Source organism: Pinus tabuliformis, chromosome 6, assembly GCF_031772625.1.
Source record: "Pinus tabuliformis cultivar Carrire ecotype Pingquan chromosome 6, CPIR1, whole genome shotgun sequence".
NCBI lineage: Eukaryota > Viridiplantae > Streptophyta > Pinopsida > Pinales > Pinaceae > Pinus > Pinus tabuliformis.
Window position 1 is genome coordinate 1,384,501,505 of NC_142292.1, and position 72,089 is coordinate 1,384,573,593.

The 72,089-nt window shown below is 31.7% G+C and overlaps 2 pseudogenes; both read left to right on the forward strand.

The window, feature by feature from the left end:
* Nucleotides 1-11,398: 11,398 nt before the first annotated feature.
* Nucleotides 11,399-13,086, forward strand: LOC149263784 (aspartic proteinase nepenthesin-2 pseudogene; annotated as a pseudogene).
* Nucleotides 13,087-46,498: 33,412 nt separating this feature from the next.
* Nucleotides 46,499-48,114, forward strand: LOC149263785 (aspartic proteinase nepenthesin-2 pseudogene; annotated as a pseudogene).
* Nucleotides 48,115-72,089: the final 23,975 nt, after the last annotated feature.

Below are 72,089 nucleotides of genomic sequence, written 5' to 3' on the forward strand. Positions count from 1 at the left end.
TTTTAATTAAAGTAGAGATTTTTTTAAAATTGAGTTTAAGTTGTTTAATATGTAGAATTTAAGTATCTTAGGGTTTTCTAGCATTTTGAATCTATTTATGCATTCTAGAATTTATTTTAAATAACAAAAAATCATAACCTTGTTTTAAGTTAAACTAATCCATAATAATAATTATAATAAAAAATGAATAATTAAATGAATTTATAAGTTGGAATTCATTACTATAAGATTATTTGTTTTTTCTTCAAATTATAAATGGTTATTGCATTTAATTTCTTGTTATTTTAATGGAAATGGTTGAATTGATATTTTAATGATCATTCAACAATAACTTAATGCATAAATTTAATATTACTATATAAAAAATTATATTTTGAGTTTTTTTTGGACATTTAGTTCATTAAAAATAACACTTATTAAAATTAAATGCACATTGATACAACTACAAATAGAACCTAGTATTTTGGAACATCATTATCACTTTGAATATTTTATAATCCTTGTGAAGATATGATGCCAAGCTTTTAGATTCTAATTTCCTTTAAACTATTAGACTAACAGTCATCATATGCATCCTCCATAGACACAATGAGGTATAGTTCTTCAATCCACAACTATCCCAGACTATTTACAAGATATTTGTCTTCCACTACATCCGTTCTAATATCCAAAATGTAGGAATTCTTAAAATATGAATTGTTCAACAAATTAGAATTATTCCTAATATATGTTGGGCCTTAAATAAGAGTTGGTATGACACAAAAAATCATCACTTAGTTAGAATTATCACTCGGATTATCAAAATACACCATGTTAGTATAGTTTTAACATATTAAAACTCACTTTTGCATCTCAAACCAATGAAAGTATCATAAGGAACCACTTTTCTCATAATTTTACCCATTTAAGGAAAATAACTCGAAATTCATCAATTTTATGTTATGTTCATTACTTCACCCTTTTCTATAAGGTGATTGAGTTATTTTTACTCACTTGACCCACTCATGTGGAATTAATTCAATAAATTATTTACTTATAAATTATTTTCACGAGTTATCTTAGGAACTCATTTTTTTAAAGTTAGTTACCTTTAATAAACTTTAATAGAGACGTTCCCACATTTTCCTCTCATATTTAATTAATTGAAAGAAAAATAATCTGAAAATACCAAAAGAGATTAGACCTTGATTTGGCACAATAACCATTTATTATTATTTGGACCATATCAAATCTAAGCACTATTTTTCTATAAATATGGGAGCCCTTTTTATAAACTCACATGACCATGACCATATGACCATTTCATTATCTACGTTATCACCTATATTTATTTGACATCTGCCATTTTTTAGTTCTCACACCTTTCTATCCACCATAAGAGACATAGAAAATCTATGCTTCAGAGGTGCAAGATAGAACAAGAACCATGTTGAAGGAGACCCACATCTTCCAACAATCTCTCCATTAGCGTATTCAAAATTTTCATGGGTAATTGAGATCATATTTCTCTTTCATGTTTGTTTTTATTAAATATTTTTGTTTTTTTAATTAAATATTATTTGCTAAGTGTAACAATATTTCTAATTAGGGTTAATAGTCCATATTTTCTAACTATTGCATTACTACAACCACTAGGAATTATTTTTTTGCTAACCTTTGCTTTAGAAAAGAGACAACATATCCAAGTCCTAGGTTATGGCATAGTTGGTAAAATCTTGTTTACTCCTTGGTTTTATTTTTATTTGCTAAGTATCTTTTTTCTATTCACTTATGTTATTCCTTTTCTACTATGTGTACAGGTTTTGAGTTTCTAAAGGTTGATAAACGACACTAAACAACCACTTTTCGACATAACATGTGCCTACTAATGTAGATGTCCTTGGGAAAACATGGATTGGACAAATGCAGTTATTGGGTGGGGGGTTTACCTATGTTATCCCAATGAAAATCCATGTTAGTTATCTACAAGCATAAAATAATTTAGAAAAAAATTCAACTTTTTTTGTTAAATGTTTAGTCAGTATTCTTTTATTGTATATTTTTTCTTATGTTTCAGTAGACCCTTATTTAGCATACATTTCTTTATTTTCTTTATCCAAGCATTACGAGCAAGACCCCTAAGGCCTTTTAGTACTTCTTTATTAAAATGATCCCTTAGCGACCTTGCTATTTTTTGACTAATATAGGTTATAAAAGACAATGAGTTAAGCCTATTTCTAGCTAGGCCTTAGATCAACAAAAACTCTTTTTGGGAGTTGAGCATCAGTCCATCAAGAAGACGTCCTTGAAAGCCTCCTTCTCTTTCTTGTTTTTTATCTATATTTTACATTTTGTTTGCAACCCAAGATTATATATATTAGCTATAGACATTTCAAAAGTTATAATTATAGTAGAACGAAATGTTGGACATAACCCTTAAATATTTTTGTCCTTCCGAATAAAATTGTATATAATTCAGAGAAGTAGGAAAATAAGAAGATGAGTGCACTTTTGGATAATGAAATCAAGAGTTACTTAATTGTATAACTTTAATTCCACAACACTAGAAATTCTCTTGTGGAGTTTCTCTCTAAAATTAATAATGGTCTCAAAGACTTGGTAGTTCATATAACAACATTATTACCCCTCTTTCTTGCAAAAAAATCTCTTATAACTCTTCTCTGAGACCCTATTCACTCTATGGCTATAATTTATCTACCATTACGTGAGATTACTCTATTTTTTCAAACATCTACACTCCCTCATTGATTATATTTGTGACTCTTCTTGAATCCTAATGCTCGACACCTATGCTCAATTCCATACTCATGATTTTCCCAAAATCTAATAACCACTACACAGTTAAAATTATGTTTAGCCCTATTAGTTTTCATAACCATTTGGAATTCATTTCTTTATGTTCCAAGCACTCCTTAATTGATGATATGAGACTTTCAAATATTATATGAATCAAAATCTAGGAGGATGCAATCATGCACTCTTCAAAAGGATTCCATGACTTCTTCCTGCTTTAAGCTATCTCACCATAACATCACACACTAATAAGAAATTTGTGTCTTTTGAGCCTTGGCTAACTAAATCAGAGGTGTAATTCTATCTTTTTTACCAAAATTAGTTAGTTTCACCCATCACTATTACATTTTTGTGTGCCTTATAATATTATGTAAACATAGGTGCAATACGATTCTCTATAGAAACAACTAGTAATTAAAGATCCCATTCACATGGGAGGTTGAATCTCATTCAACTAGTGGAGTGAGAGAGGAAATCAATCAAAAATATCTAGGAAAATGAGTCAAAATAAGTTTGAGAGAGGCTATGGGACCATGTCAAGTATAGGTAGTCCATGTTTCCCTTTCAAACATTCCAGCTCAATGTAACACGGTGAAGTCATATAAGGATAGAATCGTTGGTGGCACAATGAGAAAACACATCCATTCAAGTTCCGTATGACTAGTTTGGAAGCAAGTTCGATGATATTGGCCAAGTATAGTAGTATTAATCTCTCATCTAATTTGATGTTAGGTTTATATTATTTGATTTCTTAGAGAGATTGTTTTGAGGCTTGATATCCATACTCAAAGATTTATGTGTACTCATAAATGATTTCTTCATTCAAAATCCATTCCCTTGTCTTTTTTCTTGGAATAATGTTGATTGGTAAGGAGGAATACCAAGAGTGGTCTAGGAAGAACAAGAACAATGACAGGTCTTTCAATCACCTGTGTAATGTTTTATAAAGACAATTAAAGGATTATTATTTTTAACTATAAATTAGGGATTTCTTTAACACTTATGAAGTAATATGTATTCTATATGCCTAGAAAACTATCTAAACACAAAGTCAGTTATTTTGTTGGAGTGATAGGAACAAGAATAATGATCACAAGGCATGAGTCTTGGAATACTTTTTAAGAACGTCAGCATAGATAAATTTATCTAAATAATGATGAAATGACAAGATTGCCATAAATAAATTTGATTCTAAAAATAATTGATTTATTTCAAATGTAAAGGAAACAATATCACTCACATCCTATTCAACTAAAAATACATGGAAATGAATGAACTTTCTTATAATTAATGAAATAATGTTTCTTCTAATAAAATCAAATGAATAGATTTCTTTAATTATATGTCTAAGAAATAAAATTACTAGATTCTTCTCAAAAGGAAATGACTTTAGAAAGAAACCACTTTGGCAAGGGAAGGAAAAGAAATATGAGGTGACCTCACCAGCCTTTGCTTATCAGAATCTAAAATTTAATGAGATGAGAACTAGACTCAAGACAAACCATAAAAATATAAAATAATTTATAGACTTCAGAATATCTTGAATATCTCAGTTACGATTATTAGGATATTTCTTTATTCAAAAAGAAATTTGTAGGTTCCAAACTATGCATATCTAATTACATATGCATGTTTCTACTGAATATTAGAATAATGGCTTGGTAAGGTCACTTCCCTTCAATGATGTATATTTGCAACATTTTACCCATAAGGGTAAATTAAAATTTTCAACTAGTGGCAAAATCACATCAAAAAAATGAACCGCATAATTACATGTAGATGCACCAATTAACAGAAAATATTAAACTGACACTTTTAAACAATACATAGTCTCATATCACATAAATAGACTTGTCCTTCATGAGCTTAATGATATTTCATGGGACTTTCATGAATAGATCCAATTAAGGAAAACCTTTAGCGTCTATTCTAGGATGGTACACAATTAATTTAACCATCAATTTTGGATAATTTCGATAGAATATCGTGAAATTTTTCTTATGACTTATATAGATTCCATCTATAATCTATATACTTTTATTTTTTATTTTTCCTCATGTTGTCCATCATCTATGGAAAGAGAACTTGTCATTTTATCTATTTTTGTTTGCCAATTACCTCATAAGGGTTTAACATTTCTTCCCTTCTTTTTTCATCCTTTATTAAGATATCTAGGAGTATAACCTTCATCCCACTAAGTTATGTCCTTGGATAGATTATTTTTATCATCATTAGTTGTATTTTATTAAGCTATGTCCTTGGATGCACTATTCATAACAATCGTACAACTCATAATCTATGAGAAAGTAACATGATGACAATATGGAAGAAGAGACCTATTAACCCACAACTAAACATAGAATTGAACTTTCTTTAGCCACCATTACCCCTTTCAACACTTGTATTCATATTCATATGACAAGATGACCACACCACTAAAATCCATCATCCAAACATTAAATAAAATAAACATAGTTTGCAAATATTACATTCATTAAGCTAAACTATAACCATCTAAAATTAAAACAATTTTAAATTTGAGCCATCAATGCATGGAAGCACACTAATTTACATGCATACAAATGCAGCTCATCATAAGAACATAATGAGCCATATATGCATGTAAGCACACAAACGAGTTATTCATGTAGGTAAGCACATGAGTGGTGAAAATTTAAGCCATCCCTATACGTAATCACATCATGAGTTTGGGACATTATCCTTGTTCATCCACAACACTTATTATATGAGAAGGATAAACATACAAAGTTCAAATCTTGATGTAAATCAAGCAACTCAGATGAGAGAACAATAGAAGGTATTAGTATTCTTATTCCTATGGCATGCATAAAAAAAAACCATACACACACATACATATACATATGAATAAATCCCATATGCAAATAGAAAGAAATATTTTTAATTGAAAAATTCCACCTAATTTTCAAACTCAGATCTTGGAAGATTGAGAGTGATTTTCAATAATATTAAACATGGGTTTTCCTCCCAACGCCCCCAGTTAAGTTGATTACTGATATTTTGGCAAATTTTTGGTGAATTGGGAAAAATTCAATTCTAACTTGATAGTGATGCCTATTTGAGGTCGTCACCCCATTTTTATCAATTTCTGACCCATTCGATCCACCATTTTCTAGAGGATGAGATTGATAGAGGTTTATAGAGGGTTATTCTTCTTACCGCGAGCCTTTGGTCTTGTCTAATCAATCATGAATTACCAAAAACACCATTAAATCTATAGAGCATGGATGTCTCTCTTGTACCCCATTAGTCTTTAATGATATAGTCTCACTCCCATTTGGAAGTCTTCCTACCCTCATTTGACCGTCCTTCCAGCATTGCAATTGCATTTCGCTGATTATTTGAAAAGCAACATATAGCCTTGTAAAAATCATAAAGTCCCAACTCAAGCATGGGTTTCTCCATCATTTTCTCGTATAAGGTTTTTTTTCTAGCTACAAATGCCTGCATTTGAATTTCTATGAAGGTCCCTATTTTCGAAAATATAAAATGATCAGATGAAAAATTGAACCTATAAAACTACCCATCTATGTAAAAAGTTTCACCAAACACTGTTCCATTAAGCCCCAGTAAAGTAGGATTTTCAGGCGACCAGGGCACAAAGGCGCCATGTATTTCTTACCAAATCATACCGATGAACTACAATTTGAAGAATGAGTAAACCATTCGCAAATTGCTAATAAAATAAGTGAATTCCTTTTTGTGAGCTTGAATGTCTACGAAAATAGGAATCTGAATCTTGGGCTTCCATAAATTGGATTTCTTCATTGCTACAATTTTTGTGTTTGCATGGTTATACACAAATTTCTTACCATTACCATTTTCCAAATGATAAAACAAGTAACCTCATCATCACAACCTTGAAAGTTTGCTATAATAGGAATCAGAATCATGCTATTTTTACCGTATGGTAATCCGTTTAGGTGAAACCTTCAAAGAAAATACTTCACATGTTTCCTTCCAATGTCATTAAACTCAAACTGAATGGAAATAAGAATTCTTTAAAATGATCCTGCTAGTCCCCATCATGCATATCCTTTATGTTCCAAAATACAACGCAGCGTAATGCCATAATTAACAATGCATTGCCCTATCGAAATTGGATAACCATTATCCAAACTAAATGTGTTTATGGCATGATAAGAAGGATCATCTTTATCCACTGAATTCTTTCATAAAGGATTCTACAAACAATGAGGTGTTTCTAGAATGGCTATGGTCATTATTTGGTCCAGGTGTGGAAATTGATCAGAAATCTCACAAGAACACTTCCAAATCAATGGATAAGGCAAGTGGAAAAAAGACATTGTAGATCGAAAGTGAAACAATAGTCGAGAAAGATATCTTCTCCGAATATCAAATTTGGAAAGTCATATTGTGTGTTAAAACTACCAAAAACACACACTTTCTAAAACTACCAAAATCGAGCATGCCTTAGGAGTTCAAAGGTGTGGGGCTTTGTAAAGCACAACATTAGCTCATTTTGAGTTCATTTAATCATATATTTTCATGCATAAGGAGTTTAAATATTCAGTTGCACACTATAAAACTATTTTTATGAACACTGAATAACATTATATAGGGTTTAGCCTCTATCCACAAGTCATAGAGCTGTCAATCAATGTTGCAAATATTTATCGTAGACACACCTCTACATGTTCTGCATTCCCAGTATAAATAAAAGGGCCCCGTCCTATAATGTACATCTATAGTTTCAGGTCATTCAAATTGCAAGGCCATTTAAATATATTTTTGTCCCTAATCACAAAATATTAAGCAAACATTTATGGATTTAGACAAATCATCTCAAACATCCTGATTTATCTCCAACATGCACTAGTCAATTCCGATCAACCCGTATAGATCGAGGTAGTTTGAGATCAAGTAACCTATAGAACTTTTTAGATGAAACAATATTTTTGTTAAACCCATTTTTTAACCCACAAAACCTCAGTTGGAAGTAAGACATAGTGAAGTGCCAAATTTTTCCAAGGAAAAAAATGTATTATTAAAGTGCTCTTCGAGATAACAATGAGTGGAGGATATCGAAGCATAGTAGATGAGCAAAAGGCCAGCTTGACAATCCTCCAGATGTCATTGTCAAGGCTTTGGGGTTGATCACAAGGATATTCGACTTTCCAATGTCCAAATGTAGTAACCATTACATTGCATTTAACTCATATTTGGAATTCCCTAATATCATGGGAGCTCAGGTGACATCAAGGAGCACGAAGTATTGTTTTTTTTCGGAGGTTGTTATTATTTTATCCACCCTTTCAATATTCAAGGTTCCCTTAATGTATGCCCCCACCTCACGAATCGTGGATCATGATAAAATGCTTGTGAGAATGGAAATCCCCCCATCCTAAATTAAATGTGTTAGTGTTGTTTTTCTTTTTGTTTTGACCTTTTAAAGTGTGAATTATCTATACTTATCAAGATATAGTTAAATTATAGTAGGAGAAGTTGTAGTAATTCTCCATTTATCGCATATACATTTGTGCTATGCATACACAGTTATACTTCCTCGTCAGTCATTGTCTCTCTTCTTCGCTAACATTTGTTAACACTTTAGAGAGATAAGAAAACCATCAAATACTGCAAACTTAAAGTGCAATCACTTTTTTGATTATATGTAAATGTGGCCATTCTAATTTGAGATAAATGATAGATAACCCATACCTCTTATCCTTATGTGCTAATTTCTTCATACATACTTCACAATTATGACATATTCCATTATTGATATTATCTAAATAGATATAGATCGTCTTAAAAGAACGGTAATACTTACTTATAGAGAAGAAATCTACAATCTATTTTATCACTATTCTTTCTTTACAAATTGTGAAATCATTGGCAAATATAAGAGAAAAATTATTTCTTCAATATCTAGTGTTCTAAATCAGGGTTTCAAATCTCTTCTATTTTTAAGTGATCATTTTATGCAATTGGAAACACAAATAGTTACATGATTGCCACACAATATAGGAGATTCCACTCTTCCCATTAAAATATCAAACTTTCACTATTTCAAAATTCATAAATCAAATAACCTTAGTTCAGAATTACCTTTTGTTTCAATGTCCTCCTGCAATAGATCATTTGAAGATTTAGTTTAAACCTTAGGGCACCACTCTAGAACTCAGTCCAATAGGACCTACAACTCATTCATATATTATAGATGTGGGTTGGCCTATAGGCCACAATATTTGAACTTAGAGCTCTGATACCATTTGTCACATACCTCCTTGACACAATATCAGCAACCACTTACAAATGTTCGAATCACTACATCTAACCTTGATTTGTTTTATATATACAGTAGTTGTCACATGCATAAGTATTAAATCATTTTAAACACAAAGATATCACATGAAATTATACTCATATGCTTAAAAAATTGACAACATGACATAAAGAGTAAAGAGCCAACATATAGAACATCTGATGCATTTAAATCAACTCATATTAGCAGGAAGAATGTCAATTGGAAAACCCAACACCACCAACCAACCTAGAACTAACTTCCTCCAGTTTAGCCTCGAGTTGAGAGTTCTTTTCATGGATCTACTTCCTCTTGTTGATGTCTTCAATGAGTATTTAGTACCCTCTTTCATGATATGGTTTTCTTTTCCAACTTCCCACTTTCATCGATCTTTTTATCCATTTTCCTAGGCCTTTCCTAGAAAAGCTCATCTTTCTCTCTTGCGAAGCTTTTCCTCATAAAATCTCTCCTTTCTCTCCCACAAGGATTTTATGTCTTTCTTAAACTTAACATCTTTCTCTAGCTAAGTAACTTAATGGATGTTTATCTCTCAATAAATTAAGTTTATCTAGAATTGGATCTAGAAGTATTATCATGAAAGAATTATCGAGTGTCATTCACCAATGGGATTTCATTTGGAAGCAATCTCATCTCTTGTTGTCTCGTTTTCCAAGTGATTAAATTATCTTTATTTATTTAATAATGAAATATTTACTTTCATTGTTACACCTTAGATCTATCTTTTCTATTACAACTTAGCCTTAACTTAGGTGTGGCATGATAGTAACAAATCGTTACATACAACGAACGAATGTTACGAAGTTGATAGCCAAAGGCCGTGACATCCCAATGTGGCTCTCATACCAATGTAACGATCAAGGTTTATATACAGATTGGAGTAATCATCAAAAGACTTGGACGACATAAACATCCATAATATGATATTAATTGTATATTAAATATTGTATAGAACTTGATGTGTGATATGAAATGATTACAATAAGGGTGAGGGTTTGCTTATATATCCTAGGGAGGTACCTTTTCACCAACGATTTTTCCCTTAGAGACAAATTTTCATTAACCAATTACAAATTAATCATTATTTATTATTATTATAGTTTTACATCATTTATATTATTTTATATATATTTTTATTCATAACAAAGAGATTTCCTCTTAAAGATATTAAAGAGGTTCTTTAATTGTATATGACATGGTATTTTTGGTTTCTTGCATCTTCCAAAGTGATGAAAAGTAACTGGGAAGTTGAAATTATAAAATGGGAAACATTTTTTTGTTTCCCTGATCAGATGAATATGATCTTCCTTACTTCGATTTAAAAATATTTTATTTAAATTATAATATAAGTAAAGTATACCAAAACCTTTTAAAAACATAAAATTTATTTATTATATTGGCAAAATATAAAACATTTCACATATTTAAATATTTTATTTTCCATAATAATATTTAAAAATTTAGTATTTTGAACTACAAATTATCACAAATCAAATTCATATAATACCTTAAATAAATAAAAACCTATACAGAAATGGATGTGATTTATATCAATTCTAATCAAAATTCGCTGATGTGATTTACTTCAAGGGACTTTACCAAATGTAAATGTCCATTATATACTTCAAGGGACTTTACGAAATACAAATGTCCATTATATATTTCATTAAATATTATATGCCACACATAATTCTCTTCATTCTGGATGTTTGAAAAATCTCAACGCGTTCCGATACGATCAACATCCTCGGGACCACAGAAATCAAATGATTTGAATATATAATTGGAGCAGACGTCATGGAAAATGTCATGCACACCTTGGTTTTTCGGTTTGACCACAATTCCAGTCAACACGGATGAATGCGTTGAAGGCGCGTGAACATTCCAATACCTATATACATCAATCGCCGGTGAAGCTTTGTGACAAATTTGGAAAAGGAGAGACCACAAACGCGATTAAGACTTTGACCAATCACTTCAAATTTAATCTGTCCAACATAGTTATAGTTATAGCATTTTTTTTATCAACATTGCCAACTTGAAATGCATTCCGGAACACAGCAAAGACTTTGAAAAGATCCCTTGCCACATAAAGAGAGACCCAATTGAATGGCTGCTATTGATTAACCAATCTATAAAAATTAAAATTTCCAATCCAATCATTGCGATTTCAGTTTTACATATATTCACGGTCAATAATATATTTGAAAGTTCTTACCTCTAATAGATGGATTTATGACCTCCAATCAATATAAATACAATGCAATCCATTCATTCATGTTCATCCTCCTCCACCTATCCTACCCTTTGTGAAATAATATCTCTGCGTTGATATGGCTGGAGCTGCACAATCATCTGTTACATACAGTGCTGTTGCCTGCAAGCGCCTGCTTCTGCTACCTATTCCTTTGTTATTGCTGTCTGTATTTGTATTCCTTCCTTTGGTGGAATGTGAACAATTGAATGGATTGAGAATAGATCTTATGCGTAAAGATTCACTGTTCTACCCAAAAATGACATCCACTGAGATGTTGAAACGAGCAGTCAGTCGCAGTTATGTGAGACTTCAAAAGCTGGAGACCATATCTGCAGTTAGAAATAAATTGCAGGTTGGTGATCGAATTAAATGTGTCGAGTCTCAAGTAAGTGCAGGAGATGGAGAATTTCTTATGAATATTTCCATTGGTACGCCATCTTTACCTTATTATGCAATTCTGGACACTGGAAGCGACCTGATATGGACGCAGTGCAAGCCCTGTGAATATTGCTATAAACAGCCAACTCCAATCTATGATCCTTCCTTGTCTTCCACGTACGGTAAGGTCCATTGCAAAAACTCTCTGTGTGATAGCTTTTCCTGCTCTAATGCAACCTGCAACTACGGCTATAGTTATGGTGACTCCTCCTTCACGAAGGGAATCCTTTCGTATGAGACCTTTACTCTTTCTTCTCGAAAGGTTTCGCGTCTTGCGTTTGGCTGTGGCCACAATAATTCAGGAGTTGCATTCGGGCAAGCAGGTGGATTGGTAGGGTTTGGACGAGGCCCTCTCTCCTTGGTCTCTCAGTTGGGCAAATCCAGGGGAAATAAGTTTTCTTACTGTCTCGTCTCTGTTAATGATTCTCCTTCCAAAACCAGCACTTTGCTTATAGGGAAGCACACTAAGTTGAATGCCCCAACGGTCAGTTCGACTCCTTTTCTTCAAAGCACCTTAAATCCAACGTACTATTATCTTTCATTGGAAGGAATCAGCGTTAATGACAATTTATTAGCAATTCCTGCTGCTACTTTTGATCTTCAATCTGATGGCTCTGGCGGAATTATCATAGACTCTGGAACGACTGTCACTTATCTGAAACAGAATGTTTATGATGTTGTGAAGGAAGCCTTGAACTCATCGATTAATCTCCCAAACGCCGATGGCTCTAGCGTCGGCCTGGACCTCTGCTTCCAAGTCCAACAGGGCTTTTCAAATCCAAGCTTTCCCACTGTGATCTTCCACTTCAAGGGAGCAGATTTCGTTTTGTCCAAGGACAACTACTTATACGATATTGGAAATGGGGTGCTCTGCCTTACAATGTTATCGAATGGAGGTATTACTGACCTCTCCATATTTGGAAATCTCCAGCAGCAGAATTACCAAATACTCTATGACAACCGCAAGAACATGCTGTCTTTTGCACCCACAGTTTGTGGCACCCTGTAACTGACTTTTTCAGTATATGCTGCACGTTACATATTTTTTTTCCCTCTGCTCCATCCTCTGTAACAATGAAAGGAAGCAGTTAGATTTTATTTGTAGAACATGTTGCAGGCTAGCTGTTTTTGTCCTGCTGGTCATGAGGACGAGAATGACCTCGTGAGCCGTGTATTTATGCATTCTGTAATAAAGATGAACATGGAATATCTTCGCCATGCCGACCATGGAAGCTTTACTGGGGATATATGACTAGCTGATTTAATATTTGTATTCATTTTTTATGTCAGTTTATTGAGGTTGAGGACTCTATATTTAATTAACTAATTTTTAATCGCATATTTTGTGCTATTATTTTATTAAGGTTAAATAGCTATTATCTTCCAACAGGTAAATAGCATACCGAGTGGAGGCTTAAAATATGAATGGTTAATCGAGGTCAATTCTCAGTCTCCGCACATTCTCAATCTGTGAATAAAGTGCACATGGATATGTAAAGTTGTGGCCACCTTTTAATCCGTTTGGACATCATATTTCAGAAAAAGAGAACAATCAAATCACGAGTTCCAGTAGATATAGAGAATATGATGATATAAGAGGAACTACGGTTTAATGAATTTTCACTTTATTCTATTTTCCGTAGACTTTCATAATGATTAATCAATACATTGTTCAGTAATTTCTTAACGAGGGGTGTCGATTTCTCTCGTAAATGACGGTTGATATGATATGAGAGAAAAACTACGGTTTACTGATTTTTCAATTTATTGTATTTTCAGTAAACTTTAACAATGATTAATAAATACAGTCACTGATTTCCTAACGAGGGGTGCCAATTTTTCTGGTAAATGACGGTCGCTGTGTGGGAGTGTAGGTCTTGAAGGGTTGAGTATATTTTTTTATGGCACTTTAAAATAGGAGTATATTTATTTTTTATCTCATCCTTTCCTTTTTCTTACATAACTGTAGTTTCACTATCAAAAGTGGGTTATTCAATGAGTCGTTGAAACGCCGTTGTCTCATATTTAGAATTTGTTGAAATAGCAATACTCACTACTTTCATGGTCGACCAAAATAGTGTTGAAAATTCAAATCGATGGGAATTCATTACTAGATTTGAGAAATATTTTGAATACACTTGCATTCATTTCCTCTATGTCCATAAATTCTCAACCATTGATTAAAGTTCACATGGATAGGTAAAGTTGTGGCCACATTTTAAATGGATTGGAAACGATAATTAAATCAAGTATGGAGTACAACCATCTATCGGATATGATGATATTAGAAAAGGAAAAACCTCCACCTTGTTTTAAAGATGAAATGGAACTTAATTTTGGAGAAGAGGGTGGCAAAAACATTTTAATTTTAGATTTTCAAAGACAAAATTGGCTACGAAATCCTCACAAATTGATTGCATAAAAAATTGTTCTTAATTTTAAATTAAGAGAAAAATATGATATTTATGGTGTAAATATATTCTATATTTATATTTATGAATTTGGAAATATACTATATTTATATTTATCAATTTGGAATATTTTTATATAGTTTTTTTTAATTATAAATGGTTATTGCATTTAATTACGTGTTATTTTAAAGGAAATTGTTGAATGGTTAGTTTAATGATCATTCAAAATAACTTAATGCATAAATTTAATATTTTATATATATATATAGATATAGATTTTTTTGGAATTTTAGTTCATTAAGAATAAAACTTACTAAAAGTAAATGCACATTGATACAATTAGAACTTTGGAAAGACTTTGAATTCAAAAAATGCAACTTTAACCAATAAGAATATTTATTATCCTCCCTATACAATCTTTTTATATTTTAATTTCTTTTATAATATTGGACAACAATTACCATATCCATATTTCATAAACCCAATGAAGTGAAATTCTTCCATTGACAACTATCCTAGACTATTGACCACTTATTTATTTTCCCCTACATCCCTTCTAATCTTCAAAGTGTTGGAATATATAAAATACGAATTATCGAACAAATTAATTTTGGTTGTTTATATATGTTGAGTCTTCAATAAGAGTTTTTATCACACAAAAAGTCATCCCTTAGTCAAAATTACTAGGATTATGAGAATACACCATGTTAGTATAGTATTACTATATTAAAATCCACTCTTGCTTCTCAAACCAATGAAAATATTGTAAAGAACCACTTTTCCTAAGTTATTTTCATTAATTTTACCAATTTAATGAAAGTAACTTATAAATCAATTAATTTTATGTTATGTTCATTACTTTACCTTTTCACCTTTTCCTATGAAGGTGATTGAGTTATTTTTAGCCACTTGACCCATTAATGCAGAATTAATTCAATACATCATTTACTTATAAATTATTTTCACTAGTTATCTTAGGAACTTGTTATTTTGAAGTTAGTTGCATGTAGTAAACTTTAATAGAGATCTTTTCATAGTCTCCTCTGGTATTTAATTAATTGAAAGAAAAATAACCTTAAAATACCAAAAGGGTTTAGACCTAGCTTTAGCACAATACACATTTTTTATTATTTGGACCATATCAAATCTAATAACTATTTTTCTATAAATATGGGAGGTTTTCTAATAAATTCACATCACCATTTCGTCATCTACATTATCACATGTCTTCGTTAGAGATATGTCAGTTTTTAGTTCTCACACCTTTCTATCCAACATAAGAGATATATAAAAAGGATTCTTCAGAGATGCAAGATACAACAAGAACCCTCCCAAGGAAGAGATTAAATGAGAACCACATCTTCCAACAATCTCTCCGTTATTGTATTCAAAATTTTCTTCGATAATTGAAATCACATTTTTCTTCCGTGTTTGTTGTTCTTAAATGGTTTTTTTAAAGAATATCCTTTGCAAAGTGTAATCATATTTCTAATTAGAGTTTGCAGTCCATATTTTTTAACTATTGTATTTGCACAACCACTAATAATTTTTTTTGCTAACCTTTGTCGTAAAAAGGAGACAACATCTTGGTGACTCCATTAGAATGTGAGCTATATTAAAGTCGTAAGTTATGCAGTAGTTGTTAAAATCTTGATTACTCATTTTTTTTTTTATTTTCTAATTATTTTTTGACTAATAAATTATGTTATTCCTTTCCTACCATGTGTATAGATTATGAGTTTCTAAACATTGATAGATGACACTAGAAAACCACTTTTTGATATCAAATGTTGATACTGATGTAGATATCCTTGTGAAAACATGCATCAGCTCAATGCAATTGTTAGGATGGGGGATACTTATGTAATCCCAATGAAATCCATGTTAGTTATATGAAAGCATCAAAATTTTCAGACAAAATAAAAATCCATTTTTTTGTTATTTTCTTGTAGTTGCTATTCATTTGTTGTATGTGTTTTTCTTATGTTTTAGTAGACCCTTATTTAGCTTACATTTCTTTATTTTCTTGATCCAAAGATTAGTAACAAGATCCGTAAGCGATTTTAGTACTTCTTTAGGAAAAGGATCTCTTAGCAACCATCATATTTGTGTACTAATATAGGCTATAAAAGACATTGAGTTAGAGATAAGCCTATTTCCACCTAGGCATCATATCAACAGAGGCTATTTTTGGGGTTGAGCATCAATCCATCAATAAGACATCCTTGTAATTATCCTTCTCTTTCTTGTTTTTTGTCTATATTTTCCTTGTTGTTTGCAACCCAAGATCATATATGTTAGCAGTAGACATTCCAAAAGTTATACTTACAATAGAAGGAAATGTTGGACATAATCCTTGAATATTTTTTTCCTTGTAAAGAAAACTGTAAATAGTTTAGAGAAGTAGAAGATGAATGCACCTTTGGATAATGTAATGAGGAGTCACTTAACTGTACAACTTTTAGTGGACAAAAATAGAATTTGTCTTGTGAATTTTCTCCCTAAAATTGAGAATAATATCAAAGCATTGCTGGTTCATATAGCAACACGATTACCTCTATTTCTTGCAAAAATTCTCTTCTGACTCCTCTATGAGACCCTATCCACTATATAGCTAGAATTATTGTACCCTTCTACGAGATTAATTTAGTTTTTCAAACATATACACTCCCTCATTGAATCTATTGGTGACTCTTCTTGAATCCTAATGCTCGACACCTCTACTCAATTTCATACCCATGATTCTCCCAAAAGATACTAACCACTACAATATCAAAATTATTTTTAGCACTGTTAGTTTTCATAACCATTTCCAACTGATTTCTCTATGTGCCAAGCACTCTCCTTAATTGATGATATGAGAGTTTCAAATATGACATGAATTAAACTGCACGAGGATACAATCATGCACTTTTCAGAATGATTCCATGGCTTCTTCCTTATTTAAGCTAGCTCACCATAGAATCACACACTACTAAGAAATTTATTTATTTTTGCCTTGACTATGTAAACAAGAAGTGTATTTCTATTTTTTTTACTAAAATTATTTAGTTTCACCCCACACTATTACATCTTAGTGTGCCTTATAATGTTATGTAAACATATGTGAAATATGATATTCATACAAAAACACTAGTAAATCAAGATCCCATTCACACAGGAGGTTGAATCTCACTCAACTAGTGGAGTGAGAGAGAAAAGCAATCAAAATTCTCTAGGAAACTAAATCAAGAGAGAGGCAATGGGACCATGTCAAGTATAGTTAGTCTATATGTTTCCTTTTCAAATGTATAATCTCAATGTAACATGGTGATGTCATATAAGGATAGAATCATTTGTTGGCACAATGAGAAAACACATCCATTTGAGTTTCATATCACTGGTTTGGAAGCAAGGTTGATGATATTGGCCAAGTCTAGTTGTATTAATCTCTCCTTTAATTTGATGTTGGGTTTATATTATTTGATTTCTAAGAGAGACTATTTTGAGGCTTTATATCCCTACTCAAAATGTTACATGCAGTCATCAATGGTTTCTTCATTCAAAATGCATTCCCTCATCTTTGTTTTGGGAATAGCATTGATTGTTAAGGAGGACTACCAAGAGTCGTCTAGAAAGAATAAGCACACTAACGGGTCCTTCAATTGCCTTTCTAATTTTTTATAACCAGCATAGATCCATCTTATGTATGGATCTAATATGAGCCAAGTGGGATCAAATTTATTCATGTATAAACTTATTCAGAGTGTAAAATACAATGTCTTATCTTTCATTATTTAAATTCTATTTTTGAATGCTATATAGAGTGTAGATAGGACCACCTATACGTTTTAACCATAAAATATTAATTTGTTCATGGTATATACATAATTTTTTTTTAAACAATGTATAATATATACATAATTAACATTAAAATATTTTAGATAACATGTACATCGTGACTTTTTATACTGCAAATTAAAATATATTTTTATTATTAATATATTTTTAAGTATATGTCAATATTAATTCATATTAAAATATTCTATTGATAACCCACATTGAGTAATTTTTATATACAACATTAAAATAGTTTACTTTAACAATTTTTTCCTATATAGATATATATGAAGTTGAATTGACATAAATTAGTTAACATAGGTCTTCAAATAGTTTATTTAAATGCTGAAATATTTTTGAAAAGTACAAAAATTTAAACATTTTACTCACACATTTTTTTACTTCTACTTAATTTACAACACATTCATTTTTTTTATTACACCTCACATTATTTTTACACATAATTTTTATTTTTATTTTAAAGGAGCACTAACAGACAAACAAACTTACACATCCCCTCATACTAGGTTGTAGAATGAGCCTCTAGGCTCAAAGACAATTAAAAGACTATTTTTTTAAATTATAAATTAAAGATTATTTAAACACTTCTGAATTACCATGTACTATATATACCTAGACAACTATATAAACATAGATTTAGTTATTTTTTTGGACTGATAAGAACAATAATAATGATTACAAGGCACGAGTCTACAAATACTTTTTAAAAAGGTTACCATAAATAATTTTATCTAAATAATGATGAAATGATAAGATTGCCCTAAATAAATTTGATTCTAAAAATAAATGATTTATTTCAACTAGAATGGAAACAATATCACTTATAGCCTATTTAACTAAAAATACATGGCAATGAAATGAACTTTATTGTAATTAACAAAATAATATTCCTCTAATGAAATCAAATGACTAGACTTCTTTAATTATCTGTGTAGGAAATAAAATTACTAGTTGCTTCGCAAAAGGAAATGACTTTAGAAAGAAACCACTCATGCAAGGGAAGGAAAATAAACATCACATGAACTCACAAATATATGCTTATGAGAATCTCAAATTTTAATGAGATGAGCACTAGACTCAAGAAAAACCATAACAATATAAACTAGTTTAGAGCCTTATCCTAAAGTTACACAACCTTGATGCAATCAACATACCTTGTAACTAAGAATTTCTCTATATTGGATCATACTAATAAGTACTCGGTTGAATAAAAAATATAAAGTAACTATTCCATGTGAAAGCAGAAAAATATATTATTGTAGTCAAATTTTCCATTCCTAAAATTCCAATTGTGAGTTAATGCTTTTAATTGCACAAAAAACAAAAGGATGCAACTTAATAACTTAATTACTAAACACTAGATCATAATAAGATACAACAAACCTAGCTAAGGATGGGGGCCTAGATCTATAAACTACTACGAACAAAAATTTGTGGATGCCTCGATTTAAGTATTCATTCTCTGGAAAAGAAGTTGTAGAACACAAACAACTTTATATTGAATAGTAATGGGCTTACAATATATCAACATTACAACCAAAGTATTGTCTCCTATTCAAGGTGAGTAGGATATTTATACAAAATTGAAACTATCCATCCTTGGGAAAGGATTTCATCGACTTCCATGAGAATCTAATATTCTCATGATGTTCCAATTTATTGACTTTAATAGGAAACTGGTTCCAGTAGTTGACCTAAAATATGACTTAAATTCTCAAGATGTTTCAAGTTATTGATTCTAATAGGAAACAGGTTCCAACAATTGACCTAAAATATGACTTATATCCTCACAATCTTTCAAGTTATCAACTCTAATAGGCAATAAGTTCCAATATTTGTCCTAAAATATGACTCATTAAAAGGCATCCACACCAGCTTATTACAACCAATGGTAGCTATGAAGAAACTACCGCACACAACACACCATGGTCATTATAGCTAGAAAATAGATGCATTGCAAGATACAATTATATCATTTGATTGTTCCAAACAAGAAGGTATCATAGCTATATGTTTTTCCTTTACCAAAAAATGGCGCCATTTCATCCAAATATCAACAACATACCTAGTTATGGTAGTGTTGGTGAACAACATTACTGTGACAACAATGGTGATTAGTGGTGTAATAGACATGGTGTATTAGTGGAATTAAAACCACACTGACAAATGGTGTGGTAACAATACTCACCAACGATGTAATAAAAGTGGTGACAATTAGTGATACAACAATATTGACTAGTAGTGTAACAACAATGTTGATTATTAGTGTAACAAAAGTGATGTATTTTAGGTGTAATAGAAATGCTGACAAGTAGTGTCAGAACAATCATGATAAGTGGTGTAATAAAATCCCTCATACGCCATCCTAGGGTAGTGGCCCATAAACCTTTCTCAGGAGTAAGTTATGAAGGCTTATCTCCCTTAATCACACTAGCATAATTCATCAAAATGAAATGAACAATAGGGGAACATACCTTAGAGAAAATATATCATTATATTGAAAAGTGATATAAGCAATGCTTTGAATTGTAAATAACAATTATTATAAAAGAATAATATAGGCATGTAAAAGATGTCAACGCAAGAACCCATAATCTACTCCCAATCAAAGATTTTGCATGTCCTCATGCAACCAAATGATTAATCACAATTCGAATCGAGGTAGGAGTCATAATGGAATTATGAAATATTAAAATATAATTTCCCTTGACCATTAGATGGGTAATATCCTTCATTACACTAAATGTATTTCCAATAGACAGCCTCCAATATCCTTCGATATTGTAGTGACACTGATATTCAAGTGTCATAAACCAAATCCAAAATCATAGCTTAATGGAATATTAATCCAAACCATTGATTCCTGCACACTCTCATGTATTGAACATTCCTATTTACTCATTATATTTACACCCTAAGGTAACCAAAGGTGTCCCTCCCTCTCATTTCTTATATGGATTTCCCCCATTTTTATTTGCAACATTCCATGGTATCATCATTGCAAATATCTACTCCCACCATGTAGTGGATGATGGTCCCTTGTTGGGTGATGGAGACAATTATTTTTAGTAACATATAAAAAAAAAATTCAACATTACTCATGAACAATGTGAAATATATTAGTTGTATGTAACCAACAAATTGGTTTGAGTTTCACTCTGGGTCATGATACAAACAAATGTTATGGTCATAAAGTGGACATAACAAATTATTCTCTTCAATGATGCTTTCATATTACACTTTTTGTATAGGTTACCTTATATGGTATTCATGTATTTAATACTTTGAACTGAAGTAATAAATATATTTCATATATAAGAAGATATCATGAATAAGAAAATGTGCTATAAAACTAATAATTGTATATATAAGCGATCTCACCTTATTGTTTTTTTTTTCTAGGAGTTTTATTTTGGCTTGTAATGTGGAGGTTTCCTTTGATCCTTTTCATCAATCCATCCCTCCAATGGTCCCACTTGGGCTATTATACCTATAAGTGTTCATCCCATATCTATATGAGGCTATGAAAGATTTTCTAATTCTCCTTTATAGACACAACCCCAATTCCATAGGTCTCATCTACATATTTCCACTTGGAAATTTGAGCTTTCAATTAGGAAACACTATTAGAATAGATTTTTGTTACAAGATTTTGGATTGTAGGCATGACGTCTTGTTGATTTTTTCTTCTATTAAGGTTTTTTCTTTCTCTTTGACACCATCAATGGATGCGAGCTCAAACACTATATACAGTGCTATAGTTTACATAGGTAATCTAGTTTCATCCTTGTAACTCCCTTCGTCCACAGTAAGGGTTTTCTCTCTCTAGTTTTTGGCATTGCTTTTTTAGGTAATTAGAGACATGGTTTACTAATCTAATGCAATGTTCTCTGGATCAAGGGGAAACTCATTTGATTCAACTAGTAACCCCTTGTTTGAAGATTCAAGAGGAGAAGCATCAAGATCCTCCTCTACTTCTATCTTTGATCGCTTGCCCAAGGGAAGTTGAATATATTTAGTATCTTGGGAAACATAATATAGGACTTCCCATATTTGGAAAGGTTGTAGTTCTTATTTTTGTTTTCTCACTTTATTTCTTACATTTTGGCTAACCTATTTCAATCCAATGATTTGCTTGATAATTTCAAAAATCGAGGTCCTTCAATAAATGTCATATCTAGTATATTTCCTTTGTTTTCAATTGGGAATTTCCCTCCTATGAGGTGAAACAAGGTCATATCCATGGTACTTTAATATTCTATTTTTTCTAGTGGGAAAACATGCTTTACGTTTTCATATCCTATTGATTCTCATGTAACAATAGAAAATTTATTTTCTTCTTGGTTATTTTGTAATAATAGGTTCAGTTTATTTTCCAGTTTGTTCTTATTTAACACCAAGATTATTTGTTATTTTTTCCCTAGTGGAATACTGGTTCTACTTTCCCTTACAATTTTGAAATCAAAAATCCTGCCAGAATTTTCTTGCATCATAGATTGAGATTTTATTTTTGGATTGCAGGGGTGGTTGGATTGATTCTTAGTGTTCTCTTATTTCTCTTGAGGGTTTCCCTATGGATTTTTCTCCCCATGTTTTAGATTCCGTTTCCATCCTCTTTTCTAGGAGAAACTCATAAGTTTTCCCTCTAAATCTTCTCGTTTGCATCCTTATTATTATAGGGAATGCATTGTGATGAGTTTTACTATCCCACAATGTGGAACACAAGATATAGGTATTTTAGAATCTCTCACATTTTGTGGCATATGTTGCAATGTTCTCTAGATTAATATGGGCATGTGCATTAGCCTCTAGTGCCAAATTTGGCTAAAACATTTGAGGTGGTAACAAAAGATAATGTCATGGAGGCCCTCACAAGTTATATACTTCTACATAAACTACTTAGTGTCTATCCATTGTGGAGGATATTCTCTATTGAATACTCCTTTTTGTTCACTAACATCTCAATTTCCTATAAGAAGTCCTTTTTAACATCTGGAGAGGATTTTCTTATTATAATAAAACCATTTTCATCCCACATATATAATCCTTGTGACTACCACCATTCCATTTCCATCCACTATAATTTGGAGTCCCCTTACATATATCTGAAAGTCCTGTAGGTTCTATGGAAGCTCCAACTTCAATGCAATTATTTTCCAAAGCCCCTATAACTTGTCAATATACACAAATCTACTATTTTGTAGAAACTATTCCATGCTTCTCCATATGTCTCCAATAACTCTATACCTATAGAATCATGGAAAATGAGTGAATTCTCCATGGTTATGTTTGTTGAGGAAGAAAAATATGAATAACTTGGTTGCAAAGGAAGAAACACAACACTTTGTACGGTAATGGAGTGATTTTATCATGAATCACTAAATTTAGGATGAGGGAATAAAGGTGCAATAGAGGTAGTTAAGTCTGGAGGTGGAATTAATTATGTGATATCATTGTGAAATCATTGATGAAATCAGGGGAATGATTATAGTGGGTGGAATTCTCCTCAATTGAACTGATGGATACTTTTGACTAATTAATTATAAGTGTGATGAATGGATGGGAAAGTTACACTACAATTCATGTCAATTAGTGGAAAATAAATCTTGCGTAAGAGAAATCCACCTCTTATCAATTTCCCACTTGTAGATATGACATGTTGATCTAAGTGTAAAATTTTAGAAACATATGGTGGTGGCACATGTTGCCGAGAGATTCATATCATGTCATTGTTACAAGATCAGTGTGGTGTCACAACAACATCATAGTTGGATAGTAGGCATGTGCTATTAGAACAAGGCACTCTAGCTCTCAATTTTGTAACAACTACATCGTGTTGTAGTGAGGCAATAATTGGATATTGTTATAGCATAATGCTCATGGATCGCATGTTACAACATGTGATGTAGGAACCTACAACTCCTAGAATTTTCTTTCATCACATATTGAGTTTTTGTTTTTGGATTAGGAACCTCCAAATATTTAGATGTCACTACCATGCATGGGTGGTGGGGTGGATTCCTAGTGTTTTTATATTTCAATTGAGGGCTTTCATGTGGCTTTTTATCCTTATTTTTTAGCTACCTTTTCCATTGAATCTTCTAGAATATCTTCATAAGGGTGTCCCACTAAAGATTTTAATATGCACCCTTCTCGTTCTAAGGAATGCACCACAATGAGTTTAATTATCACACAATGTAAAACATAGGACATAGGTATTTTATAATCATTGACTATTTGTCTCATTTGTTGCAATGATCTCTATAGGAATATGGGCATGTTGATTAGCCTCTAGTGCCACATGTGGCTAAACTTTTTGAGGCGGTACCAGAAGATAATGTCATGGTGGCCTTCACAAGTTATAGACTTGTACATAAAGTACACAATGTCTATCCATAATGGATGATATTTTCTATGAAATACTCTTATTTTATTCACTTATGTCTCAATTTCCTATAAAATGTTTTCCTTAACATCAAGAAGTTATTTTTTTTGTAATAAAACCATTTTTATCCCACCTATGGAAACCTTATGACTACCACTAATACATTTTCATCCACTATAATTTGGAGTCACCTTACATATATCTCAAAGACTTGTAGATTCTATGAAACTCCAACTTCAATGCAATCTTTTCCTAAAGCCCTTATAACTTCTCAAAATACACTAATCTACGTTTTCCTAGAAAATATGTCATGCTTCTCCATATGCCTCCAATAACACTATACCTTCAAACTCATGGAAACTGAATGAATCCTCCATGGTTTTGTTTGGTGAGGAACAACACTATGACTAACCTTGTTGTGAAGGAAGGAACACAACACTTTGGATGGTAATGGAATAACGTTGTCATGAATCACTAAATTTAGGATGGGGAAACAAAGGTACAATATAGGTAGTTAAGTCTGAAGGTGGAATTAATTATGTGGAACATTATATGCCACACAGAACATTATATGCCACACAGAACATTATGAAATGTTGAATGTCCATCAAGGAACATTATATGCCACACAGAACATTATGAAATGTTGAATGTCCATCAAGGAACATTATATGCCACACAGAATTCTCTGTATTTTTCATATCTCAGAAACCTCAACGCGTTTCGATAGCTACTGGGGTCATCATCCTCACGACCACAGATACCAAATGATTTGATTATATAATTGGAGTCGACATCGTGCAAAATGTCGTGTACACCACGGTTCTCGTTTTCACGATCATTCAAGCAACACGGATGAATCAATGACCGGTGAAGTTTTGTGACAAATTTGGAAAAGAAGACTCCAAAAACTACTTGGAACGAGTGACACTTTCAGCAAAGCCAACGAACGCGATGAAGACCTTGACCAAACTCTTGAAATTTAATTTGTCCACATAAAAAGTCATAGTCGTTGTCATTGTTATCGCATTTTTTTTTGTCAATTTGAAATGCACTCCGGAATAAAGGCAAAGACTTTGATAAGATCCCTTCCCATAGTGAAATAAAGAGAAACCCAATCGGAAGGTTAAAATTGATTAAGTAGTTAACAATAAGCACAATTGCATTATATTATTAAATGTTTTTAATATAGGTTGATAGACATATATCAATTATAATTACTATATTAATATAGAAAACAAATCACCAAACTTTGACAGCGCATTAAGTATTGCCATTCAAATTTCATATAAATTTTGATATTGTTATCAATATGATATTAGCATGTCCTATGCCATTACCAGTGTAAGAATTCATCAAAAGTGTGGTAAAATAATTACTCTTGAATTGAGAATTATAATAAATTCATCAAAACTGTAGTACAATAATTAGTCTTCAATTGAGAATTATAATAATATTTAATGGAGTTATTGTTAAAACTTTATTTTACCAAAGTGAACAAAATATTATTAACATAGCAACTTTAGTCATTTTTTAAAGTCCCCAAATAATGAGATTATTGGCCTCACTAGATAATGACAGTATATGCGGAATGCATATTAAGGAAGAGTGTCATCTTATCGACAAGTTATATTAGGTATTTCATTACGATGACCTCTACATAGAAAATACAATGCTCACATTGATTACCAGCCTTGGGATGCAACCATGGATGGTACTGACTTGGTATCCTTGTTTGTATCTTATTGATCTGAAAATGAAAGTGAAGTTTTTATTGATTAATTTTCATGCTTGTTTATTTCTTTTTAGGCAATAGATCGAAACTGCAAAAGTACACAAACATAATGTAATTTGCAGAAATTTTAGAGTGATAAGAACACAAAATTGTAGGATAGAACAAGAGAAAATCAATAAGGGAGTTCACCCATCCTAGACTATTTCTCAGGGTTAAGTTTCCAATGGTGACCACTTTATTAGAATGCTCAAATGTTCATTCCATTAGTTTATAATCTTCAAAGTGAAATTTTAACACTTCCATGCTGCTCAAAATGCTCAAAAACCCCTCTTTAGTCTACTTTTGCTCTCAAAAAGGTTAAAAATTGAGCAAAACATGCCCCTCTCCCAAATTGTTTACATACTCCTCTGCTCTACAAATTTTTCAACAAAATAGGTCTTTGGCCCAATGGTATAGCATTGTATTTGCACTCGTATGTCACATGTTTGATTCCTCGGTTTTGGCGCTATTGGCACGATGTTTTTATTATATAGCATTCTTTTCTAAACAGAGTGTAGTTGTAGAAATTAATGTGCTCATGGAATTTTCTAAATCACAAGACTTGAAGCTACTCTACAAATCCATGGAAATTAATTCACCGTCTACAAAAAGAATCATAAACATCCAAAAGGAAACATCACACATGCAAAAAGATTTATGAAGGGGAAAGAAACTGCTCAAAACCCCTTACTATATATATTGTGTTAATCAAAGAATAGTTATGAATACATATGCTTGCTCAAGCCTGAGCACAACCTACAAGTGTATAATCTATTTGTTTTCCTCACTAAGTCACTCTTACCAACACTTAGCCAATTTTCAATCCCTCTAAGCTCCTACTTCCTTGCATTGTTCCCTTGGGAAATTTGCACCTATTATTTAGGAAATTTGTACTATTGAATTGCACAATTCCCCTAGGGTCCTTCCTTTGACTACATGCACCATCTGTACACATTGGAATATTCTACAACTGATACTACACTGCCTTGCAATCTCCATCTCAACTAGGTAACTTGAATTCTCTGCATGCAATAATTATTTTGGGTTGATTAATCAATTAACTAGTTGATCACTGAGTGTGGTTGAAGTTCCACTTCTAAAACTTGACCTGCCTTAGTTCTTCTAACAATTAGAGCTATTTAAATTGATAATAACTCAAATTAAGTGAAATAAATTGCTACAAATTAGCAATCAAGAATACTAAACTAAACTCAAGCTTCCCCTTAACTAATCTGACAGAGTGACAAGTGCCACATGACCTCAGTTAACAAACTCTAAGATTTCCGCTGAAATAGAAATTCAAATTTTTCTCTATTTTGACCAAGGAAAAGTCAAACTAAGATTTTCGAGTTGCATTTTCAACACTCCCTCTCAGCCAGAAATGGATTATCAACCACCCATATCTTGCATGTGTAGAACTCGAAATTTCCTCTTGACAGGCCCTTTTTCAAAATATTAGCACCTTGTTTCTCTATAGGAATTTACAACAGCAACATAATCCGCCTCTACACACAATCCCATAGATGGTGATACCATACATCAATATGCTTAAATCTATCATGAAAAATAGGATTTTTAGAGAGTTTAATACAACTGTAGTTATCACAGTAAATCAAGTAGGATCCATCATCTTACCAAACAAGGCAATAATTATCTTTCTCATCCAAATCGCCTCACATGTTTCTTGACTTGTAGCCATGTATGCTACTTATGCTGAGTTGAGTGCCACTGATCTCTACTTCCTGTTGCACCAAGAAACCACTACAGACCCAACATTGAAAATTCCACCTAATGTGGTTTTCTGGTCTGATGGGCTTCCCACCCAATCTAAATCTATGAAGCCATAGAACTTCACTCCCTCTACCTATCTGTACCACAGTCCAAATTGGGTAGTGCCTCTGAGGTACTATAGAATATCCTTAGCTTCCCTCTAAAATAATTTGGTTGGCCTAACAATAGCTTGACATAGTTGGTTGATTGCAAACCACATGTTTGGTTGTGTTTTCACAAGATACATGAGTGAACCAACCAGCTGACAATAAATATTCACATCCACTCCCTCACTTGAAGTGACATCCTCTTTCCTCTAGTTGGTCACTAGAGAAGTCTCCATGGGTTCCCACCTATCCATGCGGAACCTCTGAATTATCTCGTTCGCATATGTTCCCTGAGAGAGAAACAATACCCCATCACTTTGCCATACTTCCAATCCAAGGAAGTAGTGCATGGGACCCATGTCCTTCATCTTGAACTCTCTTGCAAGGTCCTCCTTGCAAGATTTTCTCAGTTATTGATCACTAGTCAAGATCAAGTCATCAACATATAAAACAATAATAAACAATTTAGTTTTTGCCAAAATATGATAGATGTTTTCATCGGCTTCACTTTTGGTGAATCCTAAACTAGTGAGATAGTTATTGACCCTTGAGTACTAAGCATAAGGTGCTTGCTTGAGACCATACAACACTCGCTTGAGTTTGCACACATGAGACTCTCGATCAAAAGTATCAAAGCCTTCTGGTTTCTTGATATACACCTCCTCCTCAATAACACTATTGAGGAATTTAGTTTTCACATCCATCTTGTGGATCTTCCACCCCATCTGTGCAGCCAAAGCAAGGATTGATCTTTCAGATGAGTACCTTTCTAAAGGAGGAAATATTTCCTCATAATCAATCCCCTGCACTTGATAGTACCCCTTCCCACAAATAGGGCCTTGTACTTTTATATGTTTTAGTTTGATTCCTGCTTCACCTTGAAGATCCATTTCGAACCCACAATTGATTTGGTTGTTGGTCTTAGGACCACTTCCCAAAATGTTTCTTCCCAATGGTTTCATACTCCTCCACTATTGCATCAAACCATGGAGGTTTCTTGTTTCCTCGAAAGAGGATGGTTCAGTCTCCACAAGCTTAGTCATAAGAGACATGTATCCAACGTACCAATCTAGTGACCTTCTCTACCTAAGATGATTTGAAATAGCACCGACATTCTCCCTCGCATCCTGCACAAGTCTCTCAGCTTTTCTAGTTCTCTTCCTACCTTCTCTAGATGGTTCTGCTTGAGTGGTTATATCCACTCTCTGCTCCTCAACTTGGAGCTACTCGACAACATTTTTAAGCTCCTCCTTTGGAGCTAAAAGCCCTTCCTCTAGTGGGATATAAAGCTCCCTCTCAAGAGAGAATCACATGGCTTTGTCTTCATCAAATTTGACATCCCTTCACACAACTATCATTTTGAGGGATAGAAAATACACACGGTAGTTGTGCGTAGTTTCTATGTAACCCATAAATACCCACAACTCTATTTTCAACTCTAAATTATTCCTTAACTCCTTAGAGACATGGAAATAAAAAAAGGCTCCAAAGGTATTGAAGTGCGAAATATATGACTTCCTCCCCGAGAAAGCCTCCTCTGGTGTGATCATGCAAAGAATCTGATGACGACTCCTTTTCTGCAAATAGATTGTTGTTATGTTTCAATTTAATTCTCATGTACTACCTTAGATCATTTAGTACTAGTTGAAATTTCAATATGGAATCCTCTCGGGTATGAGAAAATGGATGCTAAAATCTTAAACGGATGGGAAGTCATCATTAGATTTGAGAAATATCTATATTTGAATAACGAGCCATATAAGAAGTACATATAATAAGTACATTGAGACATACTCTTATATGATACGTGAGGCATATGCACTACAAACTAAAGAGTTTCTTAATAAACTAGCTATTTTGTCAAATAAGGAAGAGCTTAAGGTGTTGCGTACGATTTATTATCACAGCTTAGAGTAGAGGAAAATTTATTTTTTTAGCTCATCCTCTCTCTTACATAACTTTAGTTTTGCTACTAAAATTCAGTTGTTCAATGAATCAATGATACCCACTACACCATTTTTTGAATTCCTTCCCACTATCTTGGATTCTTCAATATTAGTTGAAACGTTAATAGTAAATACTCTCAATGCCGAGAAAAATGGTGTTCAAATTAATAGGAATTGATCAGTAGATTGGAGAAGCACATTGGATAAACACTTTGGATAGACTTTCATTCAACTTTCCAAATATTATAAAAAATGAGGAAACCTCTACCACCTAAGGGAGTGTGTAGCTTTGATTACGAAGGCTTATACCAATCTTTGGAGAAGTTGCCTTAGTTTGAAGTGGAGGCAAAATCTAAATCTGTTGAGCCAAGTGCAATTTATGACCTCATGCATGCTCGTAGTGTGGCAACAGAAGCGGATTTTATTGATATGTGCTTTTTATTACACTTATATCCTAGGTTTTTTTTTGGGTAACTTCTGCTCATTTTGAACATTTAAAAGACGATTTTATTCTTTTCTTTTCCAACTAGTACAGGTTATGGTCATCCCAAATATAGGATGAAAGAATGATTATCATACGGGTTAAGGTAGTCATTTGATTGGATAAATACATTGGATACACTTTCATTTGGCATTCTAAAGATTATGAAGAATGAGGAAAACTTTACAGCCTAAGGGAGTGTGTAGTTTTGATTACGAAGGGTTATACCAATCTTTGGAGCTATTTCCTTAGTTTGAACTAGAGGAAAAATCTAAATCTAGAGGAAAAATGTAAACCTGTTGAGCCAAGTGCACTTTATGAGTTCATGCCTGTAGTGTGGAAAGGCAAGCGGAGTTGATTGTATATGTGCACATTATTACACCAATATTTCCAAAAAAAAAATTTAACATATTTTGAACATTTAAAAAAATTTGTTCTTTTCCTTTTTCCTACTGGTACATGTTAGGGTCAGCCCTAATGGAGGATGAAGGAATGGTTATCTTACTTGTGGGTTCTTTCCATTATAATTCTACCATTTTTAACGGAGTTTGGATGTCATGTGATATATTTTTTATCTTTCGGATGTTTTATACTTTGCACTTCTCCCCATAAAATTTGAATTAGTAATTTAAATTTAAAATTTGAATTACTAATTTAAATTTAAAAGAACATTTATGTTAATTTCTAATATTTTATCTTTAATTAATAACATTCTTTTGAGATAAAAACTACTTAAAACAGATTAAACAACAAAATTTCGGGTATCCTTTCATTTCCAAATTTTGAATGGAGAAAGTAAAGGAAATAAAAGTGTGAATATTTATTATACGATAATTATTTCTTAATTAAAATAAATATGGTTAAAGTAATAATTTTTTATCTATTTAAATATCATTTATAATTAAAATTAATAATATATTTGTTTTAGTGATTTTATAAATAAATTAAATTTCATTGAAGTTAATAATATTTTTGTATTATTTAAATAAGTTTTATAATTAATTGTGTTTAGAGGAAAAGTTATAATTTTATGTTATGTTATATTATGTGATGTAAATTTTTGGTCCATCTTAATTTCTGATCTATCATGTGTCAACACGGATCAAATCTTTCAAGGTATAAACGTCTTTTTTAAAGGTAAAATTTGAGAAAACATTTCCACTTTGAGAGCTTTGATCTCTAGGATTGATAGATCCCGAGTTAAAATGAATCTATGTTGACTAATAATAAACCCATCATCCTCTATACTCTACATAAATATTCTAACATTTTATATTTTTAGTTTTCTATTTTACACCATGTTTGAGAATTTATTTGAGAAGTACAGAGGGATTCTTTTAAGGAGCATTTTGTTGAGCATAGAGGTATTTGATAGTTTCCTTTGCCCCCCCTTTTTTTTTTGTTTAAGAGTGATAAGAGGAGTTGGGAAATTAAGATTATGGAGGAGGACAATAGAAATTTGAAAGTAATTGATTACACACATATATATATAGATTTTTTAATTTGTATTTACAATTTATAATTGATTACACATATATGTATGTATATTTTTTTTAATATGTATTTACAATTTATGGAATTAAGTTATGGTTTAAAAAATTAAAATAAATGATATTTAGGTTATTAAAATTATTTAAAAATTATTTAAGTTATTAGTAGTATCATATCTCTTTATTTCTAGAATAGGGGGTCTATGTGATTTGACTATAAAGTCTACCAAGGCATACATACTCTACCTCTTCTAATTTTGAATCTATGACCTCTTAGGAGGAAGATTATGGAAGAGGACAAGAGAAATTTGAAAGTAATTGATTACACACACACATATATATGTATGTGTATTTTTTAATTTGTATTTACAATTTATGGAATTAGGTTATGGTTTAAAAAAATTAAAATAAATGATATTTAAGTTATTAAAATTATTTAGGTTATTAGTAGTATCATACCTTTTTATTTGTGGAATAAGGGGTCTATCTGGCATAGTGATTTGACTGTAAAGTCTACTAAGGCATACATACTCTATCTCTTCTAATTTTGAATCTATGACCTTTTAGGAGAAAACACATGCTCTTAACCATTAGACCCACTCAAAATGAATGAATGTGATATTTACATTTTAATTAAATTATATTTTTCAAAATATTTTTACTTAATATCTTATATACTATCTCATACACTATAACACTATAGATTAGATAAATTATAATACATATAGAGTATATCATATCTTTTAAAAATATACATTAAAATTATAATGCAAATTTTATTTACAATATTAAAACATAAAAGAGTCTTAATATATGTAAGTAGTTTATATTAAATAATAATATTTATTATATCAATTTAAATAAATTATGATAAATAAATTTCTTATAATTATTCTGTAAGAGTTCTCTAATTTATTATGGTAAAAATATTGTAATGTAATGTTTTGTTTTATTAGATTAAGAAAAAAAAATTAATAATTATAATTATAATTAATAATTAAATAAGATTCATTTTAATTTTGGATTTACTAAAATCCAATTTTTTTATATACTATTTTTGTTATAAATAAAAAAGATTTGATTTCTTTTCCACTTCAATAAATATAGAATTAAAATAAATTTACACCAATATATACATAGATGGATAACATTTGTATCCATTCTGAAGAAAAATTGGCTGATTTACTTTATGGGACTTCAGCCCTGGGCTTAGAACAAAAATTTGCATGAAGGAAGAATAGTTTGTCTAAAATGTTCAATGTCCATGGTGTGTTTGATTAAACATTATATGCTACATAATTCTCTGTATTTCAAAGAGCTCAACGCGTTTCGATAGCTACTGGGACCATAATCCTGGCTATGACAACTACCAAATGATTTGATTATATAATTGGAGTAGACGTCATGCAAAATATATCTATAGAGTGGTTTTCAGTTTGACCACCATTCAAGCCAACACGGATAAATGCGTTGAAAGCGCGTGATCATTCCAAGGCGGGTAAAGCTTTGTGACAAATTAGAAAGAGTGACACTTTCCGCAAAGACGGCGGAGACGAAGAACTTGAATAACTGTAACAGTTTGACCGATCTCTTCGAGTTTAATTTGTCCACAATAGTTATAGTTATAGCATTTTTAATGAACAATGCTAACTCGAAATGCATTCCCGATGAAGACAAAGACTCTGACAGGAGACAAATAAACAGAAACCCAATTGAATGGCTAAAATTGATTAGGAAATCTATATAAATGAAAAAATATTTAATCCAATCATTGTCATTCAATTTACATATATACCATGAATAACATATATTTCAGCTGTTGCCTCCAACACATGGATTTATCGCCAGCAATGAATATAAATACAAAGCATCCCATCCACTGGAGTGTGCAGCAGAGCATTTCTTCCTTTTCACTTTCTTCCTCTTCCCCTATCCTTCGTTTGTTAAATAATATCTCCATATTTGGCAATCTCCAGCAGCAGAATTACCAAATACTTTATGACAACGGCAGGAACATGCTGTCTTTTTCACCTACTGTTTGTGGCACCCTGTAACTATGCAATCAAGGTTGCCTGTTGATTTTTCAGTATGTGCTGCACGTTACATATTTTTTTCCCTCTTCTGCATCCTGACTAACAAAGAAAGAAAGAAGTTGCTTTCTGAATTTTAAGTACATGTTGCAGGCTAGGTGTTTTTCTAGTGCTGGTGCATGACGACCAGAATGACCTCGTGCCCCGTGAATTTATGTATTCTGTAGTCTTCGCCATGCTGATCATTGAAGCTTTACCCGCGATACACAATTAGTTGATTCAATATTTGTATTATTTTTTATATTAATTTATTGAGGTCAAGGTTTCTTGGTGATATTTTATTAACTAATTATTAATGGCACATTTTAGTTTATGTTATCTTCAGAGAAATAAAGGGCATAATGAGTGGAGGCCTTAAAAACGAATTGCGGATTGGGGTCGATTCTATGTCCCTGTAGACATAAATTCTCGACGATTGATTAAAGCTCACATGGATAGGTAAAGTTGTGGTCACATTTTAAATGGATTGGAAACGCATCACAAGTATGGAGTACAACCATCTATATGGGATATAGAAAAAGCTTCCACTTTATTTTAAAGATGAAATAGAACTTAATTCTTTTGAAGATGGTGGAAAAAACATTTTAATTTTAGATTTTGAAAGACAAAATTGACTCCGAAATCGTCAGGAATTTATTGCATAAAAAAATGTTGATTATTTTAAATTAAAGCAAGAATATGATATTTATGGTTTAAATATATAATATATTTGTATTTACGATTTTGGAAAAATTAAAAGAAGAATATGCTATTTATTGTTTGAATATACATTATATTTATATTTATGAGTTTGGAATATTTTTATATATAGGAGATATATATTTCATAGTGTTAATAATAATAAAATATATAATTTATTAATAGGATAGAAGGTATAATAACCAGTAGTTTAATTTATAGATGAAATGAGTTTTTTAGGAGTATTTTTTTATTTAATTTTAATTAAAGTAGAGATTTTTTTAAAATTGAGTTTAAGTTGTTTAATATGTAGAATTTAAGTATCTTAAGGTTTTTTTAAAATTGAGTTTAAGTTGTTTAATATGTAGAATTTAAGTATCTTAAGGTTTTCTAGCATTTTGAATCTATTTATGCATTCTAGAATTTATTTTAAATAAAAAAAAATCATAACCTTGTTTTAAGTTAAACTAATCCATAATAATAATTATAATAAAAAATGAATAATTAAATGAATTTATAAGTTGGAATTCATTACTATAAGATTATTTGTTTTTTCTTCAAATTATAAATGGTTATTGCATTTAATTTCTTGTTATTTTAATGGAAATGGTTGAATTGATATTTTAATGATCATTCAACAATAACTTAATGCATAAATTTAATATTACTATATAAAAAATTATATTTTGAGTTTTTTTTCGACATTTAGTTCATTAAAAATAACACTTATTAAAATTAAATGCACATTGATACAACTACAAATAGAACCTAGTATTTTGGAACATCATTATCACTTTGAATATTTTATAATCCTTGTGAAGATATGATGCCAAACTTTTAGATTCTAATTTCCTTTAAACTATTAGACTAACAGTCATCATATGCATCCTCCATAGACCCAATGAGGTATAGTTCTTCAATCCACAACTATCCCAGACTATTTACAAGATATTTGTCTTCCACTACATCCGTTCTAATATCCAAAATGTAGGAATTCTTAAAATATGAATTGTTCAACAAATTAGAATTATTCCTAATATATGTTGGGCCTTAAATAAGAGTTGGTATGACACAAAAAATCATCACTTAGTTAGAATTATCACTCGGATTATCAAAATACACCATGTTAGTATAGTTTTAACATATTAAAACTCACTTTTGCATCTCAAACCAATGAAAGTATCATAAGGAACCACTTTTCTCATAATTTTACCCATTTAAGGAAAATAACTCGAAATTCATCAATTTTATGTTATGTTCATTACTTCACCCTTTTCTATGAAGGTGATTGAGTTATTTTTACTCACTTGACCCACTCATGTGGAATTAATTCAATAAATTATTTACTTATAAATTATTTTCACGAGTTATCTTAGGAACTCATTTTTTTAAAGTTAGTTACCTTTAATAAACTTTAATAGAGACGTTCCCACATTTTCCTCTCGTATTTAATTAATTGAAAGAAAAATAATCTGAAAATACCAAAAGAGATTAGACCTTGATTTGGCACAATAACCATTTATTATTATTTGGACCATATCAAATCTAAGCACTATTTTTCTATCAATATGGGAGCCCTTTTTATAAACTCACATGACCATGACCATATGACCATTTCATTATCTACGTTATCACCTATATTTATTTGACATCTGCCATTTTTTAGTTCTCACACCTTTCTATCCACCATAAGAGACATAGAAAATCTATGCTTCAGAGGTGCAAGATAGAACAAGAACCATGTTTAAGGAGACCCACATCTTCCAACAATCTCTCCATTAGCGTATTCAAAATTTTCATGGGTAATTGAGATCATATTTCTCTTTCATGTTTGTTTTTATTAAATATTTTTGTTTTTTTAATTAAATATTATTTGCTAAGTGTAACAATATTTCTAATTAGGGTTAATAGTCCATATTTTCTAACTATTGCATTACTACAACCACTAGGAATTATTTTTTTGCTAACCTTTGCTTTAGAAAAGAGACAACATATCCAAGTCCTACGTTATGGCATAGTTGGTAAAATCTTGTTTACTCCTTGGTTTTATTTTTATTTGCTAAGTATCTTTTTTCTATTCACTTATGTTATTCCTTTTCTACTATGTGTACAGGTTTTGAGTTTCTAAAGGTTGATAAACGACACTAGACAACCACTTTTCGACATAACATGTGCCTACTAATGTAGATGTCCTTGGGAAAACATGGATTGGACAAATGCAGTTATTGGGTGGGGGGTTTACCTATGTTATCCCAATGAAAATCCATGTTATTTATCTACAAGCATAAAATAATTTAGAAAAAAAATTCAATTTTTTTTGTTAAATGTTTAGTCAGTATTCTTTTATTGTATATTTTTTCTTATGTTTCAGTAGACCCTTATTTAGCATACATTTCTTTATTTTCTTTATCCAAGCATTACGAGCAAGACCCCTAAGGTCTTTTAGTACTTCTTTATTAAAATGATCCCTTAGCGACCTTGCTATTTTTGGACTAATATAGGTTATAAAAGACATTGAGTTAAGCCTATTTCTAGCTAGGCCTTAGATCAACAAAAACTCTTTTTGGGAGTTGAGCATCAGTCCATCAAGAAGACGTCCTTGAAAGCCTCCTTCTCTTTCTTGTTTTTTATCTATATTTTACATTTTGTTTGCAACCCAAGATTATATATATTAGCTATAGACATTTCAAAAGTTATAATTATAGTAGAACGAAATTTTGGACATAACCCTTAAATATTTCTGTCCTTCCGAATAAAATTGTATATAATTCAGAGAAGTAGGAAAATAAGAAGATGAGTGCACTTTTGGATAATGAAATCAAGAGTTACTTGATTGTATAACTTTAATTGCACAACACTAGAAATTCTCTTGTGGAGTTTCTCTCTAAAATTAATTATGGTCTCAAAGACTTGGTAGTTCATATAACAACATTATTACCCCTCTTTCTTGCAAAAAAATCTCTTATAACTCTTCTCTGAGACCCTATTCACTCTATGGCTATAATTTATCTACCATTACGTGAGATTACTCTATTTTTTCAAACATCTACACTCCCTCATTGATTATATTTGTGACTCTTCTTGAATCCTAATGCTCGACACCTATGCTCAATTCCATACTCATGATTTTCCCAAAATCTAATAACCACTACACAGTTAAAATTATGTTTAGCCCTATTAGTTTTCATAACCATTTGGAATTCATTTCTTTATGTTCCAAGCACTCCTTAATTGATGATATGAGACTTTCAAATATTATATGAATCAAAATCTAGGAGGATGCAATCATGCACTCTTCAAAAGGATTCCATGACTTCTTCCTGCTTTAAGCTATCTCACCATAACATCACACACTAATAAGAAATTTGTGTCTTTTGAGCCTTGGCTAACTAAATCAGAGGTGTAATTCTATCTTTTTTACCAAAATTAGTTAGTTTCACCCATCACTATTACATTTTTGTGTGCCTTATAATATTATGTAAACATAGGTGCAATACGATTCTCTATAGAAACAACTAGTAATTAAAGATCCCATTCACATGGGAGGTTGAATCTCATTCAACTAGTGGAGTGAGAGAGGAAATCAATCAAAAATATCTAGGAAAATGAGTCAAAATAAGTTTGAGAGAGGCTATGGGACCATGTCAAGTATAGGTAGTCCATGTTTCCCTTTCAAACATTCCAGCTCAATGTAACACGGTGAAGTGATATAAGGATAGAATCGTTGGTGGCACAATGAGAAAACACATCCATTCAAGTTCCGTATGACTAGTTTGGAAGCAAGTTCGATGATATTGGCCAAGTATAGTAGTATTAATCTCTCATCTAATTTGATGTTAGGTTTATATTATTTGATTTCTTAGAGAGATTGTTTTGAGGCTTGATATCCATACTCAAAGATTTATGTGTACTCATAAATGATTTCTTCATTCAAAATCCATTCCCTTGTCTTTTTTCTTGGAATAATGTTGATTGGTAAGGAGGAATACCAAGAGTGGTCTAGGAAGAACAAGAACAATGACAGGTCTTTCAATCACCTGTGTAATGTTTTATAAAGACAATTAAAGGATTATTATTTTTAACTATAAATTAGGGATTTCTTTAACACTTATGAAGTAATATGTATTCTATATGCCTAGAAAACTATCTAAACACAAAGTCAGTTATTTTGTTGGAGTGATAGGAACAAGAATAATGATCAGAAGGCATGAGTCTTGGAATACTTTTTAAGAACGTCAGCATAGATAAATTTATCTAAATAATGATGAAATGACAAGATTGCCATAAATAAATTTGATTCTAAAAATAATTGATTTATTTCAAATGTAAAGGAAACAATATCACTCACATCCTATTCAACTAAAAATACATGGAAATGAATGAACTTTCTTATAATTAATGAAATAATGTTTCTTCTAATAAAATCAAATGAATAGATTTCTTTAATTATATGTCTAAGAAATAAAATTACTAGATTCTTCTCAAAAGGAAATGACTTTAGAAAGAAACCACTTTGGCAAGGGAAGGAAAAGAAATATGAGGTGACCTCACCAACCTTTGCTTATCAGAATCTAAAATTTAATGAGATGAGCACTAGACTCAAGACAAACCATAAAAATATAAAATAATTTATAGACTTCAAAATATCTTGAATATCTCAGTTACGATTATTAGGATATTTCTTTATTCAAAAATAAATTTGTAGGTTCCAAACTATGCATATCTAATTACATATGCATGTTTCTACTGAATATTGGAATAATGGCTTGGTAAGGTCACTTCCCTTCAATAATGTATATTTGCAGCATTTTACCCATAAGGTTAAATTAAAATTTTCAGCTAGTGGCAAAATCACGTCAAAAAATGAACCGCATAATTACATGTAGATGCACCAATTAACACAAAATGTTAAACTGAAAGAGACTTTTAAACAATGCATAGTCTCATACCACATAAATAGACTTGTCCTTCATGAGCTTAATGATATTTCATGGGACTTTCATGAATAGATCCAATTAAGGAAAACCTTTAGCGTCTATTCTAGGATGGTACACAATTAATTTAACCATCAATTTTGGATAATTTCAATAGAATATCGTGAAAATTTTTCTTATGACTTATATAGATTCCATCTATAATCGATATACTTTTATCTTTTATTTTTCCTCATGTTGTCCATCATCTATGGAAAGAGAACTTTTCATTTTATCTATTTTTGTTTGCCAATTACCTCATAAGGGTTTAACATTTCTTCCCTTCTTTTTTCATCCTTTATTAAGATATCTAGGAGTATAACCTTCATCCAACTAAGTTATGTCCTTGGATAGATTATTTTTATCATCATTAGTGTTATTTTATTAAGCTATGTCCTTGGATGCACTATTCATAACAATCGTACAACTCATAATCTATGAGAAAGTAACATGATGACAATATGGAAGAAGAGACCTATTAACCCACAACTAAACATAGAATTGAACTTTCTTTAGCCACCATTACCCCTTTCAACACTTGTATTCATATTCATATGACAAGATGACCACACCACTAAAATCCATCATCCAAACATTAAATAAAATAAACATAGTTTGCAAATATTACATTCATTAAGCTAAACTATAACCATCTAAAATTAAAACAATTTTAAATTTGAGCCATCAATGCATGGAAGCACACTAATTTACATGCATACAAATGCAGCTCATCATAAGAACATAATGAGCCATATATGCATGTAAGCACACAAACAAGTTATTCATGTAGGTAAGCACATGAGTGGTGAAAATTTAAGCCATCCCTATACGTAATCACATCATGAGTTTGGGACATTATCCTTGTTCATCCACAACACTTATTATATGAGAAGGATAAACATACAAAGTTCAAATCTTGATGTAAATCAAGCAACTCAGATGAGAGAACAATAGAAGGTATTAGTATTCTTATTCCTATGGCATGCATAAAAAAAAACCATACACACACATACATATACATATGAATAAATCCCATATGCAAATAGAAAGAAATATTTTTAATTGAAAAATTCCACCTAATTTTCAAACTCAGATCTTGGAAGATTGAGAGTGATTTTCAATAATATTAAACATGGGATTTCCTCCCAACGCCCCCAGTTAAGTTGATTACTGATATTTTGGCAAATTTTTGGTGAATTGGGAAAAATTCAATTCTAACTTGATAGTGATGCCTATTTGAGGTCGTCACCCCATTTTTATCAATTTCTGACCCATTCGATCCACCATTTTCTAGAGGATGAGATTGATAGAGGTTTATAGAGGGTTATTCTTCTTACCGCGAGCCTTTGGTCTTGTCTAATCAATCATGAATTACCAAAAACACCATTAAATCTATAGAGCATGGATGTCTCTCTTGTACCCCATTAGTCTTTAATGATATAGTCTCACTCCCATTTGGAAGTCTTCCTACCCTCATTTGACCGTCCTTCCAGCATTGCAATTGCATTTCGCTGATTATTTGAAAAGCAACATATAGCCTTGTAAAAATCATAAAGTCCCAACTCAAGCATGGGTTTCTCCATCATTTTCTCGTATAAGGTTTTTTTTCTAGCTACAAATGCCTGCATTTGAATTTCTATGAAGGTCCCTATTTTCGAAAATATAAAATGATCAGATGAAAAATTGAACCTATAAAACTACCCATCTATGTAAAAAGTTTCACCAAACACTGTTCCATTAAGCCCCAGTAAAGTAGGATTTTCAGGCGACCAGGGCACAAAGGCGCCATGTATTTCTTACCAAATCATACCGATGAACTACAATTTGAAGAATGAGTAAACCATTCGCAAATTGCTAATAAAATAAGTGAATTCCTTTCTGTGAGCTTGAATGTCTACGAAAATAGGAATCTGAATCTTGGGCTTCCATAAATTGGATTTCTTCATTGCTACAATTTTTGTGTTTGCATGGTTATACACAAATTTCTTACCATTACCATTTTCCAAATGATAAAACAAGTAACCTCATCATCACAACCTTGAAAGTTTGCTATAATAGGAATCAGAATCATTCTATTTTTACCGTATGGTAATCCGTTTAGGTGAAACCTTCAAAGAAAATACTTCACATGTTTCCTTCCAATGTCATTAAACTCAAACTGAATGGAAATAAGAATTCTTTAAAATGATCCTGCTAGTCCCCATCATGAATATCCTTTATGTTCCAAAATACAACGCAGCGTAATGCCATAATTAACAATGCGTTGTCCTATCGAAATTGGATAACCATTATCCAAACTAAATGTGTTTATGGCATGATAAGAAGGATCATATTTATCCACTGAATTCTTTCATAAAGGATTCTACAAACAATGAGGTGTTTCTAGAATGGCTATGGTCATTATTTGGTCCAGGTGTGGAAATTGATCAGAAATCTCACAAGAACACTTCCAAATCAATGGATAAGGCAAGTGGAAAAAAGACATTGTAGATCGAAAGTGAAACAATAGTCGAGAAAGATATCTTCTTCGAATATCAAATTTGGAAAGTCATATTGTGTGTTAAAACTACCAAAAACACACACTTTCTAAAACTACCAAAATCGAGCATGCCTTAGGAGTTCAAAGGTGTGGGGCTTTGTAAAGCACAACATTAGCTCATTTTGAGTTCATTTAATCATATATTTTCATGCATAAGGAGTTTAAATATTCAGTTGCACACTATAAAACTATTTTTATGAACACTAAATAACATTCTATAGGGTTTAGCCTCTATCCACAAGTCATAGAGCTGTCAATCAATGTTGCAAATATTTATCGTAGACACACCTCTACATGTTCTGCATTCCCAGTATAAATAAAAGGGCCCCGTCCTATAATGTACATCTATAGTTTCAGGTCATTCAAATTGCAAGGCCATTTAAATATATTTTTGTCCCTAATCACAAAATATTAAGCAAACATTTATGGATTTAGACAAATCATCTCAAACATCCTGATTTATCTCCAACATGCACTAGTCAATTTCGATCAACCCGTATAGATCGAGGTAGTTTGAGATCAAGTAACCTATAGAACTTTTTAGATGAAACAATATTTTCGTTAAACCCATTTTTTGACCCACAAAACCTCAGTTGGAAGTAAGACATAGTGAAGTGCCAAATTTTTCCAAGGAAAAAAATGTATTATTAAAGTGCTCTTCGAGATAACAATGAGTGGAGGATATCGAAGCATAGTAGATGAGCAAAAGGCCAGCTTGACAATCCTCCAGATGTCATTGTCAAGGCTTTGGGGTCGATCACAAGGATATTCGACTTTCCAATGTCCAAATGTAGTAACCATTACATTGCATTTAACTCATATTTGGAATTCCCTAATATCATGGGAGCTCAGGTGACATCAAGGAGCACGAAGTATTGTTTTTTTTCGGAGGTTGTTATTATTTTATCCACCCTTTCAATATTCAGGGTTCCCTTAATGTATGCCCCCACCTCACGAATCGTGGATCATGATAAAATGCTTGTGAGAATGGAAATCCCCCCATCCTAAATTAAATGTGTTAGTGTTGTTTTTCTTTTTGTTTTGACCTTTTAAAGTGTGAATTATCTATACTTATCAAGATATAGTTAAATTATAGTAGGAGAAGTTGTAGTAATTCTCCATTTATCGCATATACATTTGTGCTATGCATACACAGTAATACTTCCTCGTCAGTCATTGTCTCTCTTCTTCGCTAACATTTGTTAACACTTTAGAGAGATAAGAAAACCATCAAATACTGCAAACTTAAAGTGCAATCACTTTTTTGATTATATGTAAATGTGGCCATTCTAATTTGAGATAAATGATAGATAACCCATACCTCTTATCCTTATGTGCTAATTTCTTCATACATACTTCACAATTATGACATATTCCATTATTGATATTATCTAAATAGATATAGATCGTCTTAAAAGAACGGTAATACTTACTTATAGAGAAGAAATCTACAATCTATTTTATCACTATTCTTTCTTTACAAATTGTGAAATCATTGGCAAATATAAGAGAAAAATTATTTCTTCAATATCTAATGTTCTAAATCAGGGTTTCAAATCTCTTCTATTTTTAAGTGATCATTTTATGCAATTGGAAACACAAATAGTTACATGATTGCCACACAATATAGGAGATTCCACTCTTCCCATTAAAATATCAAACTTTCACTATTTCAAAATTCATAAATCAAATAACCTTAGTTCAGAATTACCTTTTGTTTCAATGTCCTCCTGCAATAGATCATTTGAAGATTTAGTTTAAACCTTAGGGCACCACTCTAGAACTCAGTCCAATAGGACCTACAACTCATCATTATAGATGTGGGTTGGCCTATAGGCCACAATATTTGAACTTAGAGCTCTGATACCATTTGTCACATACCTCCTTGACACAATATCAGCAACAACTTACAAATGTTCGAATCACTACATCTAACCTTGATTTGTTTTATATATACAGTAGTTGTCACATGCATAAGTATTAAATCATTTTAAACACAAAGATATCACATGAAATTATACTCATATGCTTAAAAAATTGACAACATGACATAAAGAGTAAAGAGCCAACATATAGAACATCTGATGCATTTAAATCAACTCATATTAGCAGGAAGAATGTCAATTGGAAAACCCAACACCACCAACCAACCTAGAACTAACTTCCTCCAGTTTAGCCTCGAGTTGAGAGTTCTTTTCATGGATCTACTTCCTCTTGTTGATGTCTTCAATGAGTATTTAGTACCCTCTTTCATGATATGGTTTTCTTTTCCAACTTCCCACTTTCATCGATCTTTTTATCCATTTTCCTAGGCCTTTCCTAGAAAAGCTCATCTTTCTCTCTTGCGAAGCTTTTCCTCATAAAATCTCTCCTTTCTCTCCCACAAGGATTTTATGTCTTTCTTAAACTTAACATCTTTCTCTAGCTAAGTAACTTAATGGATGTTTATCTCTCAATAAATTAAGTTTATCTAGAATTGGATCTAGAAGTATTATCATGAAAGAATTATCGAGTGTCATTCACCAATGGGATTTCATTTGGAAGCAATCTCATATCTTGTTGTCTCGTTTTCCAAGTGATTAAATTATCTTTATTTATTTAATAATGAAATATTTACTTTCATTGTTACACCTTAGATCTATCTTTTCTATTACAACTTAGCCTTAACTTAGGTCTGGCATGATGGCAACAAATTGTTACATACAACGAACGAATGTTACGATGTTGATGGCCAAAGGCCGTGACATCCCAGCGTCGCTCTGATACCAATGTAACGATCAAGGTTTATATACACATTGGAGTAACCATCAAAAGACTTGGACGACGTAAACATCCATAATATGATATTAATTGTATATTAAATATTGTATAGAAATTGATGTGTGATATGAAATGATTACAATGAGGGTGAGGGTTTACTTATATATCCTAGGGAGGTACCTTTTCACCAACGATTTTTCCCTTAGAGACAAATTTTCATTAACCAATTACAAATTAATCATTATTTATTATTATTATAGTTTTACATCATTTATATTATTTTATATATATTTTTATTCATAACAAAGAGATTTCCTCTTAAAGATATTAAAGAGGTTCTTTAATTGTATATGACATGGTATTTTTGGTTTCTTGCATCTTCCAAAGTGATGAAAAGTAACTGGGAAGTTGAAATTATAAAATGGGAAACATTTTTTTGTTTCCCTGATCAGATGAATATGATCTTCCTTACTTCGATTTAAAAATATTTTATTTAAATTATAATATAAGTAAAGTATACCAAAACCTTTTAAAAACATAAAATTTATTTATTATATTGGCAAAATATAAAACATTTCTGACATATTTAAATATTTTATTTTCCATAATAATATTTAAAAATTTAGTATTTTGAACTACAAATTATGACAAATCAAATTCATATAATATCTTAAATAAATAAAAACCTATACAGAAATGGATGTGATTTATATCAATTCTAATCAAAATTCGCTGATGTGATTTACTTCAAGGGACTTTACCAAATGTAAATGTCCATTATATACTTCAAGGGACTTTACGAAATACAAATGTCCATTATATATTTCATTAAATATTATATGCCACACATAATTCTCTTCATTCTGGATGTTTGAAAAATCTCAACGCGTTCCGATACGATCAACATCCTCGGGACCACAGAAATCAAATGATTTGAATATATAATTGGAGCAGACGTCATGGAAAATGTCATGCACACCTTGGTTTTTCGGTTCGACCACAATTCCAGGCAACACGGATGAATGCGTTGAAGGCGCGTGAACATTCCAATACATATATACATCAATCGCCGGTTAAGCTTTGTGACAAATTTGGAAAAGGAGAGACCACAAACGCGATTAAGACTTTGACCAATCACTTCAAATTTAATCTGTCCAGCATAGTTATAGTTATAGCATTTTTTTTATCAACATTGCCAACTTGAAATGCATTCCGGAACACAGCAAAGACTTTGAAAAGATCCCTTGCCACATAAAGAGAGACCCAATTGAATGGCTGCTATTGATTAACCAATCTATAAAAATTAAAATTTCCAATCCAATCATTGCGATTTCAGTTTTACATATATTCACGGTCAATAATATATTTGAAAGTTCTTACCTCTAATAGATGGATTATGACCTCCAATCAATATAAATACAATGCAATCCATTCATTCATGTTCATCCTCCTCCACCTATCCTACCCTTTGTGAAATAATATCTCTGCGTTGATATGGCTGGAGCTGCACAATCATCTGTTACATACAGTGCTGTTGCCTGCAAGCGCCTGCTTCTGCTACCTATTCCTTTGTTATTGCTGTCTGTATTTGTATTCCTTCCTTTGGTGGAATGTGAACAATTGAATGGATTGAGAATAGATCTTATGCGTAAAGATTCACTGTTCTACCCAAAAATGACATCCACTGAGATGTTGAAACGAGCAGTCAGTCGCAGTTATGTGAGACTTCAAAAGCTGGAGACCATATCTGCAGTTAGAAATAAATTGCAGGTTGGTGATCGAATTAAATGTGTCGAGTCTCAAGTAAGTGCAGGAGATGGAGAATTTCTTATGAATATTTCCATTGGTACGCCATCTTTACCTTATTATGCAATTCTGGACACTGGAAGCGACCTGATATGGACGCAGTGCAAGCCCTGTGAATATTGCTATAAACAGCCAACTCCAATCTATGATCCTTCCTTGTCTTCCACGTACGGTAAGGTCCATTGCAAAAACTCTCTGTGTGATAGCTTTTCCTGCTCTAATGCAACCTGCAACTACGGCTATAGTTATGGTGACTCCTCCTTCACGAAGGGAATCCTTTCGTATGAGACCTTTACTCTTTCTTCTCGAAAGGTTTGGCGTCTTGCGTTTGGCTGTGGCCACAATAATTCAGGAGTTGCATTCGGGCAAGCAGGTGGATTGGTAGGGTTTGGACGAGGCCCTCTCTCCTTGGTCTCTCAGTTGGGCAAATCCAGGGGAAATAAGTTTTCTTACTGTCTCGTCTCTGTTAATGATTCTCCTTCCAAAACCAGCACTTTGCTTATAGGGAAGCATACTAAGTTGAATGCCCCAACGGTCAGTTCGACTCCTTTTCTTCAAAGCACCTTAAATCCAACGTACTATTATCTTTCATTGGAAGGAATCAGCGTTAATGACAATTTATTAGCAATTCCTGCTGCTACTTTTGATCTTCAATCTGATGGCTCTGGCGGAATTATCATAGACTCTGGAACGACTGTCACTTATCTGAAACAGAATGTTTATGATGTTGTGAAGGAAGCCTTGAACTCATCGATTAATCTCCCAAACGCCGATGGCTCTAGCGTCGGCCTGGACCTCTGCTTCCAAGTCCAACAGGGCTTTTCAAATCCAAGCTTTCCCACTGTGATCTTCCACTTCAAGGGAGCAGATTTCGTTTTGTCCAAGGACAACTACTTATACGATATTGGAAATGGGGTGCTCTGCCTTACAATGTTATCGAATGGAGGTATTACTGACCTCTCCATATTTGGAAATCTCCAGCAGCAGAATTACCAAATACTCTATGACAACCGCAAGAACATGCTGTCTTTTGCACCCACAGTTTGTGGCACCCTGTAACTGACTTTTTCAGTATATGCTGCACGTTACATATTTTTTTTCCCTCCGCTCCATCCTCTGTAACAATGAAAGGAAGCAGTTAGATTTTATTTGTAGAACATGTTGCAGGCTAGCTGTTTTTGTCCTGCTGGTCATGAGGACGAGAATGACCTCGTGAGCCGTGTATTTATGCATTCTGTAATAAAGATGAACATGGAATATCCTCGCCATGCCGACCATGGAAGCTTTACTGGGGATATATGACTAGCTGATTTAATATTTGTATTCATTTTTTATGTCAGTTTATTGAGGTTGAGGACTCTATATTTAATTAACTAATTTTTAATCGCATATTTTGTGCTATTATTTTATTAAGGTTAAATAGTTATTATCTTCCAACAAGTAAATAGCATCCCGAGTGGAGGCTTAAAATATGAATGGTTAATTGAGGTCAATTCTCAGTCTCCGCAGATTCTCAATCTGTGAATAAAGTGCACATGGATATGTAAAGTTGTGGCCACCTTTTAATCCGTTTGGACATCATATTTCAGAAAAAGAGAACAATCAAATCACGAGTTCCAGTAGATATAGAGAATATGATGATATAAGAGGAACTACGGTTTAATGAATTTTCACTTTATTCTATTTTCCGTAGACTTTCATAATGATTAATCAATACATTGTTCAGTAATTTCTTAACGAGGGGTGTCGATTTCTCTCGTAAATGACGGTTGATATGATATGAGAGAAAAGCTACGGTTTACTGATTTTTCAATTTATTGTATTTTCAGTAAACTTTAACAATGATTAATAAATACAGTCACTGATTTCCTAACGAGGGGTGCCAATTTTTCTGGTAAATGACGGTCGCTGTGTGGGAGTGTAGGTCTTGAAGGGTTGAGTATATTTTTTTATGGCACTTTAAAATAGGAGTATATTTATTTTTTATCTCATCCTTTCCTTTTTCTTACATAACTGTAGTTTCACTATCAAAAGTGGGTTATTCAATGAGTCGTTGAAACGCCGTTGTCTCATATTTAGAATTTGTTGAAATAGCAATACTCACTACTTTCATGGTCGACCAAAATAGTGTTGAAAAGTCAACTCGATGGGAATTCATTACTAGATTTGAGAAATATTTTGAATACACTTGCATTCATTTCCTCTATGTCCATAAATTCTCAACCATTGATTAAAGTTCACATGGATAGGTAAAGTTGTGGCCACATTTTAAATGGATTGGAAACGATAATTAAATCAAGTATGGAGTACAACCATCTATCGGATATGATGATATTAGAAAAGGAAAAACCTCCACCTTGTTTTAAAGATGAAATGGAACTTAATTTTGGAGAAGAGGGTGGCAAAAACATTTTAATTTTAGATTTTCAAAGACAAAATTGGCTACGAAATCCTCACAAACTGATTGCATAAAAAAATGTTCTTAATTTTAAATTAAGAGAAAAATATGATATTTATGGTGTAAATATATTCTATATTTATATTTATGAATTTGGAAATATACTATATTTATATTTATAAATTTGGAATATTTTTATATAGTTTTTTTTAATTATAAATGGTTATTGCATTTAATTACGTGTTATTTTAAAGGAAATTGTTGAATGGTTAGTTTAATGATCATTCAAAATAACTTAATGCATAAATTTAATATTTTATATATATATAGATTTTTTTGGAATTTTAGTTCATTAAGAATAAAACATACTAAAAGTAAATGCACATTGATACAATTAGAACTTTGGAAAGACTTTGAATTCAAAAAATGCAACTTTAACCAATAAGAATATTTATTGATGATGATGATGATGGTTAACGTCCACTGAGACCAAATATTATTCTCCCTATACAATCTTTTTAGATTTTAATTTCTTTTATAATATTGGACAACAATTACCATATCCATATTTCATAAACCCAATGAAGTGAAATTATTCCATCACAACTATCCTAGACTATTGACCACTTATTTATTTTCCCCTACATCCCTTCTAATCTTCAAAGTGTTGGAATTTATAAAATACGAATTATCGAACAAATTATTTTTGGTTGTTTATATATGTTGAGTCTTCAATAAGAGTTTTTATCACACAAAAAGTCATCCCTTAGTCAGAATTACTAGGATTATGAGAATACACCATGTTAGTATAGTATTACTATATTAAAATCAACTCTTGCTTCTCAAACCAATGAAAATATTGTAAAGAACCACTTTTCCTAAGTTATTTTCATTAATTTTACCAATTTAATGAAAGTAACTTATAAATCAATTAATTTTATGTTATGTTCATTACTTTACCTTTTCACCTTTTCCTATGAAGGTGATTGAGTTATTTTTAGCCACTTGACCCATTAATGCAGAATTAATTCAATACATCATTTACTTATAAATTATTTTCACTAGTTATCTTAGGAACTTGTTATTTTGAAGTTAGTTGCATGTAGTAAACTTTAATAGAGATCTTTTCATAGTCTCCTCTAGTATTTAATTAATTGAAAGAAAAATTACCTTAAAATACCAAAAGGGTTTAGACCTAGCTTTAGCACAATACACATTTTTTATTATTTGGACCATATCAAATCTAATAACTATTTTTCTATAAATATGGGAGGTTTTCTAATAAATTCACATCACCATTTCGTCATCTACATTATCACATGTCTTCGTTAGAGATATGGCAGTTTTTAGTTCTCACACCTTTCTATCCAACATAAGAGATATATAAAAAGGATTCTTCAGAGGTGCAAGATACAACAAGAACCCTCCCAAGGAAGAGGTTAAATGAGAACCACATCTTCCAACAATCTCTCCGTTATTGTATTCAAAATTTTCTTCGATAATTGAAATCACATTTTTCTTCCGTGTTTGTTGTTCTTAAATGGTTTTTTTTAAAGAATATCCTTTGCAAAGTGTAATCATATTTCTAATTAGAGTTTGCAGTCCATATTTTTTAACTATTGTATTTGTACAACCACTAATAATTTTTTTTGCTAACGTTTGTCATGAAAAGGAGACAACATCTTGGTGACTCCATTAGAATGTGAGCTATATTAAAGTCGTAAGTTATGCAGTAGTTGTTAAAATCTTGATTACTCATTTTTTATTTTATTTTCTAACTATTTTTTGACTAATAAATTATGTTATTCCTTTCCTACCATGTGTATAGATTATGATTCTAAACATTGATAGATGACACTAGAAAACCACTTTTTGATATCAAATGTTGATACTGATGTAGATATCCTTGTGAAAACATGCATCAGCCCAATGCAATTGTTAGGATGGGGGATACTTATGTAATCCCAATGAAACCCATGTTAGTTATATGAAAGAATCAAAATTTTGAGACAAAATAAAAATCCATTTTTTTGTTATTTTCTTGTAGTTGCTATTCATTTGTTGTATGTGTTTTTCTTATGTTTTAGTAGACCCTTATTTATCTTACATTTCTTTTTTCTTGATCCAAAGATTAGTAACAAGATCCGTAAGCGATTTTAGTACTTCTTTAGGAAAAGGATCTCTTAGCAACCATCCTATTTGTGTACTAATATAGGCTATAAAATACATTGAGTTAGAGATAAGCCTATTTCCACCTAGGCATCATATCAACAGAGGCTATTTTTGGGGTTGAGCATCAATCCATCAATAAGACATCCTTGTAATTATCCTTCTCTTTCTTGTTTTCTGTCTATATTTTCCTTGTTGTTTGCAACCCAAAATCATATATGTTAGCAGTAGACATTCCAAAAGTTATACTTACAATAGAAGGAAATGTTGGACATAATCCTTGAATATTTTTTTCCTCGTAAAGAAAACTGTAAATAGTTTAGAGAAGTAGAAGATGAATGCACCTTTGGATAATGTAATGAGGAGTCACTTAACTGTACAGCTTTTAGTGGACAAAAATAGAATTTGTCTTGTGAATTTTCTCCCTAAAATTGACAATAATATCAAAGCATTGCTGGTTCATATAGCAACACGATTACCTCTATTTCTTGCAAAAATTCTCTTCTGACTCCTCTACGAGACCCTATCCACTCTATAGCTAGAATTATTGTACCCTTCTATCATATTAATTTAGTTTTTCAAACATATACACTCCCTCATTGAATCTATTGGTGACTCTTCTTGAATCCTAATGCTCGACACCTCTACTCAATTTCATACCCATGATTCTCCCAAAAGATACTAACCACTACAACATCAAAATTATTTTTAGCACTGTTAGTTTTCATAACCATTTCCAACTGATTTCTCTATGTGCCAAGCACTCTCCTTAATTGATGATATGAGAGTTTCAAATATGACATGAATTAAACTGTACGAGGATACAATCATGCACTTTTCAGAATGATTGCATGGCTTCTTCCTTATTTAAGCTAGCTCACCATAGAATCACACACTACTAAGAAATTTATTTATTTTTGCCTTGACTATGTAAACAAGAAGTGTATTTCTATTTTTTTTACTAAAATTAGTTAGTTTCACCCCGCACTATTACATCTTAGTGTGCCTTATAATTTTATGTAAACATATGTGAAATATGATATTCATACAAAAACACTAGTAAATCAAGATCCCATTCACACAGGAGGTTGAATCTCACTCAACTAGTGGAGTGAGAGAGAAAAGCAATCAAAATTCTCTAGGAAACTGAATCAAGAGAGAGGCAATGGGACCATGTCAAGTATAGTTAGTCTATATGTTTCCTTTTCAAATGTATCATCTCAATGTAACATGGTGATGTCATATAAGGATAGAATCATTTGTTGGCACAATGAGAAAACACATCCATTTGAGTTTCATATCACTGGTTTGGAAGCAAGGTTGATGATATTGGCCAAGTCTAGTTGTATTAATCTCTCCTTTAATTTGATGTTGGGTTTATATTATTTGATTTCTAAGAGACACTATTTTGAGGCTTTATATCCCTACTCAAAAAGTTACATGCAGTCATCAATGGTTTCTTCATTCAAAATGCATTCCCTCATCTTTGTTTTGGGAATAACATTGATTGTTAAGGAGGACTACCAAGAGTTGTCTAGAAAGAATAAGCACACTAACGGGTCCTTCAATTACCTTTCTAATTTTTTATAACCACCATATATCCATCTTATGTATGGATCTAATATGAGCCAAGTGGGATCAAATTTATTCATGTATAAACTTATTCAGAGTGTAAAATACAATGTCTTATCTTTCATTATTTAAATTCTATTTTTGAATGCTATATAGAGTGTAGATAGGACCACCTATACGTTTTAACCATAAAATATTAATTTGTTCATGGTATATACATAAATTTTTTTTAAACAATGTATAATATATACATAATTAACATTAAAATATTTTAGATAACATGTACATCGTGACTTTTTATACTGCAAATTAAAATATATTTTTATTATTAATATATTTTTAACTATATGTCAATATTAATTCGTATTAAAATATTCTATTGATAACCCACATTGAGTAATTTTTATATACAACATTAAAATAGTTTACTTTAACAATTTTTTCCTATATAGATATATATGAAGTTGAATTGACATAAATTAGTTAACATAGGTCTTCAAATAGTTTATTTAAATGCTGAAATATTTTTGAAAAGTACAAGATTTAAACATTTTACTCACACATTTTTTTTACTTCTACTTAATTTACAACACATTCATTTTTTTTATTACACCTCATACTATTTTTACCCATAATTTTTATTTTTATTTTAAAGGAGCACTAATAGACAAACAAACTTACACATCCCCTCATACTAGGTTGTAGAATGAGCCTCTAGGCTCAAAGACAATTAAAAGACTATTTTTTTAATTATAAATTAAGGATTATTTAAACACTTCTGAATTATCATGTACTATATATACCTAGACAACTATGTAAACATAGATTTAGTTATTTTTTTGGACTGATAAGAACAATAATAATGATTACAAGGCACGAGTCTTCAAATACTTTTTAAAAAGGTTACCATAAATAATTTTATCTAAATAATAATGAAATGATAAGATTGCCCTAAATAAATTTGATTCTAAAAATAAATGATTTATTTCAACTAGAATGGAAACAATATCACTTATAGCCTATTTAACTAAAAATACATGGCAATGAAATGAACTTTATTGTAATTAACAAAATAATATTCCTCTAATGAAATCAAATGACTAGACTTCTTTAATTATCTGTGTAGGAAATAAAATTACTAGTTGCTTCGCAAAAGGAAATGACTTTAGAAAGAAACCACTCGTGCAAGGGAAGGAAAATAAACATCACATGAACTCACAAATATATGCTTATGAGAATCTCAAATTTTAATGAGATGAGCACTAGACTCAAGAAAAACCATAACAATATAAACTAGTTTAGAGCCTTATCCTAAACTTACACAACCTTGATGCAATCAACATACCTTGTAACTAAGAATTTCTCTATATTGGATCATACTAATAAGTACTCGGTTGAATAAAAAATATAAAGTAACTATTCCATGTGAAAGTAGAAAAATATATTATTGTAGTCAAATTTTCCATTCCTAAAATTCCAATTGTGAGTTAATGCTTTTAATTGCACAAAAAACAATAGGATGCAACTTAATAACTTAATCACTAAACACTAGATCATAATAAGATACAACAAACCTAGCTAAGGATGGGGGCCTAGATCTATAAACTACTACGAATAAAAATTTGTGGATGCCTCGATTTAAGTATTCATTCTCTGGAAAAGAAGTTGTAGAACACAAACAACTTTATATTGAATAGTAATGGGCTTACAATATATCAACATTACAACCAAAGTATTCTCTCCTATTCAAGGTGAGTAGGATATTTATACAAAATTGAAACTATCCATCCTTGGGAAAGGATTTCATCGACTTCCATTAGAATCTAATATTCTCGTGATGTTCCAATTTATTGACTTTAATAGGAAACTGGTTCCAGTAGTTGACCTAAAATATGAATTAAATTCTCAAGATGTTTCAAGTTATTGATTCTAATAGGAAACAGGTTCCAACAATTGACCTAAAATATGACTTATATCCTCACAATCTTTCAAGTTATCGACTCTAATAGGCAATAAGTTCCAATATTTGTCCTAAAATATGACTCATTAAAAGGCATCCACACCAGCTTATTACAACCAATGGTAGCTATGAAGAAACTACTACACACAACACACCATGGTCATTATAGCTAGAAAATAGATGCATTGCAAGATACAATTATATCATTTGATTGTTCCAAACAAGAAGGTATCATAGCTATATGTTTTTCCTTTACCAAAAAATGGCGCCATTTCATCCAAATATCAACAACATACCTAGTTATGGTAGTGTTGGTGAACAACATTAGTGTGACAACAATGGTGATTAGTGGTGTAATAGACATGGTGTATTAGTGGAATTAAAACCACACTGACAAATGGTGTGGCAACAATACTCACCAACGATGTAATAAAAGTGGTGACAATTAGTGATACAACAATATTGACTAGTAGTGTAACAACAATGTTGATTATTAGTGTAACAAAAGTGATGTATTTTAGGTGTAATAGAAATGCTGACAAGTAGTGTCAGAACAATCATGATAAGTGGTGTAATAAAATCCCTCATATGCCATCCTAGGGTAGTGGCCCATAAACCTTTCTCAGGAGTAAGTTATGAAGGCTTATCTCCCTTAATCACACTAGCATAATTCATCAAAATGAAATGAACAATAGGGGAACATACCTTAGAGAAAATATATCATTATATTGAAAAGTGATATAAACAATGCTTTCAATTGTAAATAAAAATTATTATAAAAGAATAATATAGGCATGTAAAAGATGTCAACGCAAGAACCCATAATCTACTCCCAATAAAAGATTTTGCATGTCCTCATGCAACCAAATGATTAATCACAATTTGAATCGAAGTAGGAGTCATAATGGAATTATGAAATATTAAAATATAATTTCCCTTGACCATTAGATGGGTAATATCCTTCATTACACTCAATGTATTTCCAATAGACAGCCTCCAATATCCTTCGATATTGTAGTGACACTGATATTCAAGTGTCATAAACCAAATCCAAAATCATAGGTTAATGGAATATTAATCCAAACCATTGATTCCTGCACACTCTCATGTATTGAACATTCCTATTTACTCATTATATTTACACCCTAAGGTAACCAAAGGTGTCCCTCCCTCTCATTTCTTATATGGATTTCCCCCATTTTTATTTGCAACATTCCATGGTATATCATTGCAAATATCTACTCCCACCATGTAGTGGATGATGGCCCCTTGTTGGGTGATGGAGACAATTATTTTTAGTAACATATAAAAACATTTTTCAACGTTACTCATGAACAATGTGATATATATTAGTTGTATGTAACCAACAAATTGGTTTGAGTTTCACTCTGGGTCATGATACAAACAAATGTTATGGTCATAACGTGGACATAACAAATTATTCTCTTCAATGATGCTTTCATATTACACTTTTGGTATAGGTTACCTTATATGGTATTCATGTATTTAATACTTTGAACTGAAGTAATAAATATATTTCATATATAAGAAGATATCATGAATAAGAAAATGCGCTATAAAACTAATAATTGTATATATAAGCGATCTCACCTTATTGTTTTTTTTTTCTAGGAGTTTTATTTTGGCTTGTAATGTGGAGGTTTCCTTTGATCCTTTTCATCAATCCATCCCTCCAATGGTCCCACTTGGGCTATTATACCTATAAGTGTTCATCCCATATCTATATGAGGCTATGAATGATTTTCTAATTCTCCTTTATAGACACAACCCCAATTCCATAGGTCTCATCTACATATTTCCACTTGGAAATTTGAGCTTTCAATTAGGAATCACTATTAGAATTGATTTGTATTACAAGATTTTGGATTGTAGGCATGATGTGTTGTTGATTTTTTCTTCTATTAAGGTTTTTTCTTTCTCTTTGACACCATCAATGGATGCGAGCTCAAACACTATATACAGTGCTATAGTTTACATAGGTAATCTAGTTTCATCCTTGTAACTCCCTTTGTCCACAGTAAGGGTTTTCTCTCTCTACTTTTTGGCATTGCTTTTTTAGGTAATTAAAGACATGGTTTACTAATCTAATGCAATGTTCTCTAGATCAAGGGGAAACTCATTTGATTCAACTAGTAACCCTTTGTTTGAAGATTCAAGAGGAGAAGCATCAGGATCCTCCTCTGCTTCTACCTTTGAAGGCTTGCCCAAGGGAAGTTGAATATATTTAGTATCTTGGGAAACATAATATAGGACTTCCCATATTTGGAAAGGTTGTAGTTCTTATTTCTGTTTTCTCACTTTATTTCTTACATTTTGGCTAACCTATTTCAATCCAATGTTTTGCTTGATAATTTCAAAACTCGAGGTCCTTCAATAAATGTCATATCTAGTATATTTCCTTTGTTTTCAATTCGGAATTTCCCTCCTATGAGGTGAAACAAGGTCATATCCATGGTACTTTAATATTCTATTTTTTCTAGTGGGAAAACATGCTTTAGGTTTTCATATCCTATTGATTCTCATGTAACAATAGAAAATTTATTTTCTTCTTGGTTATTTTGTAATAATAGGTTCAGTTTATTTTCCAGTTGGTTCTTATTTAACACCAAGATTATTTGTTATTTTTTCCCTAGTGGAATACTAGTTCTACTTTCCCTTACAATTTTGAAATCAAACATCTCGCCAAAATTTTCTTGCATCATAGATTGAGATTTTATTTTTGGATTGCAGGGGTGGTTGGATTGATTCTTAGTGTTCTCTTATTTCTCTTGAGGGTTTTCCTATGGATTTTTCTCCCCATGTTTTAGATTCCATTTCCATCCTCTTTTCTAGGAGAAACTCATAAGTTTTTCCCTCTAAATCTTCTCGTTTGCACCCTTATTATTATAGGGAATGCATTGTGATGAGATTTATTATCCCACAATGTGGAACACAGGATATAGGTATTTGAGAATCTCTCACATTTTGTGGCATATGTTGCAATGTTCTCTAGATTAATATGGGCATGTGCATTAGCCTCTAGTGCCAAATTTGGCTAAAACATTTGAGGTGGTAACAAAAGATAATATCATGGAGGCCCTCACAAGTTATATACTTCTACATAAACTACTTAGTGTCTATCCATTGTGGAGGATATTCTCTATTGAATACTCCTTTTTGTTCACTAACATCTCAATTTCCTATAAGAAGTCCTTTTTAACATCTAGAGGGGATTTTCTTATTATAATAAAACCATTTTCATCCCACATATATAATCCTTGTGACTACCACCATTCCATTTCCATCCACTATAATTTGGAGTCCCCTTACATATATCTGAAAGTCCTGTAGGTTCTATGGAAGCTCCAACTTCAATGAAATTATTTTCCAAAGCCCCTATAACTTGTCAATATACACAAATCTACTATTTTGTAGAAACTATTCCATGCTTCTCCATATGTCTCCAATAACTCTATACCTATAGAATCATAGAAAATGAGTGAATTCTCCATGGTTATGTTTGTTGAGGAACAAAAATATGAATAACTTGGTTGCAAAGGAAGAAACACAACACTTTGTACGGTAATGGAGTAATTTTATCATGAATCACTAAATTTAGGATGAGGGAATAAAGGTGCAATAGAGGTAGTTAAGTCTGGAGGTGGAATTAATTATGTGATATCATTCTGAAATCATTGATGAAATCAGGGGAATGATTATAGTGGGTGGAATTCTCCTCAATTGAACTGATGGATACTTTTGGCTAATTAATTATAAGTGTGATGACTGGATGGGAAAGTTACACTACAATTCATATCAATTAGTGGAAAATAAATCTTGCGTAAGAGAAATCCACCTCTTGTCAATTACCCACTTGTAGATATGACATGTTGATCTAAGTGTAAAATTTTAGCAACATATGGTGGTGGCACATGTTGCCGGGAGATTCATATCATGTCATTGTTACAAGATCAGTGTGGTGTCACAACAACATCATAGCTGGATAGTAGGCATGTGCTATAAGAACAAGGCACTCTAGCTCTCAATTTTGTAACAACTACATCGTGTTGTACTGAGGCAATAATTGGATATTGTTATAGCATAATGCTCATGGATCGCATGTTACAACATGTGATGTAGGAACCTACAACTCCCAGAATTTTCTTTCATCACATATTGAGTTTTTTTTTTTGGATTAGGAACCTCCAAATATTTAGATGTCACTACCATGCATGGGTGGTGGGGTGGATTCCTAGTGTTTTTCTATTTCAATTGAGGGCTTTCATGTGGCTTTTTATCCTTACTTTTTAGCTACCTTTTCCATTGAATCTTCTAGAATATCTTCATAAGGGTGTCCCACTAAAGATTTTAATATGCACCCTTCTCATTCTAAGGAATGCACCACAATGAGTTTAATTATCACACAATGTAAAATGTAGGACATAGGTATTTTATAATCTTTGACTATTTGTCTCATTTGTTGCAATGATCTCTATAGGAATGTGGGCATGTTGATTAGCCTCCAGTGCCACATGTGGCTAAACATTTTGAGGCGGTACCAGAAGATAATGTCATGGTGGCCTTCACAAGTTATAGACTTGAACATAAAGTACACAACGTCTATCCATAATGGATGATATTTTCTATAAAATACTCTTATTTTACTCACTTATGTCTCAATTTCCTATAACATGTTTTCCTTAACATCAAGAAGTTATTTTTTTGTAATAAAACCATTTTTATCCCACCTATGGAAACCTTATGACTACTACTAATACATTTTCATCCACTATAATTTGGAGTCACCTTACATATATCTCAAAGACTTGTAGATTCTATGAAACTCCAACTTCAATGCAATCTTTTCCTAAAGCCCTTATAACTTCTCAAAATACACTAATCTACGTTTTCCTAGAAAATATGCCATGCTTCTCCATATGCCTCCAATAACACTATACCTTCAAACTCATGGAAAATGAATGAATCCTCCATGGTTTTGTTTGGTCAGGAACAACACTATGACTAACCTTGTTGTGAAGCAAGGAACACAACACTTTGGATGGTAATGGAATAACGTTGTCATGAATCACTAAATTTAGGATGGGGAAACAAAGGTACAATATAGGTAGTTAAGTCTGAAGGTGGAATTAATTATGTGGATCACTGTAAAATCATGATTAAAGCATGGGAATGATTGTGGTCTACCCCTCAATTGAGTTCACAGTTACTTGTGACTAACGAATGATAAGTGTATTGATTAGATGGGCAGGCCAAAGTGCAATTCATGTCAATTATTGGAAAATAATCTTTTGCAAGAGAAATCCACCTCTTGTCAATTACCTAAATGTCAATATCACATCTTGATCTAAGTGTAAAATTGTAGTAAATTATGGTGGTGGTACATGTCGTTCAGAGAGTCATATCATGTCAGTGTTACAGTGTGGTGTCACAACAACATCATGGTTCCACTGATTTCCTTTGATTTGGAGAGTGATAAGAGGAGTTGGTAAGTTGAGATTATGGAATAGGAGAAAGAGAAATTTTGAATATATCTATATATATATATATATATATATATATATATAGATATAGATATATATATACACACGTATATATACGTGGAATTAAATTGTAGTTTAAAAAATATTAATTAAAATTATTAGAATTATTTGAAATTTTTATGTGAAGTAGGTTAAATCTATTTTTTCTTTTTTCTCTTGGTAGTTTATAAAACTAAATTTTTAAATTAATTAAATTTTACTTTCATCATATAATTATTAAAATATAAATAGAAAATTTAACTTTTAATTTCTTTAATTTAGCATAATGTGAAAAGATTAAAAGTAACCATATCTATAAATATACAAATTTATAATTCAATTAACTCTTTTTTGAATAGTTGAGATAAACAAATATAATTTCTTTAACTTAAATTTAATACATCTTAAATAAATTTGTATTATTAAATTTTTTTATACCAATGTTAATGGAACATTTTATATAAATTATAATATATAAAGTATTTCCTATCCTTTAAAAACCAACATAAAGATTACACTGTAAACTTTATTTAAATATCTTATTTTAAATAATGATATTTAAAAAATTTATTATATTACCTGAAGCAAATTATGATAAATAGGATACTTATGATATATTTAATAAAGAAAAGCTCTAAAGAAGTGGATGAGATTTATAAACAAAATTCGATGATTTACTTCAAAGGATGGGACGGGACTTCAACCCGGGCTTAAGAACAAAAATTTGCATAGAGAAGAATAGTTTGTATGAAATGTTGAATGTCCATCAAGGAACATTATATGCCACACAGAATTCTCTGTATTTTTCATATCTCAGAAACCTCAACGCGTTTCGATAGCTACTGGGTTCATCATCCTCACGACCACAGATACCAAATGATTTGATTATATAATTGGAGTCGACATCGTGCAAAATGTCGTGTACACCACGGTTCTCGTTTTTACGATCATTCAAGCAACACGGATGAATCAATGACCGGTGAAGTTTTGTGACAAATTTGGAAAAGAAGACTCCAAAAATTACTTGGAACGAGTGACACTTTCAGCAAAGCCAACGAACGCGATGAAGACCTTGACCAAACTCTTGAAATTTAAAAAGTCATAGTCGTTGTCATTGTTATAGCATTTTTTTTTGTCAATTTGAAATGCACTCCGGAATAAAGGCAAAGACTTTGATAAGATCCCTTCCCATAGTGAAATAAAGAGAAACCCAATCGGAAGGTTAAAATTGATTAAGTAGTTAACAATAAGCACAATTGTATTATATTAGTAAATGTTTTTAATATAGGTTGATAGACATATATCAATTATAATTACTATATTAATATAGAAAACAAATCACCAAACTTTGACAGCGCATTAAGTATTGCCATTCAAATTTCATATAAATATTGATATTGTTATCAATATGATATTAGCATGTCCTATGCCATTACCAGTGTAAGAATTCATCAAAAGTGTGGTAAAATAATTAGGCTTGAATTGAGAATTATAATAATATTTAATTGAGTTATTGTAAAAATCTTATTTTATCAAAGCAAACAAAATATTATTAACATAGCAACTTTAGTCAATCTTTAAAGTCCCTAAATAATGAGATTATTGGCCCCACCAGATAATGACACTATATGTGGAATGCATATTAATGAAGAGCGGCATCTTCTCGATAGGTTATATTAGGTATTTCATTACGATGACCTCTAGATAGAAAATACAATGCTCGCATCGATTACCAGCCTTGAGATGCAACCATGGATGGTACTGACTTGGTATCCTTGTTTGTATCTTATTGATCCGAAAATGAAAGTGAAGTTTTTATTGATTAATTTTCATGTTTGTTTATGTGTTTTTAGGCAATAGATCGAAACTGCAAAAGTACACAAACATAATGTAATTTGCAGAAATTTTAGAGTGATAAGAGCACGAAATTGTAGCATAGAACAAGAGAAAATCAATAAGGGAGTTCACACATCCTAGACTATTTCTCAGGGTTAAGTTTCCAATGGTGAACACTTTATTAGAATCCTCAAATGTTCATTCCATTAGTTTATAATCTTCAAAGTGAAATTTTAACACTTCCACGCTGCTCAAAATGCCCAAAAACCCCTCTTTAGGCTATTCTTGCTCTCAAAAAGGTTAAAAATTGAGCAAAATATGCCCCTCTCCCAAATTGTCTACATACTCCTCTGCTCTACAAATTTTTCAAAAAAATAGGTATTTGGCCCAATGGTAGAGCATTGTATTTGCACTCATATGTCACATGTTCGATTCCTCGATTTTGGCACTATTGGCACGATGTTTTTATTATATAGCATTTTTTTCTAAACAGAGTGTAGTTGTAGAAATTAATGTGCTCATGGAATTTTCTAAATCACAAGACTTGAAGCTACTCTACTGATCCATGGAAATTAATTCACCCTCTAGAAAAAGAATCATAGACATCCAAAAGGAAACATCACACATGCAAAAAGATTTATGTAGGGGAAAGAAACTACTCAAAACCCCTTACTATATATATTACATTAATCAAAGAATAGAGATGAATACATATGTTTGTTGAAGCCTAAGCACAACCTACAAGTGTATAATCTATCTATTTTCCTCACTGACTCACTCTTACCAACATTTAGCCAATTTTCAATCCCTCTAAGCTCCTACTTCCTTGCGTTGTTCCCTTGGGAAATTTGCACCTATTATTTAGGAATTTTGTTCTATTGAATTGTGCAATTCCCCTAGGGTCCTTCCTTTGACTACATGCACCACCTATACACATTGGAATATTCTACCACTAATAGTACACTGCCTTGGGATCTCCATCTCAACTAGGTAACTCAAATTCTCTGCATGCAATAATTATTTTGGGTTGTTTAATCAATTAACTAGTTGATCACTGAGTGTGGTTGGAGTTCCACTTCTACAACTTGACCTCCCTTAGTTCTTCTGACAATTAGAGCTATTTAAATTAATAATAACTCAAATTAAGTGAAATAAATTGCTACAAATTAGCAATCAAACATACTAAACTAAACTCAAGCTTCCCCTTAACTAATTTGACAGAGTAACAAGTGCCACGTGACCTCAGTTAACTGACTCTAAGATTTCCGCTGAAATAGAAATTCAATTTTTCTCTATTTTCACCAAGGAAAAGTTAAACTAAGATTTTCGAGTTGCATTTTCAACACTCCCTCTCAGCCAGAAATGGATTATCAACCACCCCTATATTGCATGTGTGGAACTCAAAATTTCCTCTTGACAAGCCCTTTTTCAAAATATTAGCATCTTGTTTCTTTGTCGGAATTTACAAGAACAACAAAATCCGCCTCTACACACAATCCCATAGATGGTGTTACCAGACATCAATATGCTTAAATCGATCATGAAAAATAGGATTTTTAGAGAGTTTAATACAACTCTAATTATCACAGTAAATCAAGTAGGATCCATCATATTACCAAACAAGGCAATAAGTAACTTTCTCATCCAAGTCGCCTTGCATGTTTATTGATTTGTAGCCATGTATTCTACTTATGCTGAGTTGAGTGACGTTGATCTCTACTTCTTGTTGTACCAAGAAACCACTACAGACCCAACATTGAAAATTCCACCTAATGTGGTTTTCTGGTCTAATGGGCTTCCCACCAAATCTAAATCTATGAAGCCATAGAACTTCACTCCCTCTGTCTGTCTGTACCATAGTCCAAACTAAGTAGTGCCTCTGAGGTACCATAGAATATCGTTAGTTTCCCTCTAAAATAATTTGGTTGGCCTAACAATAGCTTGACGCAGTTGGTTGATTGCAAACCACATGTTTGGTTGTGTTTTCACAAGATACATGAGTGAACCAACCAACTGCCAATAAATATTCGCATCCACTTCCTCACTTGAAGTGACATCCTCTTTCCTCTAGTTGGTCACTAGAGAAGTCTCCATGGGTTCCCACCGATCCATGTGGAACCTCTGAATTATCTCATTGGCATATGTTCCCTAAGAGAGAAACAATACCCCATCACCTTGCCATACTTCCAATCCAAGGAAGTAGTGCATGGGACCCATGTCCTTCATCTCGAACTCTCTTGCAAGGTCCTCCTTGCAAGATTTTCTCAGCTATTGATCACTAGTCAAGATCAAGTCATCAACATATAAAACAATAATAAACAATTTACTTTTTGCCAAAATATGATAGATGTTTTCATCCGCTTCACTTTTGGTGAATCCTAAACTAGTGAGATAGTTATTGACCCTTGAGTACTAAGCATAAGGTGCTTGCTTGAGACCATACAACACTCGCTTGAGTTTGCACACATGAGACTCTTGATCAAAAGTATCAAAGCCTTATGGTTTCTTGATATACACCTCCTCCTCAATAACACTATTGAGGAATTCAGTTTTCACATCCATCTCATGGATCTTCCACCCCATCTGTGCAGCCAAAGCAAGGATTGATCTTTCAGATTAGTACCTTGCTACAGGAGAAAATGTTTCCTCATAGTCAATCCCCTGCACTTGATAGTACCCCTTCCCACAAATATGGGCTTGTACTTTTATATGCTTTAGTTTGATTCCTGCTTCACCTTGAAGATCCATTTCGAACCCACAATTGATTTGGTTGTTGGTCTTAGGACAACTTCCCAAAATTTTTCTTCCCAATGGTTTCATACTCCTCCACTATTGCATCAAACCATGCAGGTTTCTCTATTGTTTCCTTGAAAGAGGATGGCTCAGTCTCTACAAGCTTAGTCATAAGAGACATGTATCCAACATACGAATCTAGTGACCTTCTCTACCTAAGATGATTTGAAAGAACACCCACATTCTCCCTCACATCCTGCACAAGTCTCTCATCTTTTCTGGTTCTCTTCCTACCTTCTCTAGATGGTTTTGCTTGAGTGGTTATCTCCACTCTCCACTCCTCAACTTGTGGCTACTCGACAACATTTTAAGGCTCCTCCTTTGGAGCTAAAAGCCCCTCCTCTAGTGGAATATAAATCTCCCTCTCAAGAGAGAATCACATGGCTTTGTCTTCATCAAATTTGATATCCCTTCAGAAAACTATCATTTTGAGGGATGGAAAATACACAAGGTAGTTGTGGGTAGTCTCTATGTAACCCATAAATACCCACAACTCTACTTTTAGCTCTAAATTATTCCTTAACTCCTTAGAGACATGGAAATAAAAAAATCCTCCAAAGGTATTGAAGTATGAAATATATGACTTCCTCCCCGAGAAAGCCTCCTCTGGTGTGATCATGCAAAGAATCTGATGACGACTCCTTTTCTACAAATAGATTGTTGTGTTGCATGCTTCATCCCATAAGTGTAGGGGTAGGCTTTAGTCATACAACATCGCCATGATTCTCCCATAATGCTTTTGTTCTTCCTCTCAGACACCCCATTTTGTTGTGGGTTGTGGTGTACTGTCAACTCTCGCCAAATTCCTTATTTTTCACATAAATTTTTAAATTCATTCGACATGTCCTCACCTTCATTATTGCTCTTGAAAGCCTTCACCTTCTTGCCCATTTCTTTCTCCACCAGTGCCTTGAACTCTAAGATCTCTGGAGAAAGTCTCGTCCTTCTTCTGCAAGAATAATATCTAGCGCTTCTACGAGAGGTCATTAATAAAGATGAAAAACTAATTGTGCTTGACAATGGACGTTGTTGAGAAAGCTCCATAAACATCAGAGTGGGTCCTTTCAATGACTGTATATGATCTTCTGTCCTAATCATGGAAAGTGGCTTTTGTGTACTTCCCCAAGGTATACCCTTTGCATGTATCTTGCTACTCTAGTGCTCCTTTGGGTATGTTTGTGGTAATTTTATGCATGATCTTCAAAGCACCATGATGAAAATGACCAAGTATTCTCCCAAAGTTCTTTGACATAGCGACTTTGTACCTTCTTCCCCTTTTTTCTCAATGTAGAACAATCATCCACATCTAGCTTGTAGAGACTCTTCACAGGAACCCTGATCTGCTTCATGTGTCCCATGGCTACGTGTCTCAAGAATTCCTTTCATTTTCTAAAAATCATATCATAGTCATGATCTTCCAAAACTACAACCAAGACAAGTTTCTTCTTTAGACCCAAAAAAAAATCACATCCTTGAGCCTAAGAGGGGAGATTGACTCCCTTTGAAAGGTCACTATACCAATCCTTCTTGCATTGTACCTTCCATCATATCTCATCTCGATGTGCATATGGAAATCCTTCTCCTCCAAATCACTGAAAAATATTTATTCTCTGTCGAGGTACAACACCCTTCCCATCACCATGCTTGTATGTTTTAACCATGTAGACAAATTACCTGCAAACAAATTCTTAAACTATAAAAATAAATAATGGTGAGAACATAAAAAAAAATATTCACAAATATTTTCGGCTAGATCCCAAAACCGAGACAACCAACTTGACTTTTCATTATATTCCTTTCAATGTTACAATACATATATATACATGTCAAAGAATTCAAAAACCCCAATCTATTAACCCTAGATTACAACAAAACCATAGTTCGTTTGTCTGGATCTACAAAATACCATGGGAAGAAAACCATCAGGACCAAAACTGTGCACAAACCCATGGGTAGGTCGGCCCACCATCTTTGTTTCCGCCCCCATCCTTGGGTCTACCAAACTATTGTTGGGTCACATAAAAAAAAGGTTCCTGGGGTGTTGCCTTGAACCTATAAGTATAATCTTTGAGATGTCCATAATGGAGTCCAATATTTGAGATTTCAACTCCATCAACAAGAGTTCTCCCTCCTATTGGTTCTACAATACAAATTAGTACTTGAAAAAGTGTGAATAAAATACTTGGAGATATATTTAACTAAAATTACACCACAGATAAATATTCAGCCAACTACGAATTTAAAATAGAGCAGGGAATCCAAAACATTCGTGCAAGTAAGATCAATAGTTGATTATCTTAAGGTGCATGTACAATTTGTTAGTACCATTCTCTTTAGTTGTGTTGGGACCTTTCCACCATAGGCTTGGTGGTTGTAAATTTGGGTCTTTTTATTTCCTTTTTGAGTTCCCCATCTTTATGAATTATGGAAACTTCACTGATAGGACAACCACCAATTCAAATGATTATAGGACAAGCTACTAACACTTTAAATTAAATCATTTTTATTATTGAAATCAAAATTGTAATTGAGAATATGCTCACATCTCAATCAATGGCATGCTAATTAGGACAACAATTTCATTTATCACATTGGTATGGTAGTAGAAAGGGAGTAACTAGAAAAATGTCTTCATTTGCTTGGCTACTATTTTTTTCATGGCATTGACTTATTCAACTTTTATGTGTAAGCATATATAAGGGTTTGTTGAACATGATATGCAAGTTCAATCTGATAATAATTAGAAATATGGAGTTTATCTTAGAATGGTTTTAACTTTTCAAATATGTAAGTGAAAGATTTTTAATTGATTTGGAAATATGGACTTTAGCTTAGAATGGTTATAACTTTTCAAATATGCAAGTGAAAGAGTTTTAATTGATTTTGAAGTACGGGTTACCATTTTATGGAAAAAGTTGTCATCATAATATACTTTTCTTCTTACAATAATGAAATATAATATTGATTTTCCAAAAATAGTAATAATAGTAATAATAAATAAATCCAAAGCCAACCTCTTGGGATGGCCCTAAAGCTTACTTTACAAATTGCTAGAGAAAAAGGAATTACAAATACACCTATTTATGGTGATTCTTCTCAATCAATTGGACGATAAGCGTATGTATTTTCCCAAAAAATAGAAACAATACTAATAATAGAGAAATCCAAAGCCAATCTCTTGGGATGGCCCTAAAGCTTACTCTACAAATTTCTAGAGAGAAAGGAATTACAAATACACATATTTATGGTGATTCTTCTCAGTCAAACGGACGATAAGGGTATGGCTTTTCCAAAAATAGTAATAATAGTAATAATAAAGAAATCCAAAGCCAACCTCTTGGGATGACCCTAAAGATTACTCTACAAATTGTTAAAGAAAAGGAATTACAAATACACATATATATGGTGATTCTTCCCAATCAATTGGACAATAAGGGTGTTCTCAGTGGAAAAGTACAGTTCTTTGCAATGTTTTCAAGACATCAAAACATTGTTGACTTATTTGCTCATTTTTTCCCATCTTTGCAAGGGGTAGAATCATTTCAAGGCATCAAATAATGATTGACTTATTTGCTTATTTTTTCCCCATGTTTACAAGGAGTAGAATCATGAAGTATACATTGGTTGGTTGAGAATGAAAAGTTGGAGTGGATTACTTTATAATTTAAATAATCAATTACATCACATAAGATATCACATCTTTCATCAATACTGCTCTTCCTTATGCTACTACCATACGAGATTACCTTAGTAACATGTGGTGCAATTACTAATTTACCATATTTAATAATATTGTATCTTTAGTAATGTTATATATCAAATTATCTATGTGAGACACCCATTCTTCAACTTACCATATATCGTGAATTACCTTTCTTATTCCTCTTTTTTAGCATTTCCCTCTACATTGATTTCATTTATCGCCCCTTTTTATTTATTACTCCACCATAATCCAACATTAACCTACCATGAGTACATACTTTAATGTTATCCCCTTTGAAGTATGTGCCCACACCCTCCCCATTGGCGTGTCAGCTATAACCATTAGCTCTACTTGTTCAAAATTGACATCTACGTCATTCCTCCGTTGTTACGTTAACCACCCTTCATTATTTTCACCAAAATACAAACAATTTCAATTATAGATTCATACTGGGCCTTGATATATTTTATTTATAAAATGAATTACAAACCTCCATTCACCTTTAAAAACAATCAACCCCTCATGTTAATTATAATATCAATAATAAATTATATTATTTTATATAATACGCACTTATAGTACCCATATAATACGCACTTATAGTACCCGTGGCAAGCTGTATTATATCCAGCATCATTATACTATATTATATAATACGCACTTATAGTATCCATGGTAAGCTGTATTAAATCCAGCATCATTAGGGAAAAAAACAAAAACATCCCCTGCATCCATCTTCCTTTGGGATCTTTTAAAAATAGAAGAAAAAACATCCCTACATCAATCTTCCTTGGGGATCTTTTAAAAATAGTGGGAGTTCCATCTTAATTTTTCAATTGCTATGGATAATTAAAATAGCGGATCTTCCACTGAACCGTAAAATTTGACTGATTTACGTTATTTTTACGTTCCCCGTAATGTTCAGTCTTCATCGCATAACTGTAGTAGATACTAGAACGTCGTGGAAAATGTCATGTACAATTTTGTCTTGCGTTTCGCGACTATTCAAACCAGCATTGACGGATGCCTTAAAAACGCATCGACATTCCAATGCCTATAAACCTCAAAGCCGGGCGAAGCCTTGTCACAAATTCTATAACGAGATTCTTCGAAAAAAACAATAATAAAGGAAAGCAACTCCTGAGGGAAAGACTGAAGGAACGCGAGTCTTTCATGAAAAGACAACGGAGGAGATGAAGACCTGCAGGAAAGTCTTTAACTTTACTCTTTATCGGTCACGGAATCACGTTTAGAGACAAAGACTTTGATGAGGTTTCTGGGTCACCAGTCACACAATGGACAATCCATATAACAAATTGAACGCTTAAAATTGATAAAACGATTTTATAAAAGTTAAAATGTCGGAATCGATCACTGTCAATCAATTTGATATATATATATATATACCGCGGAATCGATCATTGTCAATCAATTTGATATATATGGTCAATAAGATATATTTCAAGGTCGTGGGATTAAAAAGAAAAAGATAAGCTGCACATTGTGGTATCCTGCTGATCGAAGGCATGCTGGATAATTTGAAACACCAAGAAGTGAATTGCAGTAGATTGGAACCGGCAACCATTAGGCTTTTCTTGCATCGGAGGTAGAAACCACTAACATTCCTTCCACTCGAGGCAGAATTGATAGAGAATCGAGTGAGGATGACAAAAAAGCAACCTACGAGCGATCTGAGCTCCCATTTTTGACGATAAGCCAAAGATAAAGGAAAGAGATTGTTGGCAGTGGAGGTATGCTTTACCTTTATTATAACTGCATTGTATTATATGGTATTACTCATTCAGTTTTGGTTGGTTTGATTGTGCATTAGTTTGTCTTTTGATTAAAAAATTAATTTACTTATCCATAGTTTAATATTAAGAATTTAATTTTTGTTATTATTTCAATTTATTTATTAGATGTCTTATTGTTATGGTTGTTTAGTAATTTCTATTTCTATTAGTTATTAATTTTTTGTTTTTAGTTTTAGTTCTTTTTTATTTAACTTTCTGATTTTTATTTTTTTCCTCTTTTTACTATTCTGTTTTCATGAGTATTACTTTTTTCCCCCATATTTTCAATTTAAGATGGCTTATTACTATATTAAAAACATATTTTAATAAATTTAATTATAAAATTATATGCAATAAAAAGTAAATTAAACACACACACACACATATATATATATATATGTTGAAGTGTATATATTTTAATATAAATAATATTAGTTAATACCACCTCTTAATTTTTGGTGATGTCATTTAACAATATTGTGTTTAAATAGTTGTTTTATTTTTATTATGAAATTTTCATGTTTATTGTTTTGTAGTTTAATTAAGCTATATTTAACCTAAGTGGCAGGTACTAGTTACTATGTAACCCTCATTTTTTTACTTAAAAACAATCCTTCTACCATTAATTTTTTATTAATAATTATTTAAAAGAATGTTAAATTTTTATAAAACACTAAATATTCTATAAAATAATTATTTTGTTATTAATACTTTTTAAGTATTATATACTAGTTTTATATTAATTATAAAAAAAATTATACATTTTCAAAAAACAAATCCTAGATCATCACTCTAGAGTTTTAGAGTTAGAATCGATGGTATAATATCAAATACTCTTAAAATTAAAAGAAAAAAAACACACTAAGCCAAAATTTATTTATATTCGAAATCACTTTTTAAAAAACTAAATTTAGATTTCTCATATATATAAAAGTAATATAAAAAATAATTTGCAAAGTACTAAAATATTTTATTTATAATAAATATTTAGGTTTTTTATTAATAATTTTATAAATATAATATATTAACTTAATATAAAAATAATTATTATACCAAGTTTTAATATCCATTTATATTATTATTTTTTTAAATAAAAGATGCTTCAACTAACTCATTTTATATGATACTAGTTTATATTAGATTCTTTTAAATCTAATAACTTTCAATTTACAGATCTTCTGAAAAATATTCTAAAATATTTTACGAAATAAAATCTTTACCATCTTTATATAATTATTATACCAAGTTTTAATATCCATTTATATTATTATTTTTTTAAATAAAAGATGCTTCAACTAACTCATTTTATATGATAGTAGTTTATATTAGATTCTTTTAAATCTAATAACTTTCAATTTACAGATCTTCTGAAAAATATTCTAAAATATTTTAGGATATCATACTAGTTTATATTAGATTCTTTTAAATCTAATAACTTTCAATTTACAGATCTTCTGAAAAA